We start from the raw sequence: 71919 nt of genomic DNA on the forward strand, positions 1-71919 counted from the left end.
TAATTGCTTTTCCAGATTTTTTGCAGTATTACTTTGGTACCTTGTTGCAAACAGGATGCATGTTTTGGAATATTTTTATTCTGTACAGGCTTCCTTCTTTTCACTCTGTCAGTTAGGTTAGTATTGTGGAGTAACTACAATGTTGTTTATCCATCCTCAGTTTTCTCCTATCAAATCAAATCAAATTGTATTTGTCACATGCACAGCCATTAAACTCAGTAACTGTTTTAAAGTCACCATTGGCCTCATGGTGAAATCCCTGAGCGGTTTCCTTCCTCTCCGGCAACTGAGTTAGGAAGGACGCCTGCATATTTTTAGTGAGTGGGTGTATTGATACACATCCAAAGTGTAATTAATAACTTTACCATGCTCAAAGGGATATTCAATGTTTGCTTTTTTTTACCCATCTATCAATAGGTGCCCTTCTTTGCAAGCCATTGGAAAACCTCCCTGGTCTTTGTGGTTGAATCCGTGTTTAGAATTCACTGCTCGACTGAGGGACCTCACAGATAATTGTATGTGTGGCATACAGAGATTAAGTAGTCATTTAAACACTATTATTGCACACAGAGTGAGTCCATGCAACTTATGTGACTTGTTAAGCAAATGTTTACTCCTGAACTTATTTAGGCTTGCCATAACAAAGGGGTTGAATACTTATTGACTCAAGACATTTCAGCTTTTCATTTGTAAAAATATAATTACACTTTGACATTATGCGATATTGTGTTTAGGCCAGTGACAAAAAATCTAAATGTAATCAATTTTAAATTCAGGCTGTAACACAACAAAATGTGGAAAAAGTCAAGGAGTGTGCATACTTTCTGAAGGCACTGTATGTGATCCAACTTTTAAATTGAGTGTTTTATTAAAATATGCACATATAATGTCACAAGCTTATAAAAGGCACTCTCTTCGTGAAGAGACCCAGGAGGGTTAGTGGCTGGAGTCTGAAACAGACATGGGTCATCAGGATACTGAAAGGGAAGACTGTCACCCATGGCCATGACAACAGGAAGTCAAGTCACTCCGCCCCATGGGAAGTACAGTGGTAGAAAGACTGGAGCCGGCAATAGGAAAGATGAAGCCATAATTGTGTAGATGATACGTATATGGTTGGAAGTTGAGTTAGACCTCAGAGCTGTTGTCTTGGGTTCTATGGGTGAAGCTGGCCTCAAGATTCATGGCGAAACTATGAAAAGAAGGGAATCTGTTGGGTCACGTGATGATGGGAAGCAATTAGAAATGATTCTATACAATTTTAGTCTTTCATGAAAGAGTAAAAATATTTGTTTTCATTAATGCATTATTTTATCAAAATGGTGCATTTATAGTTCTTTTTTATGGTCAATGAACTGTATCATGGAATTCCTACGTCTCTGTTTTCTTTGTTTGTTTTTTATGTCTATTTTTTCTCATGACTGGCTGACTTGCTCATTTAAGCTACATAGACAGAATGGCTGTCGTTGTTTGAGGAAGAACTGTGATATACAGTACATGAACTACCCTGGCAAACCAATTCAATAAAAGTTATACAACATGACAAATTATGTAATCTATTTATTGTGTACTGTATAATGGGGAGGATATTCTATATCATTAGCAATGTATTACATTATTGCAAGTAAAAAGTAGGCTGTGCTCTGTTCTGGATATTATTTACCAAAAAGGTGGCAAAAGACCCTGAAAAACTTTGCAGAAGAAGCACAATAACATGTTACCATGGATATCTAAAAGAAAAGGCATTTGTTGTGTGGTGTTTTTATTTTGGGACAACACACTGCATTCTGTTGTAGCAGCCTGGTCTCAGACTAGACATAACATAGTACATTTTAAACAAGGGCTACTCAAATTAGTATGATATGTTACGTTTGGTATGGTTACATAAGACAGATGGTTAAAAGACAAAAACAAAGGGTGGTCAGGGTGGATAGGTGAGTGTATAACACAAACGTCTAGTAATCCAAAGGTTGCGAGTTTGAATCTCATCACGGACAACTTTAGCATTTTAGCTAATTAGCAACTTTTCAAATACTTACTACGTTTTAGCTACTTTGCAACTACTTAGCATGTTAGCTAACCCTAACCGTAACCCCTAACGCAAACCCCTAGCATAGCTAACATTAGTCACCTAGCTAGAATTCGTAACAGTATCATACATTTAGCAAATTCGTAACATATTGTACATTTTGCAAATTCAAAATCAAATCAAATTGTATTTGTCACTTGCGCCGAATACAACAGGTGTAGACCTTACAGTGAAATGCTTACTTACAAGCCCTTAACCAACAATGCAGTTTTAAGAAAGAATACCCCCAAAAAATCACAAAAAAATACAATATAAAATAATACAAAATAAAAGTAACAAATAATTAAAGAGCAGCAGTAAAAATAACAATTGCGAGGCTATATACAGGGGGTACCGGTACCAAGTCAATGTGCGGGGGCACCGGTTAGTCGAGGTAATTGGGGTAATATGTACATGTAGGTAGAGTTATTAAAGTGACTATGCATAGATAATAAACAGAGAGTAGCAGAAGCGTAAAAGAGGGGTGGGGGGGCAATGCAAATAGTTTGGGTAGCCATTTGATTAGATGTTCAGGAGTCTTATGGCTTGGGGGTAGAAGCTGTTTAGAAGCCTCTTGGACCTATACTTGGCGCTCTGGTACCGCTTGCCATGCGGTAGCAGAGAGAACAGTCTATGGCTAGGGTGGCTGGAGACTTTTCTGCCTTCCTCTGACACCGCCTGGTTTAGAGGTCCTGGATGGCAGGAAGCTTGGCCCCAGGCACTACCCTCTGTAGTGCCTTGCGGTCGGAGGCCGAGCAGCTGCCATACCAGGCAGTGATGCAACCAGTCAGGATGCTCTCGATGGTGCAGCTGTAGAACCTTTTGAGGATTTGAGGACCCATGACAAATCTTTTCAATCTCCTTAGGGGGAATAGGTTTTGTCGTGCCCTCTTCACGACTGTCTTGGTGTGCTTGGACCATGTTAGTTTCTTGGTGATGTGGACACCAAGGAACTTGAAGCTCTCAACCTGCTCCACTACAGCCCGTCGATGAGAATGGGGGCGTGCTCGGTCCTCTTCTTTTTCCTGTAGTCCACAATCATCTCCTTTGTCTTGATCACGTTGAGGGAGAGGTTGTTGTCCTGGCACCACACGGCCAGGTCTCTGACCTCCTCCCTATAGGCTGTCTGGTCGTTTTCGGTGATCAGGACTGAGCACGCACCACTGAGGGGCCCCCGTGTTGAGGATCAGCGTGGCGGATGTGTTGTTACCTCCCCTTACCACCTGGGGGCGGCCCGTCAGGAAGTCCAGGATCCAGTTGCAGAGGGAGGTGTTTAGTCCCAGGGTCCTTAGCTTAGTGATGAGCTTTGAGGGCACTATGGTGTTGAACGCTGAGCTGTAGTCAATGAATATCATTCTTACATTCGTAACATATTTTACGTTTTGCAAATTCGTAACATAATGTGAAATTTAATTTGTAGCACGTCATACAAAATGGGTGATGAACAACCACAAATTAATACGTACCATACGAAACGTAACACATCATACTAAATGTAGTGTCTCGGATTTACATAAAGAATAATTCGAAATGCTCTGAGACCAGGTTTGTTGTAGAGCAGCAAAGCACAGCTCAGAGCCAGCTATTGGCAAGCAGGGACAAGGTTGGGCTGCTGAGAAGTTTACCTCTCTCTCCCACTGACCCATTGTTGATAAAGGTCAAGCAGCAGTCATTCAAAAGCCTTTCGGCTCTGACCTTCCCTCCCCCGCACAGCGCACCACAACCACTGCTATTATTATCCTCCGGAACACTTAAATCTTGATTTTTTATTTTGTGTGTATGTAGGCTGCTGTGTCCTTGGCTGGGATTAATTATGTTTGCATTTTGCCAGCTATGCACCTTTTAAAAGCAAATATTTTTCAGCGTCCACGGAGATCACATTCACAGTAATTGCGGCATAGGTCTACTCAATCAGAAATTACCTTTAAATGTAAAGCGTGCTATAACGCAGATAAACTGCTGATTGGATTTCATCCGGGCCCTTTTCCTTTTCTTGTGATGACAATGTTGTAGTTTCAGTGCCGACCCGTCATTCAGGGCAGGTGGGGCAGAGCATCATCATGAATCAAGTCGACAATCTACTGGCAAATCCTTTTCAATCCTTGTCATATGAAGATAAATTATAGATAAAACGTATTGGTGCTCATCAGCCATTGGACATAAACATTACACAACAAGTTGGAAATCACAAATTCAACAATGAGTGGTTTGGAAGGAATCAGTGGCTAACTGCAAGCATTGCAAAGTAACCACTAGCTTGCTATTAAGTGGAGAGGGTGCGTGGTCCAAGTCTGGGTTTAAGGCTCTCTTTTCCAAGCTTAAAAGGATAAACATTCACATGCAACACCATGGGCCAAAAAAGGTTGAATACATTGGCCATGCTGTCAATCCAGCATGACTTCTGCCGCATTCAAAACAACTGGAAACTCTGAACTGGGAAATCTCAGACTTCAGTGAGTTCAAGACAACTGGGAACTCTGAAAAAAACAAGCTCCGACTGAGAAAATACATTTTGAACGGTCATCCAATATGGAATTCCAACTTGGGAATTTGGGCCTCTTTCTAGAGCTCCGACCTGAAGCTCACTGAAGTCATGATTCAACCTTGTTTTTTTCCAAGTTCCGAGTTGTCTTGAAAGCACCATAAATCCAGATAATGGCAGACTTTGATGACAAAGTTTGATGACAAAATTTGCCCACAAGAAGCACCGCCACGCCACCTTCCTGTTCAAGTAAGCACAACTATGTGAGTCCAAAAATGTATTGTATGCTGCTGCATAAATGATGCAGTACCATTCAAAAGTTTGGACACACCTACTCATTCCAGGGTTTTTCTTTATTTTTACTATTTTCTACATTGTAGAATAATAGTGAAGACATCAAAACTATGAAATAACACACATGGAATCATGTAGTAACCAAGAAAGTGTTAAACAAATCAAAATATATTTTATATTTGACATTCTTCAAAGTAGCCACCCTTTGCCTTGATGACAGCTTTGCACACTCTTGGAATTCTCTCAACCAGCTTCATGAGGTAGTCACCTGGAATGCATTTCAATTAAAAGGTGTGCCTTGTTAAAAGTTAATTTGTGGAATTTCTTTCCTTCTTAATTCGTTTGAGCCAATCAGTTGGTAGGGGTGTCACACCCTGATCTGTTTCACCTGTCTTGTGCTTGTCTCCACCCCCACCAGGTGTCTCCCATTTGTTCCCATTATCCCCTGTGTATTTATACCAGTGTTTTCTGTTTGTCTGTTGCCAGTTCGTCTTGTCTCGTCAAGCCTACCAGCATGTTTTTCCGTGCGCCTGTTTTTCCTAGTCTCTGTTTTCGAGCCCTCCTGGTTCCAACCTTTTCTGGCTGCCCTGACACTAAGCCCGCTTGCCTGACCATTCAGCCTGACCTCGAGCCTGCTTGCCGCTCTGTACCTTTCGGACTCTGACCTGGTTAATGAACTTCTGCCTGTACTCGACCTGCCTCTTGCCTGCCCCTTGTATTTTAATAAATATCAGAGACTCGAACCATCTGCCTCCTGTGTCTGCATCTGGGTCTCGCCATGTGTCATTATAAGGGGTGGTATACAGAATATAGCCCTATTTGGTAAAAGACCAAGTCCATTTTATGGCAAGAACAGCTCAAATAAGCAAAGAGAAATGACAGTCCATCGTTACTTTAAGACATGAAGGTCAGTCAATCCGGAAAATGAACGTTTCTTCTAGTGCAGTCGCAAAAACCATCAAGCGCTATGATGGAACTGGCTCTCATGAGGACCGCCACAAGAAAGGAAGACCCAGAGTTACCTCTGCTGCAGAGGATAAGTTCATTAGAGTTACCAGCCTCAGAAATTGCATCCCAAATAGATGCTTCACAGAGTTCAAGTAACAGACACATCTCAACATCAACTGTTCAGAGGAGACTGTGTGAATCAGGCCTTCATGGTTGAATTGCTGCAAAGAAACCACTACTAAAGGACACCAATAATAAGAAGAGACTTGCTTGGGCCAAGAAACACGAGCAATGGACATTAGACCGGTGGAAATCTGTCCTTTGGTCTGATAAGTCCACATTTGAGATTTTTGGTTCCAACCGCCGTGTCTTTGTGAGACGCAGAGTAGGTGAACGGATGATCTCCGCATGTGTGGTTCCCACCGTGAAGCATGGAGGAGGAGGTGTGATGGTGTGGGGGTGCTTTGCTGGTGACACTGTCAGTGATTTATTTAGAATTCAAGGCACACTTAACCAGCATTGCTACCACAGCATTCTTCAGCGATATGCCATCCCATCTGGTTTGCCCTTAGTGGGACCATCATTTGTTTTTCAACAGGACAATCACCCAACACACCTACAGGCTGTGTAAGGGCTATTTTACCAAGAAGGAGAGTGATGGAGTGCTGCATCAGATGACCTGGCCTCCACAATCACCCGAACTCAACCCAATTGAGATGGTTTGGGATGAGTTGGACCGCAGAGTGAAGGAAAAGCAGCCAACAAGTGCTCAGCATATGTGGGAACTCCTTCAATACTGTTGGAAAAGCGTTCCAGGTGAGGCTGGTTGAGAGAATTCCAAGAGTGTGCAAATCTGTCATCATGGCAAAGGGTGGCTACTTTGAAGAATCTAAAATCTAAAATATATTCTGATTTGTGTAACACTTTTTTGGTTACTACATGATTTCATATGTGTTATTTCATAGTTTTGATGTCTTCACTATTATTCTACAATGTAGAAAATAGTACAAATAAAGAAAAACACTTGAATGAGTAGGTGTGTCCAAACTTTTGACTGGTACTGTAGTACTGTGCATGTTGTGTAGTAAGCTGTTAGTAGCCCATGTGCCTCACCCTAATCATTTGGTCCCTTTCCCCTTCATAACTTAGCCTACTGTTCTGACTGGTGGTGCACATGTAGCCTATAGCCTGTTTTAGAGAAATGTAATCATCGAATATTGTAAGAGCTTTCATTGTGTGCTTATATGCCCCCTTTATTTATCCTACGGTTCTGACTTGGTGTACAGGGAGAATACTGTAAGAACGGCCCATGTTCTGAAATCTTTCGCTGTACATTTCAAAAGTGCTGAACAAATTGTTATATTGACTACGTCCGTCTTAGCTCGCTCATTAATATCTTAATCGAAATTACGGATTGCCTCTTATCCGCTCATCGTTCCCTTATGCCCCATAGTTTGTTCATCTCAGTTGTCAGTAGAAACCACATTTGTTTAAAGGCAGTAAATGAGGCTGAATGTACTGTTTTGCTGCCAGACAAGGCTCCACTGATAGCCAGGTGTAGTGGATTCACTCCATGGTGCTGAAAAGAAAGCTCTGCTGTTGGGACAGCTTTATGTAGGCCCCAACAGTTTGTTGTCACCGTTATAGGGCAATTAATGTATTGTTTAGTGTTGTGTTGTGTAGTGGCTTTGCTGGCATGCATCTAAAAAACAAATGTTGAGTTTGCCACACCAAGATTTACATGCTAAAATCGCCACTGTGTAGTTTCCACAGTAACAACTGAAAAAACAAATCTTCAGGTGGACACTGACGTGACGTCCACTGACATGTCCACTTCATTGCTCTCAACTACTTTCAATGTATTCAGATCAGTGCAGATGAAGGAGAGGGAGCCTCTTCTTCAGACTATTGAGATGCACCCTCCTACTATGGCTTTTGCTTTGAGGACATCCACTCATGATACATACTTCTTTCCTATAGCCCTTCACTTGCCAATGTTCTAAAATGCAACCACGTGACAGCTAACAGCCATTCAGAGTGACTTGTAGTTGAGGCCCATAGGTCTAGTATGCTTAATTTCTCATCCTATAGGACCACAATAAGCAATTTGGTATTTGAGGGCCTTTGTCAATTGAAATGTAGTGACTTATCACACCACAAGATGGCACTAAATGTCAGCTGTTTTGCCACATAAAGGCATTTTGGATGAAAAAAATACTTAAAGAACAATTTTTCCAGAGGGAACTTCATTTGTGGTGCCAGATACGAGCACATGAAAAATATTTAGAAAATTGAAGGTACAGTTCTGGGCCAGTTGGTTAGCCAGTTCTTGTGACACTTCTGGCTCTTGGGTTAGGTTACAACATGGAGAGGCCAGCCGTGGCCTTGTGGTCCATCCTGCAGGGTGGCTGGGCAGGCAGCTAGCAGCAGCAGCAGGCCAGTGAGGACCTCCAGGCAGAAGGAGAGCCAGGCCAAGCTGAGGGACCAGCCGAAGGAGGTGCTGACCACCTGGGCCAGACGCTCAGCCCCCACCAGCCTCTCAGTCTCAGCCAGCGCCTGCTGGGAGTAGCTGATGTACAGGCTCACACCGGAGAGGGTCAGGACACCTGAGGAAACACACACACACACACACACACACACACACACACACACACACACACACACACACACGGGAGTAATTGATGTAGTTGGGGCTCACTTTGAAGCGTGTCAGCAAACCTGGGGAGACACACAATAACAGTAAGGCATTGCTAATATACCAAATGCGCACACATGGAGTTGGAGAGGGAGATGAAACATTCTGGTTCACGTAAGCACAAAGTATGTACAAGTGCTTACGCCATACACTTGGCTTGGAGAGCAGGACCATCTTAAAAGGCGGTGACAATGGAGGACAAAGACACCACAGTCACTTAATCAGCTTCTTACACATAAAAGCATAGGATCAAAAGGACAGCCAGCGAAAGGGAGGAACACTTGAATGTTGTATTTCGTTTTATCTTTAATGGACTCTAGGAAGACTAGCCACAAGGTGGGTTTGAAAAAGACTATAAAACCCACATATCACAATGAGAGAACGGGAGAAACAAGAAGTAGACTGATGCAGGCACCATCTGATGACATCAGAGTTTAAGAGCCCTCAGAGTTCTGTTATGTTGCCATGGAGGAACCTCCTGTCTTTAGTTCCGGAACAGAGGAATAGGCAAAGTCAATAAACTATAACGTCTTTGTATCCGGCTCCCTGCACCCAGCAGCCCAAATCACCACATATTGCTGGCAGGGGGGCTAGGTGGGCGTAATTTTAATGTATCCCTATGTCACCCAAGGGTGTCATGAGCTGAGAGGGAGGAAGGAGTGGAAGGTGTGTGTGTGTGAGAGAGTCAGTTATTATTGAGTTGACCTACAATCCTCAAATGGACCATCAGAGACCCTCACTTTTCCCTCAGGCTCCATCTACACTGGACTGTCTGGTGACTAATACAAAGATGCTCACAAAATACCTGTAATCCCCCCACAATCAACAGCCTGATCACCTCTATACAAAGGAGATGTGTTGTACTGCATGAGGCAAATGGTGGTCACACCAGATACTGACCAGTTTTCTGATCCACGCCCCTATTTCTTTTTTTAAAGGTATCTGTGACCAACAGATGCATATCTGTATTCCCAGTCATGTGAAATCCATAGATTAGGGCCTAATTTATTTATTTCAATTGACTGATTTCCTTATATGAACTGTAACTCAGTTGAAATTGTTACATGTTGCTTTTCTATTTTTGTTCAGTATAATTCCAGCCTTGATTCCATTTCACACATCGCCATGTGCTGTTAATTCGGGATGGAGGCATGAAGAGTCTTGTTTGTTAACTCAGTTCTCCTGCATCACAAGGCTTTCTTTATCAGGGTTATTCTAGGCCTAACTGGCAGGGTCACGGGGAGAGAAAGGGCACCAGTAGAATTAGAATTAGTAGAATCTAGAATGTTCGTTCCACTCATTCAAATTTTATGGGGACGCCCATCGGTCAGGAGCTGAGAGTTAGCTTGGCTGGAGCTGCTGCATTGGTCACTCTTGATTAAGTAAAAACAGTAAACAATGCTCTACCCTCAAATTCCTTCTTCTAGGCTTTTCGGACCGGAGTTAAGCGCACGTAAAACAAACGTAATTCCCATTTTATGCACTTTTCTCGCTATGCGTATTCTGAGCTTGAATTTAAGCATGCGAATAGCATGCAATTCAACCGCTATTTGTTCGGGTGGAGATCTAAGAAATGAAGGTGTGGTGGAGGTGTGTCTACAGATAAACCGTATTCTGACCTTGGCTTAATTCCCTCATAATTCCACCTTTAAGCGCGAGGAAACCATGAATAAGGTGGAGCGAACCTGCCGGTTCCATGTACTTTCTTTTTCCCGATATAAATAATAGCGTTCTCCATGCACTGTAATTTATAAATGGATAAGAGCCATTGATAAGAACTGGAAAATGAGTAATCCTTTTCGAGAAGGGGATTGTAAATACACATAGCAATTGTTTTGTAATGATTTTTCATTATGATCCTTGGAGACGAATGTGAAACCAGCCATATGGAATCAAACTGAAAATCAACATGACATGTCACAGTGAAATAGGCTACCAATAACTGTGCCTTTATTACGAATATTAATTGTGTGCCCTCAATTTGCGTGAATTAAATTTGGACACCCTAGCTAAAGGCTTCTGTAGTTGATGTATGCGCATTAGAATGTTTTAATTATAGCCTATGCCTGGGCTTTTCTCAGTTTTATTTTAAATTTGTATAATTAAGCAATAAGGCCCGAGGAGGAGTGGTATATGGCCAATATACCACGGCTAAGAACTATTCATAAGCATGAAGCAATATGGAGTGCCTGGACACAGCCCTTAGCCGTGGTATATATACCACAAACCCCCGAGGTGCCTTATTGCTATTATAAACTGGTTACCAACGTAATTAGAGCAGTAAAAATAAATGTTTTGTCTTACACGTGGTATATGGTCTGATATTCAATGGCTGTCAGCCAATCAGCATTCAGGGCTCGAACCACCCAGTTTATAATGTTAAATATTAGCCACGATCGGGAGCCACCGTCAGTAATACCCACATACATTTATAACTGTCACTTTAGTGTTCGTTTTCTTCCATTTATAGCTTATATTTTGCATCATTCCATTCCGTTTCCCTTTCTTTCCTCTGTCACGTTCGTGTAAATTGTCCCTGAGGGTCGCTAGCATTTGTGGATCATATTAGGCTAACGTTGTGCAATAATTTGGGACATGTAGCCAATTTGAATCATTATGGGAATGACCACACATGCGCACAGCCTTGCGCACGGTTCACGACGACTGGACCGTTGTCATACAGTTTCATGATTAGTGAGAATTAGGGTAGATTCACAGGACTATTGTTCAACCCCTATTGTACACTTTTTTCCACCTTCCAATATTTAATGGATTGAACTTAGATATTTAGATTCATACATACTTTCCTAACCCTAGAATATACCTTATTAAATCTACAAGATCAGATTATTTTTTTATCTACCAGTTGGTGCTGAAATGGAGACGAAGAAGCATAGATGAGTACTAGTACTCCGGTGACGACGAACGCCGAAGCCTGCCCGAACCAGGAGGGGGGGAAGCCTCAGCGGAAGTCGTGACACCCGTGTGCCTCGTCTTCCCCATGGTGCCGTTTACCGCACTGGTGTATATTACGCATTGCTGCGTACCTCTGTTTATTTGAATAAACCATTTATTTCGTGATTTCCTCTCCTGTGCCTGACTCCGTCCAACATCACCCGTTACAGAATCACACACCTGAACAACATGGAGTCAGCAGGAACCGGGAATATGTCTGGAGTCGTGGAGCGGGTCCGGGAACAGCTTGGGCGAGGCGATGGATCGGGTTCTCCAGGTCGTCCAACGCCTGGAGAGGAGAGGACCCGACCCTTCGAGACCAGCTGAGCGACCGGATCCAGCCACCCACAACCAGAGGGATTCACCTTTCCCGACCGAGGGAGTACGACGGGGCAGCGGCACGCTGCCAGGGTTTCATCCTGCAGACGGAACTCTATTTCTCCACCATCAGCCCGGCTCCCTCGGAGCGGGAAAAGGTGTCCGCCCTCGTCTCCTGCCTCTCGGGCAAAGCCCTGGAGTGGGCCAAAGCAGTCTGGAGTGAGCTGCGTTGGACAACTACGGGGAGTTTGCTCGCCTCTTCCGGGCCGTCTTCGATCACCCTCCCGAAGGGAGAGAGGTGAGCGAGTGGCTGGTCCATTTGAGGCAAGGGACGAGGACCGCGCAGGACTTTGCCCTGGAGTTCAGGACTCTAGCGGCTGGATCCGGGTGGAATGAGCGGCCCTCATCGACCACTTCCGGTGCCACCTGCGAGAGGACATCCGAAGGGAGCTAGCTTGCCGGGACACCACGTCGTCCTTCAATCAACTAGTGGACATGACCATCCGGTTGGACAACCTGCTGGCTTCTAGAGGACGTCCTGAGAGGGGCCTGCCCATTTCACCCCCCCCCCCAACTCCAACCCCAACCCGGATCACGAGATGATGGAGCTGGGTGGTGCGGCGATCTGGTGTCACAAGAGGACATTCTACTGCACGCTGTCGTCGGCGTTCTTTTGGGTCTGGAGGCGGCAGGCAGGGCACTCTCACGTCAACCCAGGTATCGAACACCAACACTCATTCAGAGCCCTCTGCTGCGCACTGTACCCTACACATCCACTTCCCTGACTACACGGTAGTTCCCCAGTGTAAGGCGCTAGTCCATTCAGGCGCAGCTGGGAACTTTATGGACAAAGTCGTTAGCACATAGTCTAGGTATTACATTGGTTCCCCTATCCATTCCACTGCTCATCCAAGCACTTGACAGTCGACCATTAGGGTCAGGGTTCGTTAGGGAGGTTACAGCCCCAGTCACGATGGTTACACAAGAGACCAAGTCACTTTTTTATTATTGAGTCTCCTGATTTCCCTGTTGTGTTGGGTCTTCCCTAGTTAGCACTACACAACCCCACCTTTTCATGGCCGCAGAGGGTTCTCACGGGGTGGTCGCGAGAGTGTCAGGGTAGGTGTCTGGCTGTTTCCGTTGGTGCAACCACGGTGGAAAGTCCAGACACTACCTCCACTGTGCGCATTCCCCCCTGAATACCTCAATTTGGTGCACGCGTTTTCCAAAACGCAGGCGACTAAATTACCACCTCATTGGGCGGGGGATTGCGCGATAAACCTCTGGGTATACGCTGTGCCTCCCAGGAGTCATGTATATCCCCTGTCGCAGGCTGAAACGGAGGCGATGGAGACATACGTCTTCGAGTCCCTGGGCCAGAGGTTCATACGTCCCTCCACTTCGCCGGCCTCAAGTTTTTTTGTGAAGATGAAGGATTGAGGTCTGCGCCCTTGCACTGAACAAGGGGACTATTCGTTATACAGTCGGAAGTTTACATACACCTTAGCCAAATACATTTAAACTCCGTTTTTCACAATTCCTGACATTTCATCCTAGTAAAAATTCCCTGTCTTAGGTCAGTTAGGATCACCACTTTATTTTAAAGAAATGTGAAATGTCAGAATAATAGTAGAGAATGATTTATTTAAGCTTTTATTTCTTTCATTACATTCCCAGTGGGTCAGAAGTTTACATACACTCAGTTAGTATTTGGTAGCATTCCCTTTAAATTGTTTAACTTGGGTCAAACGTTTCGGGTAGCCTTCCACAAGCTTCCCACAATAAGTTGGGTGAATTTTGGCCCATTCCTCCTGACAGAGCTGGTGTAACTGAGTCAGGTTTGTAGGCCTCCTTGCTCACACACGCTTTTTCAGTTCTGCCCACAGATTTTCTATAGGATTGAGGTCAGGGCTTTGTGATGGCCACTCCAATACCTTGACTTTGTTGTCCTTAAGCCATTTTGCCACAACTTCGGAAGTATGCTTGGGGTCATTGTCCATTTGGAAGACCCATTTGCGACCAAGCTTTAACTTCCTGACTGATGTCTTGAGATGTTGATTCAATATATCCACATAGTTTTACTTCCTCATGATGCCATTTCTTTTGTGAAGTGCACCAGTCCCTCCTGCAGCAAAGCACTCCCACAGCATGATGCTGCCACCCCCGTGCTTCACGGTTGGGATGGTGTTCTTCGGCTTGCAATCCCCCCTTTTTCCTCCAAACATAACGATGGTCATTATGGCCAAACAGTTCTATTTTTGTTTCATCATACCAGAGGACATTTCTCCAAAAAGTACGATCTTTGTCCCCATGTGCAGTTCCAAACCGTAGTCTGGCTTTTTTATGGTGGTTTTGGAGCAGTGGCTTCTTCCTTGCTGAATGGCCTTTCAGGTTATGTCGATATAGGACTTGTTTTACTGTGGATATAGATACTGGAGGAAACAGGTACAAAAGTATCTTCACAAGGTCCTTTGCTGTTGTTCTAGGATTGTTTTGCACTTTTCGCACCAAAGTACGTTCATCTCTAGGAGACAGAACACGTCTCCTTCCTGAGAGGTATGACGGCTGCGTGGTCCCATTGTCACGGATTCTGCCGAGACTGCCCTTCCTTCTGGCTCGGGCAGGCTTCGGCGTTCGTCGTCACCGGAGTACTAGCTGCTGCCGATCTATGTTTTATGTTCATCTGGTTGTTGTCTAGTGTTGCACACCTGTTTCCCATTATGTATTATGTCCTTCCCTATTTAACCTGTTCGCTCCCACTGTGTGTTGTGCGTGTTTGTTACTTGTTACGAGTGTCGTTTGTGAGCGGGTTGCTCCTCCCTGTGTTGGAGGTTTTGCTTGTTTCTTTACTATACAGTAAAGTAGATTTTCATTTCATTCTGTGTCCTGCGCTTGACTCTGGCCTACCGCATTCCACAGACATTCATGACACCCATGGTGTTTATACATGAGTACTATTGTTTGTACAGATGAATGTGGTACCTTCAGGCGTTGAACCAGACTTGTGGAGGTCTACAATATTTTTTCTGAGGTCTTGGCTGATTGATATCTTTTGATTTTCCCATGATGTCAAGCAAAGAGGCACTGAGTTTGAAGGTAGGCCTTGAAATACATCCACAGGTACACCTCCAATTGAATCAAATGATGCCAATTAGCCTATCAGAAGCTTCTAAAGCCATTACATCATTTTCTGGAATTTTCCAAGCTGTTTAAAGGCACAGTCAACTTAGTGTATGTAAACTTCTGCCCCACTGGAATTGTGATACAGTGAATTATAAGTGAAATAATCTGTCTTTAAACAATTGTTGGAAAAATTACTTGTGTCATGCACAAAGTAGATGTCCTAACCGACTTGCCAAAACTATAGTTTGTTAACAAGAAATTTGTGGAGTGGTTGAAAAACGAGTTTTAATGACTCCAACCTAAGTGTATGTAAACTTCCGACTTCAACTCTAGTTATCCTCTACCCCTCATTCCATCTGTGATCGAGTCAATGCATGGGGCACACTTCTTCACAAAATTAGATCTCCAGGGCGCGTACAACCTGGTGCGTGTCCGAGAAGGGGACGAGTGGAAGACAGCATTCAGCACCACCACGGGGCATTACGAATACCTGGTGATGCCTTACGGTTTGATGAATGCTCCATCAGTCTTCCAGTCCTTTGTGAACGAGGTGTTTCGGGACTGGCTTGGTCACGGTGTGGTGGTCTACATCGATTACATTCTGTTGTATTCTGCTACACGCGCCGAGCATGTGTCCCTGGTTCGCAAAGTGCTGGGCCGACTGTTGGAACATGACCTTTATGCCAAGGCAGAGAAGTGTCTATTTTTCCAGCAGTCCGTCTCCTTCCTCGGATACCGCATTACCACCTCAGGTGTGGAGATGGAGGGAGACCGCTTTTCAGCCGTGCGTGATTGGTTGACTCCAACCACAGTGAAAGGAGGTGCAGCGCTTTCTTGACTTTGCCAACTACTATCGGAGGTTTATCCGGGGCTTTGGCAAGGTCGCAGCTCCCATCACCTCTCTGTTGAAGGGTGGGCCGTCCCGGCTCCGCTGGTCTGCTGAGGCTGACAGGGCCTTCAGTATCCTGAGGGCTCTGTTCACCTCAGCCCCGGTCCTGGCCTATCACTACCGTTCATAGTGGAGGTGGATGTGTCCGAGGTAGGGATAGGCGCTGTCCTATCTCAACTCTCGGGCACGCCACCCAAGCTCCGCCCCTGTGCCTTCTTCTCCAAGAAGCTCAGCCCAGCGGAGCAGAACTACGACGTTGATGATCGGGAGCTGTTGGCTGTTGTCAGAGCCCTGACCGTGTGGAAGCACTGGCTCAAGGGAGCGAAACACCCTTTCCTCGTCTGGACTGATCACCGTAACCTGTAGTACATCAGGGCAGCGAGGAGGCTGAATCCTCCCCAGGCCAGGTGGGCCCTGTTCTTCACCCGGTTTGATTTTACACTGTCCTACATACCGGGTACTAAGAACGTGAAGGCAGACGCACTGTCATGGCTGTACGACACAGAGGAGAGGCCCAGAGACAACACCCCCATGCTCCCGGCCTCCTGCATTGTGGCGCCGGTAGTATGGGCGGTGGACGCGGACATAGAGCAGGCGTAACGTACCGAGCCATCTCCACCTCAGTATCCAACTGGGCTGCGGTAGGTGCCGGCTCTTGTCCAGTACGTCTGATCTATTGGGCACGCACGTCCCCCTCCTCTGGTCACCCAGGTATCGGCCGTACAGTGCGCTGCCTGAACGGGAAGTACTGGTGGCCTACCTTGGCTAAGGACGTGAGGGTGTATGTCTCCTCCTGCTCGGTGTGCACCCAGAGTAAGGCACCCAGGCACCTCCCAGCGGGTAAGTTACAGCCCTTACCAGTTCCACAACGGCCATGGTCCACTTGTGTATTGACTTCCTTACTGATCTTCCCCTCTCTCAAGGTAACACCACCATCCTGGCTGTTGTGGACTGCTTTTCTAAAGCCTGCCGCCTCCTTCCTCTGCCCGGTCTCCCCACGGCCCTGCAGACTGCGGAGGCCCTGTTTACACACGTCTTCCGGCACTACGGGGTGCCAGAGGACATAGTGTCTGACCGGGGTCCCCAGTTCACATCCAGGATCTGGAAGGCGTTCATGGAACGTCTGGGGGTCTCGGTCAGCCTGACCACTGGTTTTCACCCCGAGTCTAATGGGCAGGTGGAACGGGTTAATCAGGATGTGGGTAGGTTCCTGTGGTCCTACTGCCAGGACTGGCCGGGGGAGAGGTCGGTGTTCTTGCCATGGGCCGAATATACCCAGAACTCTTTCCGCCACTCCTCACTAACCTATCGCCATTTCAATGTGTTTTAGGTTATCAGCCGGTTCTGGCACTGTCACGACTTCCTCTGAGGCTGCCTCCGCTCCTTGTTCGGGCAGGCTTCGGTGTTCGTCGTCACCGGCCTTCTAGCCACTGCCGCTCCTCATCTCATCATTCCATTTGTTTTGTCTTGTTTATTACACACACCTGGTTCATATCCCCTCATCAGTACCTGTATAAGTGTTCACTCTGCCCCCTTGTCTTTGTGTGTGATTGTTCATTGTAGAGGATATATAGCTCGTTGGAGCTAGATTTGTATTGTGTATCGCCGGGATATTCACCCGTGTGCCTTGTCTTCCCCAGGGTGCCGTTTACCGCACTGGTGTATATTACGCATTGCTGCGTACCTCTGTTTATTTGAATAAACCATTTATTCCGTGATTTCCTCTCATGCCCCTGACTCCGTCCAACATCACCCGCTACAAGTCTGTCGACAAAATTCTAATTAAAGGTATACCATATTTAAAGGGATCACTTAAGAGAAATGTACTGAATGAAAACTCCACGCGAAGATCTGTTGGCCAGCAAGTGGGAGGGTTTTCAGCAGTTGAATTACATTTATTCAGCGCGTGCAAGGGAACCGTAAGAATGGCGTGTGCAAGAAAGGCGTAATTTCCTAAGTCAGAATCGGGCCCCTAAAGATTAAGGTGCTAAATCCTGGTAATACTGTCCAACAATGAAAAGGAAAACACTTTCAAGTGTGCTGTCCAATTAATTTATGTTTCACTCAGAGGACATACAATACTGTGTACTTGCACTTTCCATAGAGAAGGTCTTTACAACTCTAGCTCCAAGTGCCTCTCCATAAAGATAATAAAGGGTATACTGTACGGTTGAGAAGGTCATCCTCATAACTGGATTGGTAATCAACAGGCTAGGCAGGGGTGCCATCAAGCCATCTGTGGTCTGTTCCATCCCAGTGATCTGGCCTTGTAATGGGGATCTGTGTGCAGTGTCAGTCCATCATCATCCATCTCTCTCAACCTATTTCTCTCGCTCTCTCCAAACCTTTACATTTTCAATCTCTCTCCATACCCAAATCTCTCTTGTTTAAATCCCAAACACTCGTCTCTTCATCTCCCTCCTCTTTAAAGCCCATAACCCCACCTCTCTTGTTCTCCATCCTTAAGGCCAATAACCTCCACCTCTTTCTCCTCCTCTAAAGCTGGCTGAAGCCGTTCCCATCCATATCTTGCTCTCCAGTCCCATCCCTTTTCTATTCTGTCCACTCCTTTTTCCTCCTCACTCTATTACTCAAATCACTTTTATTTATTTCAGTGGATAGAACCAAATCATTGCTCTCCTCAGCAGTCCCCTTTCATCAAAATGAAATGAGGCAGTGAAAGTGTGTAAAGGACAGTGTGCGTGTGTGAAACCAGAGGGATATTGCAGTGTTGGCCATCCCCAAAGATCAGTAACATATATACTAATACTGGTAATCCATCTACTATCCGGGAGGCAACCAAACCAACATTTCCAGTAAGCACAGGAGAGAGATGGACAGGCAGCAGTGGAGAGAACAGCCATCTTAAAATCTTCTCCTTTCCTCTGTGGTCAAATCAAACCCATTATTATCAGTCTAGCTCTAGCCACATGGAGATAGTTTAGTGTGTGTGGAGACTGACATTGAGGTAAATAACATTGCAGACAATAACAAGACCTTTCCCAGTTGTTCTATGAGGCCGAGCCAGATGGTGTGAGACCTTCTGTATCTATGCTCCAATTAACCACACCACCACCCTCTCACTTCAACTGTGAAACTACATGGGTGCATCTCAATCATCTAAAATTACATTGATGCCTCCTCTTGTCTCCTTTGTAAGATTGATATACACACACAACTCTAAGTGTATGGGCTGGCTATAAAGCAGTGTTTCCCAACTCCAGCCCTCGAGCACCCCCAACAGCACATATTTCTGTTGTAGCCCGAGACAAACTCACCTGATTCAACTCATTGAGGGCTTGATGATTAGTTGACAAGTTGAATCAGGTGTGCTTGTCCAGGGCTACATCAAACATGTGTGCTGTTTGGGTTACTTGGGACTGGAGTTGGGAAACATTGCTCTAAAGACTTTATGGATGGGAGTATGTTGCATAGGAGTGAATTTGGACTTGGGCATTTAGGTGTTAGGTAGCCTTGCCCTTGTCCCAGATCTGCTTGTGCTATCATGTCAACTTCTTGTCATGCCAAACATGACAATGAGTAACAAGGAGTTGGCATGGTAACACAGACAGACTGGCACTAAGACCAGGTGTTAGGGCCCTAAGGATGAGAGATGATGATGGAGGCCACACATACTGCAGAGGAGGAGATAGGAGGCGGTGCCAGTGAGGAGAACGGGGCTCCGGGCCAGGGAACTGATCAATCCACAGATGCCTCCGAACACCAGCAGGACCAGGCTAAGAGGCAGTAGGACCACGATCGCACTGTGCATGTCTGGAGAAACACACAGACAATATTCCAACATTTGAGACAGATACAGATGCTTCATAAATAAGAGAATCTATTCGAAATGTCCAAAATAACAATAGCTGTAAATGTTTTATTCTATAATGTCTTGTTTAATAAGGTGATAATAGACAAGTAACTCACTCAACATGTGCATCTCAGGTTCAGAGTAGTTGGAGGAGTTAAATGTGTAAGAATACACCTTCTGACCTGTAAAGATGGATAATCACATTCAGAGGACCATATGGATTATCCACCGATTTTATTCAGTTTTCATTGTGACAATAAAACAGTGTCTTGCTACAGGAAAAATGACATACATTTTTTTATTTATTTAACTAGGCAAGTCAGTTAAGAACAAGTTCTTATTTACAATGACGGCCTACACCAGCCAAACCCGGACGACGTTGGGCCAATTGTGCGCTGCCCTATGGGACTCCCAATCACGGCCGGTTGTGATACAGCCTGGAATCGAACCAGGTGGTCTGTAGTGACGCCTCAAGCACTGAGATGCAGTGCCTTAGACCGCTGCGCCACTCGGGAGCCCCTGATACTATAAAGTCATCCATCTAAGAAAGGCATTGGTTTCAAATTACTAAATCCACATGCATATGAATGCATACCTTCATAAGTTATCCACAGTCCAGAATGGGAATCCAAAACGTCTGTATCGGTCCGGTTGGTTCTGTTCACCTCAATAATGTACCAGTAGTCACTCCCGATCGCCGCAGCCAGGAACGCGAAACTGAGGATACCGAAGATGCCGGCGGTGACCACCAGAGAACCATAGGACAGCTTCATCTCACCTGATTGATGTAAAGGATTTGCTCAGATAAAAAAAAATGCGCCTCGATTCAACTCCCAACCGGTATAGGGACTGGTAACATGCCCTATTTGTACGCACTCTTTCTGTGTTGACTAGAGGGGTTAATGCCAGTAAAAGGCGAAAGTACTTCAGATTATAGTGAAGTTAGAAGTAAAATATCATAACTAATCAAAATCATCTCCACTGGGAGGTCGCACCGGTAATCTTTATTTCCATATCTTCAGGATGACGCTCTTTCACGGCATATCCTGCAAGTTCACCGCTCAATAGATCTTAAACAATGAGGTTTCGAGGATTGACCACAACGCTGAGGGATAAAATAATTTTTTCTGCGCAGCAGCAGAGTACAAGCAGGCGGGTCCTTTTATTTTATGGGCGCCAGGCGCACATGTCTCTATCTCCCTTTTACGCATGGCCATTACGCACATCAACTAGTGCAAAGCACAAAAATATTGTAGCGATCCGCGATGCGTAGGGTGTTTGCCTTTCACTCCAGCGACCCGGGTTAGCTTCCCTACCTCACCATTTACTACAATTTGTTAGCAGGTTTACCAGTAGATCCTCACATTCCCAGTTTATATAATCAGTTCTAACAAATGAACACAATATATGACAAATGGAACATGAGATATTCAAATTGGGAAATAAAATATGTATTGATAAAAATATACCAACATAATGATGACAGACAATATTTACAATAGGCTACTGCGCTACCAGTGATTACTCCAAACAGAGCCGAAAAACATTTGTAAAGTACTCAAACAGGTCCAGTCTCTCCTCCTCTCTCATCCATGGCAGTCTTGATGATCTCTCCTCTTCTGCTTTTTGCCTCCTACTCAAAGTTAGTGATGGCCTCATTGCATGTTTTTTTCTGTGAGTGGAAAATAAAAAACATTTCAAGCTGGTGTTCTCATCATAATTGTCCACACACACGTATCTTCAGATAATAAATTTTTTACTCAAAGATATGCCTGTATTTATAGGAGACGTTTGGCCTCAACATCACCTGATGCGTGTTCTGCTGCATTATGATTTTTTTCGCACAAGTTACAGACTGTTCAGAAATAACATTCTCAGCACTAGTAAAGACCTAGGATGTGGAGTGTTTTCTCTGCATCTAGACTAGGCTATATGTAGTTGTTGACATTCTTGTTCTACCCATATACAGTGCATTCGGAAAGTATTCAGACCCCTTCACTTTTCCCACATTTTGTTACCTTACAGCCTTATTCTAAAATAGATTAAATTGTCCCCCCCATCAATCTACACACAATACCCCATAATGAGAAAGCAAAAACTGGTTTAGAAATTTTAGCAAATGTAGAATCTCACTAATATACCCATTCTTTCAATTCTCAATAATAACATTAATACATCCAATATTAGGTCACGCCTATTAGATTTACCAGATTATAAACTATTCAATACAGACAGAGAATCTGAGCATACTATAATTCTAACAGGTTGTACTTCCTCCACCCACTGGAGGGCAACTATTATCGCCAATAATTCAACTGAGTATACTGACAGTTCATCTGTTAGTCTTCTACATATCTGCACATCAAATTCAGGAACGTAAACGCCTACTCCTGTGCGCCCACTATCTGGGTCCTTGGATTTCCAAAGACCTAGTCGTAGCTCAGCTTACAATGCGGAACTTCTGCTTCTCTTCCACAGTCAGTTCGTTCACACTCTTCTTCAGAGAGATGAAGTTGCAGTTGGGTGAATGAGACTTATGCTCCTTCCTGAAACAAGGAGACTAATGCCATGATGAGAAAAACATTATCAATGGGATCAACAGAAACAACAATACTAAATTGTATCCTATTTCTAGTGTAGTAATTGAGGAGCAACAGCCAGAACAGGGATTGAATTAGCCTAGGCTCCCAGTCTTCGCTCACTGGGCAGTGGCGACTTTCACTACTGGTAGCCTGATTCATTTTCTGGTGATAGAAATCTGAACGCACTACCCCCTAGCTATCACCAGATAATAAATCAGGTAGTGAAAGTCTAGCCTCTGCCTATTTTGTCTCAAATTTACAGCTGCATAAAGAACAACCACCCAGACAACCGGTAGAGTTCAAATGTAATTTTAATCAACATTGTCTTGTAGAGGTCCTAAAAGGCTCCTTTTCAAATGATTGTATAGCTATAGCTCAGATGGTATGTCAGCTTAAGCTAGCTATCACTGGCTGATGAATCAGGCTAGACATGAACCAGCAACCCTGTTGTTACACACAGACCTCTTCAGAGTATGTAGCTAGCTAGCCCAATAATGTACTCAAGGCAGGGTTCCCCAACTGGTGGCGGGTGATTTTATTTGGCCCCCCAAGATTTCTGAGCAAAAATAAATAAAAAAAATCAGCTCCAAGTGATTTTAATTTAGGAAATCTGTTCCAAGAGTATGCCCACGCATATATGGGGCCAGTAACCAAAAGGTCGCTGATATATATATATATATATATATATATATATATATATATATATATATATATATATATATATATATATATATATATATATATATATATATATATATATATATATATATATATATATACACACACACACACACACACACACATACATACATACATACATACACTTGAAGTCGGAAGTTTACATACACTTAGGTTGGAGTCATTAAAACTCGTTTTTCAACCGCTCCACAAATTTCTTGTTAAACTATAGTTTTGGCAAGTCAGTTAGGACATCTACTTTGTGCATGACAAGTAATTTTTTCAACAATTGTTTACAGACAGATTATTTCACTTATAATTCACTGTATCACAATTTCAGTGGGTCAGAAGTTTACATACACTAAGTTGACTGTGCCTTTAAACAGCTTGGAAAATTCCAGAAAATGATGTCATGGCTTCTGATAGGCTAATTGACATCTTTGAGTCAATTGGAGGTGTACCTGTGGATGTATTTCACGGCCTACCTTCAAACTCAGTGCCTCTTTGCTTGACATCATGGGAAAATCAAAAGAAAATCAGCCAAGACCTCAGAAAATAAATTATAGACCTCCACAAGTCTGGTTCATCCTTGGGAGCAATTTCCAATCGCCTGAAGGTACCACATTCATCTGTACAAACAATAGTACGCAAGTATAAACAACATGGGACCACGCAGCAGTCATACCGCTCAGGAAGGAGACGCGTTCTGTCTCCTAGAGATGAACGTACTTTGGTGCGAAAAGTGCAAATCAATCCCAGAACAACAGCAAAGGACCTTGTGAAGATGCCGGAGGAAACAGGTACTAAAGTATCTATATCCACAGTAAAACGAGTCCTATAAATCGACATAGCCTGAAAGGCCGCTCAGCATGGAAGAAGCCACTGCTCCAAAACCGCCATAAAAAAGCCAGACTACGGTTTGCAACTGCACATGGGGACAAAGATTGTACTTTTTGGAGAAATGTCCTCTGGTCTGATGAAACAAAAATAGAACTGTTTGGCCATAATGACCATCGTTATGTTTGGAGGAAAAAGGGGGTGCTTGCAAGCTGAAGAACACCATCCCAACCGTGAAGCACGGGGGTGGCAGCATCATGCTGTGGGGGTGCTTTGCTGCAGGAGGGACTGGTGCACTTCACAAAATAGATGGCATCATGAGGAAGGAAAATTATGTGGATATATTGAAGCAACATCTCAAGACATCAGTCAGGAAGTTAAAACTTGGTCGCAAATGGGGTCTTCCAAATGGACAATGACCTCAAACATACTTCCAAAGTTGTGGCAAAATGGCTTAAAGACAACAAAGTCAAGGTATTGGAGTGGCCATCACAAAGCCCTGACCTCAATCCTATAGAAAATGTGTGGGCAGAACTGAAAAAGCGTGTGTGAGCAAGGAGGCCTACAAACCTGGCTCAGTTACACCAGCTCTGTCAGGAGGAATGGGCCAAAATTCACCCAACTTATTGTGGGAAGCTTGTGGAAGGCTACCCGAAACGTTTGACCCAAGTTAAACAATTTAAAGGCAATGCTACCAAATACTAATTGAGTGTATGGAAACTTCTGACCCACTGGGAATGTGATGAAATAAATAAAAGCTGAAATAAATCATTCTCTCTACAATTATTCTGACATTTCACATTTCTTAAAATAAAGTGGTGAACCTAACTGACCTAAGACAGGGAATTTTTACTAGGATGAAATGTCAGGAATTGTGAAAAACTGAGTTTAAATGTATTTGGCTAAGGTGTATGTAAACTTCTGACTTCAACTGTATATATATACACACACACACACACAGTACCAGTCAAAAGTTTGGACACACCTACTCATTTAAGGGCTTTTATTTATTTTTGCTAGAATAATAGTGAAGTCATCAAAACTATGAAATAACACATATGGAATCATGTAGTAACCAGAAAAGTGTTAAACAAATCAAAATATATTTTATATTTGAGATTCTTCAAAGTAGCCATCCTTTGCCTTGATGACAGCGTTGCACACTCTTGGTATTCTCTCAACCAGCCTCACCTGGAACGCTTTTCCAACAGTCTTGAAGGAGTTCCCACATATGCTGAGCACTTGTTGGCTGCTTTTCCTTCACTCTGCGGTCCAACTCATCCCAAACCATCTCAATTGGGTTGAGGTCAGGTGATTGTGGAGGCCAGGTCATCTGATGCAGCACTCCATCACTCTCCTTCTTGGTGACAGTAAAGGCCTAATTAAAAGAACAGTGATGAAGGAAATGAAAAATGCTGGGCAGAGCATGGCCAGAGCTCATGGCTGAGCGAATTGGAGCGGGAGAGAAGGACGAAGCTCGAAACTAATTTACATCCGCTCCAGCGAAACTCGATCCACCCCAGCTCCACTCCGATTCTCCAATTCAAGCCAATGTCTTAAGTAGTTGAACCTGTTATTACTCCAAACTCTTGAAAGGGACAAACTGACACGTTTTTATATTAGTTAAAAACCACTTTATATCGAAGGAGTGCCTTTGTTTTGTACACAAAGTTGATGACTAAAGTGTCTTATTAGGAATTTTCAAATTTGACTTTCTAAGGGGCCATCAATGGGAAATGTCTTTCTCGGCCATGATTCAGTTAAACAGCAGTACCTAAGCAATACTGTAAGTGCAGTCAAAAGCCTGCTTCCAGACCAGAACCCTGGCCCATTGGCTTAGCTCGCCAAAACAGGCAAAACGGTTTCCACTAGTTACCACAGCCACTAAGCCAAAATCGTAAAAATTCATGAAAACATTTGCCTTTTGGTTGTGTGCTGAGTGATTAACCAAAATGTCGGTTATTTTTCGTTTTTTAAACAACTAATTGACCGATGTCGGCACAATTATTTGAATTCCATTTTGTTTGTTTTTTTCCTGTAAGCTCAATGTGCACATCGCAGAGATCGCTAAAACCCTGTTCCTGGAGAGCTTGTTTGGCGGATGCCAGGACGCTACCTGCCCCAATGCATAGTGCCAACTGTACAGTTTGGTGGAGGAGGAATAATGGTCTGGGGCTGTTTTTCATGGTTCGGACTAGCCCCTTAGTACCAGTGAAGGTAAATATTAACGCTACAGCATACAATGACATGCTAGACGATTCTGTGCTTCCAACTTTGTGGCAACAGTTTGGGGAAGGCCCTTTCCTGTTTCAGCATAACAATGCCCTGTGCACAAAGCGAGGTCCATACAGAAATGGTTTGTCGAGATCGGTGTGGAAGAACTTGACTGGCCTGCACAGAGTCCTGACCTCAACCCCATCGAACACCTTTGGGTTGAATTGGAATGCCGACTGCGAGCCAGGCCTAATCGGCCAACATCAGTGCCCGACCTCACTAATGCTCGTGGCTGAATGGAAGCAAGTCCCCGCAGCATGTTCCAACATCTAGTGGAAAGCCTTCCCAGAAGAGTGGAAGCTGTTATTGCAGCAAAGGGGAGACCAACTCCATATTAATGTCCATGATTTTGGAATGAGATGTTCAACAAGCAGGTGTCAACATACACTACATGACCAAAAGCATCTCTACCTGAAAATACATGAATACATGTTCACATTTTTTTTTGCATATCCGATTCTAATCAATTTTTTTTCCTGCAGTCTAAACAGCCAAAAAGCCCATGGAATCAGATATTTCAAGCCACATTTCAAACCACCTTGGTAGTTTGAAATGTGATTCCTGGCCATGGTCAAATCTGATTAATTTGCAGTGAAGTGGTTTTTAGACTTATTTGGCATATCTTGTTGCTTGCTAGCTACTCTGTTGACAGTTTGACAAAAACATGTGGTAGCTAACTAGCTTGCTAATCGTTTACAAATGAGTGAATTTGCTAGAAAGCTAAACAGCTACCTAGCTGACTACTGTGGCTAGCCAAAAAGGACTCGTTTTGAAAGTTGGATCGTCTTATACTTTGAGGCTTTAAAAAGTGTTCTTACACTATGATTTTGAACATTCAAAGTAACATCCATGAAGTCGGAAGTCTGAGATTTCCGAGTTCCCAGCTGTTTTGAACGTGGCATTGAGCGCACGGAAGTCGGAGTTTCCAAGTTGTTTTGAACATGGCAAAAGATGCCAGAGTTTCCGACTTGGAATTTCGAATTGGATGACCATTCAAAACGATTTTCCCAGTCTGAGCTTGCTTTTCCCCTGAGTTCCCAGTTGTCTTGAACGCACCAAAATCGGAGATTTCCAAGTTCACAGTTGTTTTGGCACAACATCACCAGTTACATGTTTCTGGCGGCATTCTTCTGTTAACGTTACACACATAGAAATAAAAAGGACACAAATAACCAATTTAGGCTTCTTTGGCGTCTTTGAGACAGAAGAAGCACTTGGCTATGTCTGGGCTAGAGTATATGTGAGCGTAGCGAGAAGCGTAGCGAGATTCAGAGCGTGCCCAATTTGACTGCAGTGCGGAGCGAGATACCCAAAGGCTGGAGTGTCGGCCTTCTCGCCCACTCCAATAGCGATCCAAAGTAGCGCTCACTTCACAAGCTCATGGCATGCCTGGCCCAGCATGCATTTGTAGTCTACTTGTGTGCTGCTGGGCCAGGCATGCCATGAGCTTGTGAAGTGAGCGCTACTTTGGATCGCTATTGGAGTGGGCGAGAAGGCCGACACTCCAGCCTTTGGGTATCTCGCTCCGCACTCCAGTCAAATTGGGCACGCTCTCAATCTCGGTTTGATTCCCACGGGGGGCCAGTATAAAAAAATATGTCTTCACTAACTGTAAGTCGCTCTGGATAAGAGCGTCTGCTAAATGACTAAAATGTAAATGTATGCTGCTATAGACCCTTGCTTTAGCTACTGTCATGGAGTAAGCTAAATATTTTCATAAAGAAACACACATGCAAAATCAAGGTGACTCACAAAGATGAGAACCAAGAGCAAGAGAGGGAGTGCGGTGATGTAGTGTCCACAACTAAAGAATCATTGTGGAATCTGAAAATACATATCCGAAAGCATGATATGGAAGGCTATTTACTACGTGCACATGCTAAAAGAAAGGAACGAGGTGGGTAGCTAATTAAGTGTGTCATTGTAGCAAAGTATTTATAAACTAAAAATAAGATCTCTTAAAAGTTTCCTTCATTTTTGTTCTATTATCTACACAATAGGCCATAATTGATTTTGGCCCAATAGGCCTGGCATATTCCAACTGTCAAGGAGCTTTCCGTTTTGATTGGGTTATTTTGCCTAAAAACCTTTAGGCCTACCTATAGAAGAAAAAAAAAAAAAAAAAAAAAAAAAAAAAAAAATAATAATAATAATAATAATAATAATAATAATAATAATAATAATAATAATAATAATAATAATAATAATAATAATAATAATAATAATAATAATAATAATAATATATATATATATATATATATATATATATATACACATACACATACTCTGCATCCCTGCCAGCCTGGCAAGGGTGGCCAAAGGGGTATTTAGCATCCCCAGTGGCTCTGCAAGCGCGGAGAGAATATTTTCAGCTGCTGGCCTGCTCTCCAGGCACTGTAGTTTCATTTAATTTGTATTTAATTCTAAGTAAGTCAAAGCCTGCGCAATTTATAGAATATAATGATTTAATACAACAAAATGTTGTTTAAATGCTGAGCGCTTAATGTCCCTGACTCCCTACCAGCCTAGTGTGTCATACTCGCAAATGCTTCACAATGTATTTCTTTGTAGGCTATAGCCTTGACATAATATAGCCTAAATAATTCATTTTCGTTCCATCTTAGGCTCCCTGTCTGGCTCCTGACCTATTTAAAGTGTTTTATGCTGTTTAAGGCTAGTTAAGGATCATATCACCTCCACCTTACCTGACACCCTAGAACAGGGATCATCAACTAGATTCAGCCGCGGGTTGATTTTTTCTGGGCCAGATGGTTGGGGGGCCGGAACATAATTACAAATATTTGTAGACTGCAAATTGACCGCAAGAAGCCCAAACAGATATAATGTTTGACTAAAACATAATCATTTTAAACCTTGCTTACATTTGTATACGATCATATGTCGCTCTATTATGCGTGGGAATACTTGGGAACAGATGTCTTTATTTAAATCACTTGGAGCTGATTTCCTGGTGTTCTTACAGTCTTTTTATGTCCAAGAATGCAAATTCCACAACGTTTTCTTTTTTTTGCTCAGAAAACTTTGGGGGCAAAATAAAACCACCAACAGGCCAAATTCAGCCTGCGGGCCGCCAGTTGGAGAACCCTGCCCTAGACCCACTTAAAATTGCATACCGCCCCAATAGATCCACAGACGATGCAATCGCCAAAAGTACTGCACACTGACCTATCCCATCTGGACAACAGGAATAGCTATGTAAGATGGCTGAGCTGTAGTCAATGAACAGCATTCAACACCATTGTTCCCTCTAAGCTCATTATTAAGCTCGGGGCCCAGGGTCTGAACCCCGCCCTGTGCAACTGGGTCCTGGACTTCCTGATGGGCCACCCCCAGGTGGTGAAGGTAGGAAACAACACACAAGGGTGCGTGCTCAGCCCAATCATCAAGTTTGCGGACGACAACTGTAGTAGGCCTGATTACCAAAAAGAGAGCCTACAGGGAAGAGGTGAGGGCCCTGGTGGAGTGGTGCCAGGAAAATAACCTCTTCCTCAACATCAACAAAATTAAGGAGCTGATCGTGGACTTCAGGAGACAGCAGAAGGAGCACACCCGTATCCACATTGATGGGACCGCAGTGGAGAAGGTGAAAAGCTTCAAGTTCCTCGGCATACACATCTCTGACAATCTGAAATGGTCCACCCACACAGTGTGGTGAAGGTGCAACAGCATCTCTTCAACCTCAGGAGGCTGAATAAATTTGGCTTAGCCCCTAAGACCCTCACAAACTTTTACAGATGCACCATTGAGAGCATCCTGTCAGGCTGTATTACCGCCTGGTACGGCAACTGCACCGCCCTCAACCGCAGGGCTCTCCAGAGGGTGGTGCGGTCTGCCCAACGCATCACCGGGGGCACACTGCCTGCCCTCCAGGACACCTACAGCACCCGATGTCACAGGAAGGCCAAAAATATCATCAAGGACATCAACCACTCAAGCCACGGCCTGTTCACCCCGCTATCATACAGTAGGTTAGTACAGTAGGTTAGTACAGGTGCATCAAAGCTGGGACCGAGAGACTGAAAAGCTGCTTCAATCTCAAGGCCATCAGACTGTTAAATAGCCATCACTAGCCGGCTACCACCCGGTTACTCAACCCTGCACCTTAGAGGCTGCTGCCCTATGTACAGTTGAAGTCTGAAGTTTACATACACCTTAGCCAAATACATTTAAACTCAGTTTTTCACAATTCCTGACATTTAATCCTAGTAAAAATTCAATTTTAGGTCAGTTAGGATCACCACTTTATTTTAAGAATGTGAAATGTCAGTATAATAGTAGAGAGAATGATTTATTTCAGCTTTGATTTCTTTCATCACATTCCCAGTGGGTCAGAAGTTTACATACACTCAGTATTTGGTAGCATTCCCTTTAAATTGTTTAACTTGGGTCAAACGTTTTGGGTAGCCTTCCACAAGCTTCCCACAATAAGTTGGATGTATTTTGGCCCATTCCTCCTGACAGAGCTGGTGTAACTGAATCAGGTTTGTAGGCCTCCTTGCTCGCACACGCTTTTTCAGTTCTGCCCACACATTTTCTATAGGCTTGAGGTCAGGGCTTTGTGATGGCCACTCCAATACCTTGACTTTGTTGTCCTTAAGCCATTTTGCCACAACTTTGGAAGTATGCTTGGGGTCATTGTCCATTTGGAAGACCCATTTGCGACCAAGCTTTAACTTCCTGACTGATGTCTTGAGATGTTGATTCAATATATCCACATAATTTTCCTTCCTCATGATGCCATCTATTTTGTGAAGTGCACCAGTCCCTCCTGCAGCAAAGCACCCCCACAGCATGATGCTGCCACCCCCGTGTTTCACGGTTGGGATGGTGTTCTTCGGCTTGCAAGCCCCCCCCCCCCTTTTCCTCCAAACATAACGATGGTCATTATGGCCAAACAGTTTTATTTTTGTTTCATCAGACCAGAGGACATTTCTCCAAAAAGTACGATCTTTGTCCCCATGTGCATTTGAAAACTGTAGTCTGGCTTTTTTATGGCGGTTTTGGAGCAGTGGCTTCTTCCTTGCTGAGCGGCCTTTCAGGTTATGTCGATTTAGGACTCGTTTTACTGTGGATATAGATACTTTTGTACCGGTTTCCTCCAGCATCTTCACAAGGTCCTTTGCTGTTGTTCTGGGATTGATTCGCACCAGTACGTTCATCTCTAGGAGACAGAACTCGTCTCCTTCCTGAGCGGTATGACAGCTGCGTGGTCCCATGGTGTTTATACTTGCGTACTATTGTTTGTACAGATGAGCGTGGTACCTTCAGGCATTAGGAAATTGCTCCCAAGGATGAACCAGACTTGCGGAGGTCTACAATTATTTTTCTGAGGTCTTGGCTGATTTCTTTTGATCTTCCCATGATGTCAAGCAAAGAGGCACTGAGTTTGAAGGTAGGCCTTGAAATACATCCACAGGTACACCTCCAATTGACTCAAATGATGTCAATTAGCCTATCAGAAGCTTCTAAAGCCATGACATTTTCTGGAATTTTCCAAGCTGTTTAAAGGCACAGTCAACTTAGTGTATGTAAACCTCTGACCCACTGGAATTGTGATACAGTGAATTATAAGTGAAGTAATCTGTCTGTAAACAATTGTTGGAAAAATTACTTGTGTCATGCACAAAGTAGATGTCCTAACTGACTTGCCAAAACTGTAGTTTGTTAACAAGAAATTTGAAAAACAAGTTTTAAATACTCCAACCTAAGTGTATGTAAACTTCCAACTTCAACTGTACATAGACATGGAATCACTGGTCACTTTAATAATGGAAGACTGGTCACTTTAATAATGGAACACTGGTCACTTTAATAATGTTTGCAGACAGTTTTACTCATTTCATATGTATATACGGTATTCTACTGTATTCTAGTCAATACCACTCAGACATTGATCATCCTAACATTGATATATTTCTTAATTACATTATTTTACATTCACCTTGTCATGTTTATTAAAATACTTTTCATTCAAATCATATGGTTTGGTTTCAACACTTCAAAACCAAACGGTAGGTCCAAGTAGTCACAAAAATAAAAGGGTGCTCGTTAAATTGTGATTTTAATGAATGGGGCTGCAGTTTTTTTTCTGTGAGCGCAGAAGGGTTTTTAGCGGAGAGGTTGGAAAGGAAGTGGATCCTTGCGCACCGCTCACATACTCAGGTTCGGCCTGTTCTCTGTTGGGGTGTGGATTGATGTAGATTTGGCCATCTAGAAAGCCAGCAGCAAAGTAATGATAGTAGATTAGACCAGTGAAACAATAGCATAAGCATCATTTAGTGTAACCTAACAGATATAAAAGTGAATCACCAATTATGGGCAACTTTATTTACGTAGTTAGCTAGCTACTACGTGCATTTCTGAAAGTCTTGGTCCAGCTAACTAACTAACGTTAGCCACTTATTTTTGCTACGCGTTAGCAGTGCAATCGCAGCCCTCTTCAAATGGCCACCCCACGTAGGTATTCAATCTGGTTTCATAAAAGTACATTTTCGTATGCTTTTCACTAAAGGGATCCATAACTATGGAGCCAGATAGCTGCCAAAATACCTGGGCCTTCAGCGTACCTATCGCTAGGTTCGTATGAAAATCCATACGTAAATTGTAAGGATCATAAGAAAAGCCATGCGTGAAACATGAACCGTAACCGTTAAATTAGATATGTAAATGTACAAACCCTATGTTACGACTATGAATGAACATTTACATGTTCAATTCTTACTTTGTCTCCCTTTACTCGGTTACTGTTTCACCTATTAAATAAATGTCAAAATATTCAATAATAAAATATTGAGTGGCAAAGACTCCAGTGGTCATACATAATTCATAGATTCACCAAACATCTCTTCTTCTTCGTGTCATTATTCCTGGTATATACTACTGGTTGTGATTGCAGACAGAGCCCAGAGAATTGGATGGTGCAAAATTGAATTAGTCATATTTTGATAAGGTGCATGCATGGGTATGCCCATGCTGTAGAGATACACCTAGCGGACTGAAACTTCACTGTTGTAGGCATAATACAGCTAGTGCTATCTAGACTTGCGGTGGCAAACAAATCAATTACATTAACTACCTAAATGTGAAGTAAACTCAACTGAGGAGTAAGAGAGAATGGAGACTTTTAACTTGAAAATGTGCAGGATACCTTATGTTTTCCCTGACTTCCGTTTTTTTATACTGTGTACGCGTTGAACACACCGACTGCCTTATTGGGCATCATCTAGATATGTGTGCAACAAAAGTTCAACATTCACCTTCTGCTACCATTTCTGTCAACCCGTTTACGCATACAGTTTGAAGCATACGTTCGATAAATCCAAAGTATGCACCACACCAGAACGCACTGCAACTGCCTCTGCAATGCAATGCTGCAAGGCAAACGTAGCGTTCCATTGGGAATGAATGTACTTCTGGTGTACCAAAACGCAATGACGCAGTCGGTGTTGAAAGCGGCACGGTGTGTTCGCGTAGCACTCCTCACAGGCCGTTTGGTGTACGTTTTTTTTTTTGTTGGTGAGATGAAACTGCCAAAACTCGGAAAGGTATTATTGTATGTCAGAATTGCAACAAGATTTGTTCAAGCCTAAAATGTTAGCCCTTAATCGTAACATGGTGTTTGTATGTTCACAGATGAAAGTTTACATTTCACGTTTCACACATGGCTTTTCCTAACAATACGTACGTTCAACCTTTTGGCAACTATCTGGCTCCATACATAACGCTTTCAACCAAGAGTTTACAATAGCTAAAAGCTCACGATAGTACCGCACGAAAACGTTTTAGAAGTTTCGGCGGATGTTTGCCTGCGATGTTGTGATTGGTGGTAGGCTCATGACGTTATACTTCGGTCTTGGTGCTTGGGTAATGTGGTTTTGAACGCTGATTGGTCAGAAACAACACCCGCGGAGTTTTGCATCCGTCAACAACCTGTTGATGCATTTTCAATCAAGCTACAGCACTGAAACTACCTACAAATAGGTATTATGGACATAACTAATTAGCAAATAAGTTACTTGAAAAGCGTCTTAGTGCTACCAGAACCTTGACTACACAAGAAATATCCCAATTGGACAATAAAGATAACTTGAACTTGAAGAATCTTTCTTGGTTCTGACCTGTTATTTTTTCCAGTTCTCGGCTATGGAGGCGAGATGTGCTGTTGTTGAGACTTGGGCTGAGTTCGGATGTCCTTCGCCGGGTACAGCTGCTAAAGTGATCTGGTCTGGGGAAGATGTGTTGATTTGTACTGGGAGCGACGAGGTGTCCGTCTTCAACACACAAAAGCTGAAACTGACGGTAAGGCTGAATCTCAAACCAAACACTTCGCCCACTTCAATAAAGAACAACAGGAACTGATTAGTGATGAACAGTGAACACACAGGTGAATAACAGGTGAACTGATTATTGATGAACACTCAGGTGAGTAGCAGGTAATACAATGACAAGGAACTGATTATTGATAAACACTGAGATGAATAGAGGCAGGTGATACAATTACAAGGAACTGATTATTTGTGAACAGGTGAACCGATTATTGATTAACACTGAAGTTGTAGTAACAGGGTCTATTTGAACTTGGCTGTCAACTATATGTGATATTCTTCATGGACAAGAAACACTCCTCTTTTGTTGATTATTGTCTGTTATTCCAGGCTGTCCTTCAGTTCCTGAGTCCAGTGTGTCACGTGGTACTGAGTGAGGACAAGCAGTCCATCTATGCTGTCTGTGAGAGTGATGGGGTATACTGTGTCAGTCTACCAACTCTGAACCCCAGGTATGAACCTCTTCATTTGAACTACTGAGACTGACCATGCAAAAATTAAATGTATATTTGATTACCCTCTCCCCCTTGTCCTGTCTCACCAGGTCTCCCACTCCACCAGCTGACCAATTCCCTGGCCCTGCTCTGTTCAAGGTGTCGTCTAATTCGCTGGCAGCCAGAGACGAGGGGGTGTGTTCTCTGATTGAGGTGGGAGGGTCCGGAGGGACCTTGGTGACCGTCTCCCTGGGAGACGCAGCCTGGTGGTTTACTCTCTATAAAGCAGCTGACCACCAGAAACTGACTCAGTTAAGTCTACCTGTCGTTTCAGTTGGTCACCATGTCGAATCCGAGGAAAATGGCGGCACAGGACTGGTCATGCGACCTGTGTTAGCTTGCCTTTACAGCAGTGATGCACCACCCTCGTCATCATCTTCATCATCCTCAACAACAACAAAACTACCACCTTTGTCATCATCATCCTCACTAGGTGTCGAACATTTTCTCCTGGAGCCTCTCCTCTTCAAGCTCCTCTTCGGCGTCGATGCTGCCCTCATCAACTCCCCCATGATCCTTTGCGGCCTGCCTGATGGGCGTCTCTGCTCCCTCCCCTTACTTTTCCCGGGACCACCAGGCCCCCGCGTTAGAGTTCTACACAGCCTGGAGCAGCCAATCACGTTTATCGGAACCACGACCAGGACAAATGATGGTCCACAGTGTTTGGTGGCAGTAGGCCGATGGGGGAGGGTGGTGCTGGTCAGGACCTGTGAAGGGGGGCCAGAGGAGGGGGGCAAGGTAGCAGCCTTAACGGAGGGGTGTGTGTCGGGGCCTGTGGTGTGTGTGTGTGCAGGCAGGGAGGGCTTGTACTACAGCACAGGCTCAGATCTTCTAGCCCTGGATCTCCCAGGGGTGCGAGAGGGAGCTCCAAGCCCAGGAGAGAGCCTGGTGGTGGGCCACGGGGAGAGGCAAGTCCAGGGACAGGCCATGGTGAGACCCAGGGAGTCTGCTGCCCTACAGAGTCCTGTCAGCCTGAATGTCTGCAGGGTCATTGCCCTGGCTGGGCCCTCACACAATGCCTCAGGTAAGGTGTGTGTGTGTGTGTTCAGCTCAACCAATATTTTCTGCGACCGATTTTTGTTATCAAGTTTATTTTCTTACTGATCATGTTTGTGTATGTGTTACAGGCATAGTGCAGCTGGTGGCGTTGTCTCTCCGAGGGAGGCTCCAGCGGTTGACCCTGCCTAAGGGGACAGAGGGAGGGGGCGTACCCAGGCTCCCCTTATCACAGGTGGGACAGAGAGTCAGGGACCTCCTTGCAGCCATCGGAGATGTGTGTGAGAGGTGAGGAGGCATGCAGTAGATTTAATGGTAGATCTAACACAAGTTTTATTCAAGATGAATAGTACTTATTTTACATGTTAATTTACATGTGCTCTTGCTTGTCCCTTAGAGCCTCTGTATTGAAAAGCACCATCCAGTCCAAAACCCACTCCCTCAGACACCTGAATCAGGTGCTCAATGTCTGTTGCCTACTGCTAGCCAATCAGAACAGTGGAGAGCAGCTTCGGGTCAGCAAGAAGCCAATCAGGTGTCACATTGTTGCCAAGTGGAGCCGCCTGCTACAGAGAGACTCCCTGAATCTGACCTGTGTTCTGGACAATTCTAGTCCTTACGTTTTAGAACAGAACTGGACGTTCTGTGTGCGAGTTCTACCATTATCCTACCCTCTTACTGCAGGGGTGGAGAACACCTCTCGAACATTCTCATTTCCATTCCAGAAACTAGAGCCGGGTGGGAGAATGAAAGTGTCGTTGCCCCTAACAACGGCGGGGGACACGTCTTTCCCTGTGACGGTTAGCTGCTCGCTCACCTACTCCCTGCAAAGCCTGCTGGGGCCTGAAGAGCTGTCCCGCCTCCTGGCCAATGGGGAGCCGGCATCTCGTCTGGGATTGGAGGGTGGATGGGTCAGTCTGGCCCTGGACACGCTGATAGTGGATTGGCTGGACACTCTGCAGGTGACCGGGACCACGGCCCCTCACAGGGACCCCAACAGACCCTCCGTTTCCCTGGATACCGTCTCGATGGATATCGTCGAGGCCTTCCTGAGCACCCGTAGGATCATGGGTTCTGGGAGGGGGGATGGAGAAGGCGGAGGAGAGGGGACGGTAGCGTCTGATGGGGGGCTGTTTTCAGCAAGCATCAAGGTCTCAACAGAACTACTGAGAGTGACACTAGGACTGGAGCCACCAGGCTCCGCAGGCCCCCAGGTGCCAAAGGGCCCTTCTCAGGGTGTGTGTGACTCTGTGCTGAGCTGGCTGCTGTCTCAGGTGCCTGGAGGAGAGGACTGGAGGAGCAGAGGGGACAAGGGAGGACAGGAAAGCTCTGTGGTCTACGCCCGGTGTCTAGGGCGACACACTGTCAAACTCACAGCCAAAGAGGTGTGTGGGATATGTAATAATATTTTTACATATCATGAAAACATGATTGTATTGATACTGGGTGTATCAGTTGTGGTTCTTTGTAGCTCAGTTGGTAGAGCATGGCGCTTGTAACGGCAGGGTAGTGGGTTCGATTCCCGGGACGAGCCATACATAAAATGTATGCATGCATGACTAAGTCGCTTTGGATAATAAAAAAAAAGGTGTATTATTATAGTTGTATCGATTGTTATCCTTTTAGACTCACTTTAAATTCATGTTTAACTTTCCTGGGAGACTATTATATGAGGTATATGTGTTGAGAATGACTGTACCTGTATGTTGTTGACCAGGTAACCGTAGGGGACACCAGTGTGAAGGAGGTTAAGGAGGCTGTGGAGGTGCAGGTGCAGTGCTCTTCCATGGCAGCCGTGTGTGGATTACACCATGCTGTGTTATGCCGTGTACAGGTAGGGATTCCCAAAATGTGCCATAAACATTTGAGCTTGTCTGCTACTTCATCCTCTCCTCCCTAACCTACCTGTGTGTTGAAAGGTTCTGCTCCAGGGTGCTGCTGGCACACAGGAGTCCTCTATGGGAGTCCAGGAACTGGGCTTGAGACAGGCCCTAGAGCGGGCACAGGTGAGACCAGACTAACAAACTTTTGGGGCCTCTACACACCTGGTAACATAATGGTTGAAAGAAATCCACAAACACACAAAGAAAGGGACAATCTGTGGTCTTTTCTAAACTTTTCCTCTGTGTGTTTATAGCCTTACCTCTTCCTCCTCTTCTTTATCTTCCTCCTCCTCCCCCCTGCCAGGCCCTATCTGAGCTTCTCCAGGAGGCTCGTATCGCAGAAGCCATTGGACTGGGGATGACCACGGGACAGACCACCAAGACATTGTTCAGCATTTACAGGCAACTCAGAGAGAACCCCCTCCTCATCCTCTGACACCGTTACCATCCCACATACGCTCCTCATCCACACATATACAATCTGCTCCTCATCTTCATTCTCAGCCCCACACTCACTATCCAATACCTCTCCTGCAAAGGAGAAATGAATGACTGTTTGTCTCCCTCTGCTGTTTCTGTACACCAACAGCATTTATTTCTGTGAATGTTGAATGATCAAGTCATGTTTGCAAGGTAGTACATAGCAGGCAGGTGCTGTTGTATATTTAAAATGTATTGTGTGTGGATTATAGTATACCTGTCAAATTAAAACAACTGATTTGAAGATAGTTACTTGAGATAGTGACTTCACTGACAACAACACAACATTATCCACACACAAAACATAACTTTTACACATCTCAGAGAGAGATGATTTTTATTATCGTTTTTCAAAGCTTTTCAGAAAAAGAAATAAAAATAACAAAAGGAAGACAAAGACATATTAAATATGTATCATTCTCAAGTGACAGGCTGTAAATCACTAGCACTATACTTTTCTAGGATGATCGTGTTACAACTGATGTGTTACTGTATGGTTTGATTGTAGGGGAAACCCTGTACAAATCTCAAATGACACCCGTTACACTCCTATATCCCATATAGAGGGCTCCTACTTATGACCTGAAGCCATTACCCTATGTGGCTAGAATTGGGCTTACTGCCCCGCCTGTCATGCTTGTTAATGTTACGATGCTAAGGAAGCTGTCCGCTAATGATGACTCAGCTACGATGAGTTGATGACTTTCTGAGTTTATTCTTACACACCTCTCAACACTGTCACTCGCTTACAAAGTCAGAATTGGCAAAACGACAGGGAAGAACGGGAGTGGAAGAGAGGAAAGGAACAATTGGGAAAACCACAGAGTAGAGAGAGAGAGGGGTGGAACAGAGTGTAATAGACAATTGGTTTAAGGCCCCTTGGTTTTACACCAGAGCATCTCTATAGGTATTTGTAGCAGTGTGTATATAGTAGTTCTGGAGTATTTGTAGTTGCTGTAGTACTAATATAATATATGCCATTTAGCAGATGCTTTTATCCAAAGTGACTTAGTCATGCGTGCATACATTTTACGTATGAGTGGTACCAGGAATCGAACCCTCTATCCTGGCGTAGCAAACACCAAAGTGCCATGGTCTCCAACTGAGCTACAGATGACCAGTAGACACCACAAAACTGAAAACCCAAGCCATGTCAACTCTATAGCCTCATTTATACCTGGCGCTAACATGCGTCCTTTTTCCTGATCTTGTCCACATTCTGATTGTACCCACATTTTCAGAAATACACTATATATAAAAAAGTATGTGGACACCCCTTCAAATTAGTGGATTTGTCTATTTCAGTCACACCCGTTGCTGATAAGTGTATAAAATCGAGCACACAGCCATGCAATCTCCATAGACAAACACTGGCAGTAGAATGGCCTTACTGAAGAGCTCAGTGACTTTCAACATGGCGCCGTCATAGGATGCCACCTTTCCAACAAGTCAGTTCGTCAAATTTCTGCCCTGCTAGAGCTGCCCCAGTCAACTGTAAGTGCTGATATTGTGAAGCGGAAACGTCTAGGAGCAACAACCGCTCAGCCGCGAAGTGGTAGGCCACACAAGCTCACACAACGGGACCACCGAGTGCTGAAGCGCGAAGTGCATAAAAATCATCTTTCCTCGGTTGCAACACTCACTACCAAGTTCCAAACAGCCTCTGGAAGCAACGTCAGCACAATAACTGTTTGAAATGGGTTTCCATTGCTGAGCAGCCTCACAAAAGCCTAAGATCACCATGCGCAATGCCAAGCGTTTGCTGGAGTGCTGTAAAGCTCGCCGCCATTGGACTCTGGAGCAGTGGAAACACGTTCTCTGGCAGTCTGACGGACAAATCTGGATTTGGCGGATGCCAGGAGAACGCGACCTGCCCCAATGCATTGTGCCAACTGTAAAGTTTGGTGGCGGAGGAATTATGGTCTGGGGCTGTTTTTCATGGTTCGGGCTAGGCCCTTTAGTTCCAGTGAAGGGAAATCTTAATGCTACAGCATACAATGACATTCTAGACGATTCTGTGCTTCCAACTTTGTGGCAACAGTTTGGGGAAGGCCTTTTCCTGTTTCAGCATGACAATGCCCCCGTGCACAAATCGAGGTCCATACAGAAATGGTTTGTCGAGATCGGTGTAGAAGAACTTGACTGGCCTGCACAGAGCCCTGACCTCAACCCCATTGACCTTGCGTGCGCTGCAGGATTTTAATCCATGACGGCGTAGTGTGTTACTAATGGTTTTCTTTGAGACTGTGGTCCCAGCTCTCTTCAGGTCATTGACCAGGTCCTGCCGTGTAGTTCTGGGCTGATCCCTCACCTTCCTCATGATCATTGATGCCCCACGAGGTGAGATCTTGCATGGAGCCCCAGACCGAGGGTGATTGACCGTCATCTTGAACTTCTTCCATTTTCTAATAATTGCGCCAACAGTTGTTGCCTTCTCACCAAGCTGCTTGCCTATTGTCCTGTAGCCCATCCCAGCCTTGTGCAGGTCTACAATTTTATCCCTGATGTCCTTACACAGCTCTCTGGTCTTGGCCATTGTGGAGAGGTTGAAGTCTGTTTGATTGAGTGTGTGGACAGGTGTCTTTTATACAGGTAACGATTTCAAAGAGGTGCAGTTAATACAGGTAATGAGTGGAGAACAGGAGGGCTTCTTAAAGAAAAACTAACAGGTCTGTGAGAGCCGGAATTCTTACTGGTTGGTAGGTGATCAAATACTTACAGTGGGGGAAAAAAGTATTTAGTCAGCCACCAATTGTGCAAGTTCTCCCACTTAAAAAGATGAGAGAGGCCTGTAATTTTCATCATAGGTACACGTCAACTATGACAGACAAAATGAGGAAAATTAATTTATTTGCAAATTATGGTGGAAAATAAGTATTTGGTCACCTACAAACAAGCAAGATTTCTGGCTCTCACAGACCTGTAACTTCTTCTTTAAGAGGCTCCTCTGTCCTCCACTCATTACCTGTATTAATGGCACCTGTTTGAACTTGTTATCAGTATAAAAGACACCTGTCCACAACCTCAAACAGTCACACTCCAAACTCCACTATGGCCAAGACCAAAGAGCTGTCAAAGGACACCAGAAACAAAATTGTAGACCTGCACCAGGCTGGGAAGACTGAATCTGCAATAGGTAAGCAGCTTGGTTTGAAGAAATCAACTGTGGGAGCAATTATTAGGAAATGGAAGACATACAAGACCACTGATAATCTCCCTCGATCAGGGGCTCCACGCAAGATCTCACCCCGTGGGGTCAAAATGATCACAAGAACGGTGAGCAAAAATCCCAGAACCACACGGGGGGACCTAGTGAATGACCTGCAGAGAGCTGGGACCAAAGTAACAAAGCCTACCATCAGTAACACACTACGCCGCCAGGGACTCAAATCCTGCAGTGCCATACGTGTCCCCCTGCTTAAGCCAGTACATGTCCAGGCCCGTCTGAAGTTTGCTAGAGTGCATTTGATGATCCAGAAGAGGATTGGGAGAATGTCATATGGTCAGATGAAACCAAAATATAACTTTTTGGTAAAAACTCAACTCGTCGTGTTTGGAGGACAAAGAATGCTGAGTTGCATCCAAAGAACACCATACCTACTGTGAAGCATGGGGGTGGAAACATCATGCTTTGGGGCTGTTTTTCTGCAAAGGGACCAGGACGACTGATCCGTGTAAAGGAAAGAATGAATGGGGCCATGTATCGTGAGATTTTGAGTGAAAACCTCCTTCCATCAGCAAGGGCATTGAAGATGAAACGTGGCTGGGTCTTTCAGCATGACAATGATCCCAAACACACCGCCCGGGCAACGAAGGAGTGGCTTCGTAAGAAGCATTTCAAGGTCCTGGAGTGGCCTAGCCAGTCTCCAGATCTCAACCCCATAGAAAATCTTTGGAGGGAGTTGAAAGTCCGTGTTGCCCAGCGACAGCCCCAAAACATCACTGCTCTAGAGGAGATCTGCATGGAGGAATGGGCCAAAATACCAGCAACAGTGTGTGAAAACCTTGTGAAGACTTACAGAAAACGTTTGACCTGTGTCATTGCCAACAAAGGGTATATAACAAAGTATTGAGAAACTTTTGTTATTGACCAAATACTTATTTTCCACCATAATTTGCAAATAAATTCATTAAAAATCCTACAATGTGATTTTTTGGATTTTTTTTCCTCATTTTGTCTGTCACAGTTGACGTGTACCTATGCTGAAAATTACAGGCCTCTCTCATCTTTTTAAGTGGGAGAACTTGCACAATTGGTGGCTGACTAAATACTTTTTTGCCCCACTGTATGTCATGCAATAAAATGCAAATGAATTACTTAAAAATCATACAATGTGATTTTCTGGATTTTTGTTTTAGTCTCTCACAGTTGAAGTGTACCTATGATCAAAATTACAGACCTCTACATGCTTTGTAAGTAGGAAAACCTGCAAAATCGGCAGTGTATCAAAAACTTGTTCTCCCCACTGTATATATATATATATATACAGTGAGGGAAAAAAGTATTTTATCCCCTGCTGATTTTGTACGTTTGCCCACTGACAAAGACATGATCAGTCTATAATTTTAATGGTAGGTTTATTTGAACAGTGAGAGACAGAATAACAACAAAAAAATCCAGAAAAACGCATGTCAAAAATGTTATAAATTGATTTGCATTTTAATGAGGGAAATAAGTATTTGACCCCTCTGCAAAACATGACTTAGTACTTGGTGGCAAAACCATTGTTGGCAATCACAGAGGTCAGACGTTTCTTGTAGTTGGTCACCAGGTTTGCACACATCTCAGGAGGGATTTTGTCCCACTCCTCTTTGCAGATCTTCTCCAAGTCATTAAGGTTTCGAGGCTGACGTTTGGCAACTCTAACCTTCAGCTCCCTCCACAGATTTTCTATGGGATTAAGGTCTGGAGACTGGCTAGGCCACTCCAGGACCTTAATGTGCTTCTTCTTGAGCCACTCCTTTGTTGCCTTGGCCGTGTGTTTTGGGTCATTGTCATGCTGGAATACCCATCCACGACCCATTTCCAATGCCCTGGCTGAGGGAAGGAGGTTCTTACCCAAGATTTGACGGTACATGGCCCCGTCCATCGTCCCTTTGATGCGGTGAAGTTGTCCTGTCCCCTTAGCAGAAAAACACCCCCAAAGCATAATGTTTCCACCTCCATGTTTGACGGTGGGGATGGTGTTCTTGGGGTCATAGGCAGCATTCCTCCTCCTCCAAACACGGTGAGTTGAGTTGATGCCAATGAGCTCAATTTTGGTCTCAACTGACCACAACACTTACACCCAGTTCTCCTCTGAATCATTCAGATGTTCATTGGCAAACTTCAGACGGGCCTGTATATGTGCTTTCTTGAGCAGGGGACCTTGCGGGCGCTGCAGGATTTCAGTCCTTCACGGCGTAGTGTGTTACCGATTGTTTTCTTGGTGACTGTGGTCCCAGCTGCCTTGAGATCATTGACAAGATCCTCCCGTGTAGTTCTGGGCTGATTCCTCACCGTTCTCATGATCATTGCAACTCCACGAGGTGAGATCTTGCATGGAGCCCCAGGCCGAGGGAGATTGACAGTTATTTTGTGTTTCTTCCATTTGCGAATAATCGCACCAACTGTTGTCACCTTCTCACCAAGCTGCTTGGCGATGGTCTTGTAGCCCATTCCAGCCTTGTGTAGGTCTACAATCTTGTCCCTGACATCCTTGGAGAGCTCTTTGGTCTTGGCCATGGTGGAGATTTTGGAATCTGATTGATTGATTGCTTCTGTGGACAGGTGTCTTTTATACAGGTAACAAATTGAGATTAGGAGCACTCCCTTTAAGAGTGTGCTCCTAATCTCAGCTCGTTACCTGTATAAAATACACTTGGGAGCCAGAAATCTTTCTGATTGAGAGGGGGTCAAATATTTATTTCCCTCTTTAAAATGCAAATCAATTTATAACATTTTTTACATGCGTTTTTCTGGATTTTTTTGTTGTTATACTGTCTCTCACTGTTCAAATAAACCTACCATTAAAATTATAGACTGATCATTTCTTTGTCAGTGGGCAAACGTACAACATCAGCAGGGGATCAAATACTTGTTTCCCTCACTGTATATACATACATCCATACACACACACACATATCCTTTTTAAAATTATATTTCCCTTCATTACTTTCCAACCCCACCACCCCTTCCCCAATTGGAGTAAACTAGTGAACAACAACGCTTAGGCCTCTACTTCCAGCCCATACATACTATATACATTTTATGGACACAGTCAAATTCTACAATAATTATATTTTGTTTGTTTTTACTCCTGAACTTCCTCCAATCATTTTTATGATGTCCATCTGGTTTGCTTCTATATGCCATATTTTTCTAACTGTGCTCTTTCACAAAAGCTCTCAACCTATAACCTATATACTTATTATGGACACAGCATGCTTTACATTAGTTATCTTGTTGTTATTAGTCCCATCCTTTTGCTCCATTCAACACCTCCCATTTATCTCTTAACACCATCCATATTGGATTTCTATTTGCCATATATTTTTCAACTGTACTGTGATGTTTTACAAAAGTTCTGAACCTTTCTATTCTCATTGTTTCTACAGATCGTAAATTGAAAATAAACATTTTTGCTATAAGTATTATTATATTATTGATCACCCAGTAGTGCTATCTGCAGGGTTAGCTCCAGGTAAATATTGCAATCCTTTAGGCATTCCTGGACCTGTGTCCAAAAACAAGCTACAAATGGACAGTACCAAAACAAATGATCTAATGATTCTGTCTCTTCGCAGCAAAATCTGCAGAGCTGGGAAGATTGTATCCCCATATAAATAACATTCTATTACTTTTTTATTTATCACAATTTTCTTTAACCAATTATATTCTTTAATGCAAGGCCGACAGACAAGTTCCTTACTTTCACATTTCCATATGTTTTTGTTAGCTGCATGTGCGACATAACTCCACCAGTCCTACCGATAATATAATTTACTAAGATTATACCTTTTTTAAACATTTTGTCAAAATAAAAGTTTTTTTTATCAATTAGTATATTTGAGTTTAACCACAATATTTGTTGCAGTATTTGTTCTGTCGTTTCTGGAGGATTAAATTGAAATTGCAACCAACTTTCTATGGCTTGTTTTAGAAATAGTGATATTTGGGAGGTTATTTCCTTTTCAAATAACTTAAAGTGAGATGTTGTAATCTGAATAAAGGGAAAAAGGCCATTCTTGAACATTGGGTGAGACAATCTTACTAATTTGGTAGAGAACCAGTTCGGATTTAAGTATAACTTTTGTATGACTGAAGCTTTTAGTGATAGGTCTAATGCTTTAATATTTGGGATGAATTGGAACGCCAACTGGGAGCCAGGCCTAATCGCCCAACATCAGTGCCTGACCTCACTAATGCTCTTGTGGCTGAATGGAAGCAAGTCCCCGCAGCAATGTTCCAACATCTAGTGGAAAGCCTTCCCAGAAGAATGGAGGCTGTTATAGCAGCAAAGGGGGGACCAACTCCATATTAATGCCCATGATTTTGGAATGAAATGTTTGACAAGGAGGTGTCCACATACTTTTGATCATGTAGTGTATGTCTAAACATGGTATTAAAATGTCTCTTATCCATCCACTGTGACCACATTTCCTGGTCCCGTCCTGTACGCAAATTATTTGACAGCTATTCTTTCAAAATAATATGTATTTATTTATTTTAAAGGGGCAATCAGCAGTTGCTACATCTATTTTTGGACTTATAAATTAAGGATATGTACCCACTGATTCTTGATTAATATAACTTATAAATGTCTCATGAACTGTCATACCCCATCAGAACCCAAAATATAAGCTTGTTTTACTACAAAGTAAATTGTTTGTTGCTAAACAAAGTCAATGTAAACAAACACTATATAGCCTCAAAACATGGTTAAAAGTATAGTTTTGATATCATGGATGGTCAGTCCTTGCATCTATAGCTCTGTCTATGAATTTGAGAGTGGTTACATTTCTCCAGCCCCATCCCTCAGCTTTTTACAGAAACAGGGGCAGGGAATATGCTTTGCTATTGTTTCTACAGTTGATTGCCACTTTAAGACACATATTGATGCCAAAAGTCAATGGTGCCACCAGGCAATGATTTTAGAAGGTGGGATAAAGATTATTTAAATGGTTTCACAGTTTCACCACCTTCGGAGGTAGTCAGGCACGCATTGTGTCTGTACGGATCTGGGCCTGGTTTCCCAAAAGCATTTTAAGGCTAAGTTAATTGTTAGAATCCTTTGGTTCTAAATTGAACTTAGCCTTAAGATGCTTTTGGGAAACTGGGCCCAGATCTGTGTACACTTGTAAGATATACAGACACAATGCGTGCCTGACTACATTTACATTTACATTTTAGTCATTTAGCAGACGCTCTTATCCAGAGCGACATGAGTGCATACATTTTTTCATACTGGAGACTAACTCCGAAGGTGGTCAGGAAGATCTGATCACAATCATACCCACAATCAGACTCATTTTCATACCATGTGTAGACATCAGTGGAGGCTGCTGAGGGGAGGACGGCTCATAATAATGGCTGGAATGGAGCGAATGGAATGGCATATTATATAATATTATAATTATAATATAATATGCCATTTAGCAGACGCTTTTATCCTAAGCGACTTACAGTCATGTGCGCATACATTTTTACGTATGGGTGGTCGCGGGGATCGAACCCACTACCCTGGCGTTACAAGCGCCATGCTCTACCAATTGAGCTACAGAGGACCATGGAAACCATGTGTTTGGTGTATTTGATACCATTCCACTGATTCCGCTCCAGCCATGAGCTCAAGCCCGTCCTCCCCAATTAAGGTGCCACCAACCTCATGTGGTAGACATATTTCTGAAAATGTGGGCACAATCAGAATGTGAGAATGTGGACCACAACAGGACAAAGGACGCATGTTAGCGCCAGGTATAAACGAAGCTTACGTGTGGACAATGGAAATAGTAGTTGTTGTATTACTGCTGTATCATGAATAGTGTTGTTGTAGCTAAAACAATGTTGCAAAATAAAAACCCAAGCCACGACTAGTCCTCTATGTGTGAGTATGATAATTACTCTGAACCTTGACTTTTACTAATAACATGTTAATTAAAAGAAACATACAAAAATCCTCTAGGCCTATAACGCGTAGCTTTGTTTGGAATCTGGCGTTGACTCACTGAAGTGTTGACTCCACCAAACATGATTCATTTCTTCTGACCAGGCTCTTCTGAGTTGAAAACATGGGACCCATGCTGTATTTTAAATTAACATTTTAGTCATTTAGCAGACACACTTATCCAGAGCGACTTATAATTAGTGCATTCATTTTAAGATATCTGTCTTCCCTCTCCCTTGTAAAAAGAGTCTGTTTTCTCTTTGTGCCTTCTCCTTTGGCTGGCATGCCAGGAGTAGGTTGAAGGGGGTGAGACATGGGCAGAAAGGGGCCTATGGAAGAGGGCAGAAGTTGCCACTAACTACTAGTCCAGGCAGGGTCAGATATTCTTTACCAATCTGTTCATTAATCTTAGGGCATGGGGGTTAGGGTAATCTGGTAATCTGCCCCAATCTGATCCTAGATCTGTGGTTAGGAGTAAACTCCAGCAGGGTAGGAGAGTGGCCTCCATATACACTACCAGTCAAAAGTTTGGACACACCTACTCATTCAAGTTTTTTTTTTTTTTTTTTTTTTTTTTTACATTGTAGAATAATAGTGAACACATCAAAACTATGAACTAACATATATGGATTCATGTAGTAACCAAAAAAGTGTTAAACAAATCAAAAAATATTTTATATTTGAAATTCTTCAAATAGCCACCCTTTGCCTTGATGACAGCTTTGCACACTCTTGGCATTCTATCAAACCGCTTCATGAGGTAGTCACCTGGAATGCATTTCAATTAACAGGTGTGCCTTCTTAAAAGTTAATTTGTGCAATTTCTTTCCTTCTTAATGCATTTGAGCCAATCAGTTGTGTTTTGACAAGGTAGGGGGGGTATACAGAAGATAGCCCTATTTGGTAAAAGACCAAGTCCATATTATGGCAAGAACAGCTCAAATAAGCAAAGAGAAACGACAGTCCATCATTACTTTAAGACATGAAGGTCAGTCAATACGGAATATTTCAAGAACTTTGAAAGTTTCTTCAAGTGCAGTTGCAAAAACCATCAAGCGCTATAATGAAACTGGCTCTCATGAGGACCGCCACAGGAATGTAAGACCCAGAGTTACCTCTGCTGTAGAGGATAAGTTCATTAGAGTTTCCAGCCTCAGAAATTGCAGCCCAAATAAATGCTTCACAGAGTTCAAGTAACAGACACATCTCAACATCAACTGTTCAGAGGGGACTGTGTGAATCAGGCCTTCATGGTCGAATTGCTGCAAGGAAACCACTACTAAAGGACACCAATAATAAGAAGAGACCTGCTTGTGCCAAGAAACACGAGCAATGGACATTAGACCGGTGGAAATGTGTCCTTTGGTCTGGAGTCCAAATTTGAGATTTTTGGTTCAAACCACTGTGTCTTTGTGAAACGCGGTGTGGGTGAACGGATGATCTCCACATGTGTAGTTCCCACCGTAAAGCATGGAGGAGGAGGTATTATGGTGTCGGGGTGCATTGCTGGTGACACTGTCTGTGATTTGTTTAGAATTCAAGGCACACTTAACCAGCATGGCTACCACAGCATTCTGCTGCGATACGCCATCCCATCTGGTTTGGGCTTAGTGGGACTATCATTTGTTTTTCAACAGGACAGTGATCCAACACACCTCCAGGCTGTGTAAGGGCTATTTGACCAAGAAGGAGAGTGATGGAGTGCTGCATCAGATGACCTGGCCTCCACAATCCCCTGACCTCAACCCAATTGAGATGGTTTGGGATGAGTTGGACGGCAGCCAACAAGTGCTCAGCATATGTGGGAACTCCTTGGAAAAGCATTCCAGGTGAAGCTGGTTGAGAGAATGCCAAGAGTGTGCAAAGCTGTCATCAAGGCAAAGGGTGGCTAGTTGAAGAATCTCAAATATAAAATATATGTTGATTTGTTTAACACCTTTTGGGTTACTACATGATTCCATATGTGTTATTTCATTGTTTTGATGTCTTCACTATTATTCTACAGAAAATAGTCAAAATAAAGAAAAACCCTTGAATGAGTAGGTGTGTCCAAACTTTTGACTGGTACTGTAGATCAGTACTCCCAGAGGGCAGAGCTGTCGGGGGTAACCCCGTCGCCCTTCAGCATGCCCCCCTGGCCCCGCAGGTATCTGCCGTTCTTGCCTCGGATGGCGATGCGTCCGTGCTCCAGGAACTCGAAGGAGAAGTCATCTGGTGTCTCACCATCTGAACACACCAGACCACTGCTGTTGACATACCAGAACCTCCCTCCCACACCTACAGAGTGAGACAGGCAGGGGGTTAGTTAGAGAGAGACAACATGGACTGGCAGCACTATACGAAAGGCCTTTACACGTCAAGCCAGATTGAAGCAGAAAGCAATAGAGTAATACAAGCAGTTGCGTGAAACTTTTAAATTCTTCATGAAAAATGCATTGAATTCTATGTTCAATAAGCTAGAGTGTGCATATCATATCCTCACCTTTGATGTGGTATGCCCCATCACTGAACTGCAGTGTGAAAATATCATAGACTGATCTGTTGGCATCCAGCGTGTTGGAATTCTTATGATGGCAGATGAAGCCGTTTACCCCTCGCAGGATCAACATGGGGCGGTTTATCAGCTTCAGAACCAACTTCTCATCCTCACCTGATCAGGGAGGAGAGAGAGGTAGACAAGAGAGGGAGGGGGAAGAGAGGGAAGGAGGAGGAAGAGAGGTAGAGGTAGAAATTAAGGAGAGAGGAAGGGATATTAGGTTTAAAGAGCATAAGTAGCATGGAACCCACTCACCCACTTACACATACACACACAAACACTTACCTACGGAGTCGCTGATGGCTGCTAGCTGGCCGTTCTTCTTTGTGCAGATGTATTTCCCGTTACTGGCTTTTAGTGCCACCCTGCGGCCAATCCACTCCACTGCAAACATGGTGTTGGCAGACCTGGATAATAAATGGTTAGGGTTGTGACTGGAGCTAGTTAGTCTTAGGTTTAGAGCATGTGTCAAACTCATTCCACGGAGGGTCGAGTGTCTGTGGGTTTTCGCTCCTCCCTTGTACTTGATTAATGAATTAAGGTCACTAATTAGTAAAGAACTCTCCACACCTGGTTGTCTTAATTGAAAATAAAAAACAAAAACCTGCAGACACTAGGCCCTCCATGGAATGAGTTTGACACCCCTGGTTTAGAGTTAGGGTTACCTCTCTGTGGCCGTAGTCTGGATGCCTCCGTGGGCCACCAGGGCCCAGTATTTCCCCTCGTTGGTCCGGAACAGACACTTCCTGCTCTCCTTGTCAATCTCCATCTGGAACGTCTCCAGGTCCGTCTCGTCCTCCTGATTGGCCGAGATACTCACTCCTGGGAGGGGCCAGAGGTGTGAGGTCAGTCAAATTCAGTTTATGGTGTGTTCAGTTCGAAATCAATCCAAGTTTTATTGATACTCATAACTGTCAATACAGGCTGTCTGGAATCCATGGGCACACAAGTTTACACACTCACACATGCATGCCCTTGCACACTCACATGTGGATGGCCCATAACCAACTATACTGTCAAAGACCTCTTTCCATTATGCACAATACTAATAGCGTTAACATTAATTACAGACACAGGCATGCACGCACACAGGGAGGCAGATTCTGCCAGCCCCTTCACTTTACTAACCAGTCTCCTACACTGGGGTCCTCCTTAGTTACATTCAGCCCAGCTTTCTAAAGCAACTATTAGTAAAAAATAAAAAAAAGATTCTCTATCTTATCACCAGGGCTTGTGTTTCTGTTTGATCAGATTCCCCTCTCATCTCAGCACTGCGTCACGCTTTATTGTCCAATTTCATGTGTGTGTGTGTGTCCATTTCACACCACACCATCACCATAACAGTCTACTGAGCTCAGCTGTGATCAGACTACAGCCCATTTGAGAGAGAAAGAGGAGAGAAAGGAGGAGGAGAGAATGAGAGAGAAGAAGAAGACAGGAATCAGGGGTATCAATAGAAAGTTGTATAACTCGGGGTATCAATAGAAGGTTTTATAACTTGGGGTGTCAATAGAAGATTGTATAACTCGGTATCAATAGAAGGTTTTAATACTCGGGGTATCAATAGAAGGTTGTATAACTCAGGGGGTATCAATAGAAGGTTTTATAACTCAGGGTATCAATAGAAGGTTTTTCTAACTCGGGGTATCAATAGAAGGTTTTGTAACTCGGGGTATCAATAGAATGTTTTATAACTTGGGGTATCAATAGAAGGTTTTATAACTCAGGGTATCAATGGAAAGTTTTATAACTCAGGGTATCAATAGAAGGTTTTATAACTCAGGGTATCAATAGAAGGTTTTATAACTCAGGGTATCAATAGAAGATGTTATAACTCTGGGTATCAATAGAAGGTTTTATAACTCGGGGTATCAATAGAAGGTTTTATAACTCGGGGTATCAATAGAAGGTTTTATAACTCAGGGTATCAATAGAAGATTTTATAACTCGGGGTATCAATAGAAGGTTTTATAACTCGGGGTATAAATAGAAGGTTTTATAACTCGGGGTATCAATAGAAGGTTTTATAACTTGGGGTATAAATAGAAGGTTTTATAACTTGGGGTATCAATAGAAGATTTTATAACTCTGGGTATCAATGAAAGGTTTTATAACTCTGGATATCAATAGAAGGTTTAATAACTTGGAGTATCAATAGAAGGTTTTATAACTCGGGGTACAAATAGAAGATTTTATAACTATCTGATACTGCGTCTATCTGATATCTTGAAAGGCATTGCTGACACCACAGTTGATCAAGCATACCAAATGGTGCACACTGACTGCTACATAGCCTAGGGCAGTGGTTTTCAAACCTCTCCTCTGGGATCCCCAGACGTTTATCAATTTTGTTGTAACCCTGAACTAGCTGACCTGATTCACTTATTCAAGGGCTAGCTGTGGAATTGTTCAAATACATTGAACGGCTGGGGGTCCCCGAGGAGAGGTTTGAAAACTACTGGCCTAGGGTAGAGTGTGCTAGTCTACACTCTTAGAAAAAAAGGTGCTATCTAGAACCTAAAAGGGTTATTTGGCTGTACCCATAGGACAACCCTTTTGAGAACTATTTTTGGTTCCAGGTAGAACCCTTTTAGTTCCAGGTAGAACCAAAAAGGGTTCTCCTATGGGGACAGCCAAAGAACCCTTTTGGAACCCTTTTTTCTAAGAGTGTAGTGTAAGGTTTAAAACAGACCGCAGACTTCCTGGTGTTGACCTACCTGGAAGCCCGCCCACCCGCTTGCCCACCCAAAACTGGATCAGGCACGACTAATCCATCAGAGAGTCGCTCTGCCATCCATTATTAATGATGCCACAGCCCACTGTCCCTCTCGTCCTCTCTCTATCCCTCTCTTTCTCCCCTTTGTGTCTCTCTCACTTGCTCTCCTCCATTGCTATTCTCATTTTTTTTCCTCTTTCTCTTTGTTTATTTCACTGCATCCTTTATCTGTCTATCAGACCGTGGCGGGATGATGTGTGTGTGTGTATTTGAGTGTTCGTCTCTCTTTCAATTTCTGGCCAGACCAGATCGATGTACCCGAGGGAGCAGAGAGAGGTGACGACAGACATGATAACAGATCTGACACACACGCACACACACAAGTACACATGCACGCACACACGCAAGCACACACATACACACACATGCACACACACACACAAGTACACATGCACGCACACACGCAAGCACACACGTACACACACATGCACACACACACAAGTACACATGCACGCACACACGCAAGCACACACGTACACACACACACACACCACATGGGCGCTATAATAGAAAGAGAGAGGGAGGGAAGGCAGGAGAGAGAAACAGAGGGAGGAAGAGAGAGAGAGGAAGTGGACTGAAGAGAGAAAGAAGTATAAAGTCAGTTTCTGAGCCTAGTTTTCACTCGTTTTGTGTGTTTGTAAACTAATCTGACGGTGACACGTCTGCTCTTCAGGGAAAACTGGCAGTGCTGTTGATTTATGTGCGAACACATAGAGAAGGCGTGCAGCACACCTGTCTCACACATCTATTGTCCTCAGGTCCATTGAGACTTCTTCTATATCTGACTATGCTCTATGCTCTCTCTCCTCCTCCTCCTCCTCCTCCTCCTCCTTCTCCTCCTCATGCACTTTCACAACCACTCTCTGTTCACTTTCTCTTTTACCTATTTCCTCATCACTCTCCCTATATACGCTTTCCTCCTTTCCACCCTTCTCCTCCTGTCCACCTCACTAGCCCTCTCTCCCCACCCTCTTCCCTTGCTGTTCCCTACAGTCTTTCCCTTTCTCTTCTCCATGAACAGTTTTTTCCTCACTTGGCCTTCCCTTCCCTCTCCTACTCTATTCTCTTCCCAGCTCTCTCCCTGGGTCCTCCTCTCCACCTTTATCTCCATCCCTGGGCTGGGGTCTGTGGCTGACTGACTGACCCAGTTGTCTTTCTGATTTGTGGGCTGAGTTGCTATGGGCTATGCCCATGGTGTGCTGTTGGCCAGAGACCCATACAGTTAGAGCAGGGCTTGGGTTTCTGAAAACAGACTCCCCGCCTTCAATGAACAACCGCCCTGGCACTATCAATTATTTAACACACTCTGCACCTCATCACTCACCAATACAGGAGTGTGTGTAAGTGAGAGAGAAAGAGAGAGACAAAGCTTGTGTTTGTGAAAGAGAGAGTGTGTGTAATGTATGTTTGTAGGTACAAGATGGAGAGGGAGAGAGAGAGAGAGAGTGGAAAAACTAAGTTTTTATGTGTTTGTCTGCGAGCAAAAATGTTTTGCGTATCCTGCATGAGTGTCTTTCAGCACTAGTAGAGAGGTGCGTCACCACCCTATCTTCCCTACCCTCATGACGTTTCCTATACTCCCCAGGCCTCGAGGTAATCTCTTTCTGCTTGTCTCACTCAGTCATTTGGTTATTGCAGATCGTAGTGCTAACCAGGAACAATGAACCACAGCTACAGTTACAACCCTCAGGTTAGAGTAACACTACTCCTCAGACAAGAATATTCACCTCAGAGCAAGAGGCATGGGCCAAAGACCACATCATCAAACACACGGACCATACACAGAACACTCTAGATTCTAGGAATAGATTCCCTCGAGATTAAATTCTAAGAGATGAGATTCTAATAACACTGTCGATTCTGGAATCAGTTACCGGGTCTATGATAATGTAGTTGTTTGTGGCTCGGGCAATGGGAAAGAGGCACAAGTTACTACATTATCATATTACACAGTGATGCTGACACTATTAATCAGTAACACGCTTTTCACAGTGATTATGCATGCGGGGTATGCCAGAGAGGAAGTCTACACATAAGCTGCACTGAAATAATTAGCCATTATAATGTGCAAATCTCATTCTCACTGACCTGGTCACAAGTTTTCTGAGCCTGAGCATGAAATACAAAAAGAGCAGTATGCTGCAGAGTGGGTTTCAAAGCACTCTAAAGTTAAGATACTGTAAGGAGGTAGTGGAATGATACTACAACACTATAATTTCCCTTTAACAATACAATAATAATATGTTAGAAACAGAACAATCGATCAACGCACGCACTCACACATACGACAACATATCAACTGCGTTCATCTTGTCTTTGAGGAAACACCCAACCTCAGACAATGTAATAAGATAAGGAACCTGAAGACTACATTACCCATAATTATGGAACAGTCTCTATCGGCTGTCAATCATCCCTATCGCATGGCAGTAGTGAACCACCATGCATATTCAATATGGCCACTAATGTATTTTCTGTACATCTGAAAGCTCAGTTACCACAGTAGGTATCAAGTGGTACGAGAATATGAGGTTGTAGTAGTAGTAGTTGTAGTAGTAGTAGTAGTAGTAGTAGTAGTAGTAATAGTAGTCAGCCTGTCAGTCAGCCCATCAGCCAGTAGTTGTAGTTGAGTAGTTTTAGAAGTGACACATGTATACTGTATATTTATGCGTGTGTGACGTCTGTGTTTTCTCTACTGTGTATACTGTGTATGTCTTACCTTGCCGTATAGATACGTATTTCCCATTGGCTGCCATCAGCACCACCTGAGGGTGGCTCTCCTCCAGGTCAAACAGCTCGTCCTTCCCCGGCTTGCTGCACCTGCCAGACCTCAGTGTCCCCGTGGGGCCCATCGGACTCAGGTACTTCCCCTCACAGTCCTTAAACGCCAGCTTCCCACACTTCAGCTCCAGCGTGTACCCCGTGCCCCGCCCACTCTCCGCTGACAGCTTCCCGTCGTTGCTTAGGTAACGGCTGTCACAGGTCTTGAGCCGGTACTTCCCGTCCAGGTAGACGAGCGTCAGGAGCGCCGCCACGCCCCACGGAATGTTCCGGTCCACGGCGATCTCGCCATCGTCGGGTGACAGGTGGGCGTAACGCTTACGGGCGACACTGAGGAGGTTGGCCTGCGGGTGGAGCGCCAGGTGTACCGCCCATAGCTCTGCCTCTGTGATCACTTGGGCGAAGCAGGACAGGTAGTCCCGAGAACCTCCGAATAACCTCAGGTAGGGTTCCGACTGCAGCGCCCAGCGGCCGTCTGATTGGGCAGCGATTAGGAAGCGACAGTCTGTGTTCCGGCCCTCGGCCTCGCAGGTGACCTTGCCATCCTTGTCGGAGGCCAGGTAGCGGCCCAGATGGCTGCGGAGGTAAACCACCTGTGGATCCTGGGAGTCCTGCTCTAACGTCCACACCTGCTTCCTCTTCAGACTGGGGGCCGACGCATTCACCTGATGGAGGAGAGATCACTGTCAAGAGCACTGGGAATAGACAGTTTCCACTTGTCTACCTAATACGCCTTCCCTCTTCCTCTGTCTTTGCCCTTTCTAACTCTTTCCTGCTTTAGCCAAACTTCTTTGACATCTACTCTACTCTGGCATGAAAACGACAAAGGAGTTGGCTAAAGCAGAACCAGACTGGCACCAGTCTAGACAGGAACACAACTCCCAGCACACACTAATCTGTGTCAGATGAGGTATCTCACCTTGAAGCCAAAGGCCTCTGCGGTGAGGTAGCGACTCTCGTGGTTGATCAGACCAAACTGCAGCTTCAACGGACCGTTTGTACCGTTAGTGGGCATCCTGGCCTGGGGAGGGGGAGAGGGAGGGGAGAGGGGGAGGAAGAGGAGGAGGGATGGGAGGAAGAAGAATGTGTGGCGGAGGGGGAGAGTGGGGAGGGGAGGGCATGGGGGAATGAATGACAAGTATGAGGTGAGGTAAAAAGGGTGGGCAGAAAGAGGCAATGAAATATGAGAAGAAATCAATGAGGAAGGTAGCTATAATGCAGGGACTTTTTTTTTTACACAGATTTATAATCTACTTACTGTGGTTATGTGGTTCCTTTTCTGTAGTTTCTGTGATTCCTATGCTCCTAATTCCCAGATTAAAACGTTTCCTTTCAAATTACTCCTCTTCTTATTCTGTCTCTCCTCCCTTCTCAGTCTCCTCTCTCTCTCTGGTGTTAGTGAGGGACTCTTTCTCTTCTTCTCTCTTTCTGTCATTCAGGGCTCCTGGGTTTTTTTTCCTTCGGTTTCCTAATCAGGATTATAGTAATCAGCAGGACTCAATACTGCAATCCAAAGAGTGATGTCACCCTCTTCCCCTTTCCTCTCACAACTTCTTTCAGACTACCTCTCCCCTTCTCTCTCTCCCTCTCTTAAAGTCTTCCTCCCACTCAATCGTTACCTTTGGCTCTGTCTCACTCTAACGCTCTTCCTCTATGCTTCCCTCCCTCTGTTTCTCTCTCTCCCTCTCACTCGTGTCTGCTTATTTGCCTGTCTGCCTCTCCCAGTCTCTCTCTCTCTTTCCCTCAGCCAGTCTCTCTCTTTTTCTAAATCCCTGTTCTTTCTCTCCCAGTTCCTTTCTATGAGATTACTGAGCCACTGATCTCCTGACCAATCTCCAACCATGGCCTTAGTGACCAGTCAGTCACCCAGTCACCCAACCAGTCAGTCAACCAGTCTGTCAGCCAGCCAATCAGTTAGCCAGTCAGTCAGTCAGTCAATCAGTCAGTCAGCCAGTCACCCAGCAGCCAGTCAGCCAGTCAGTCAGCCCATCAGCCAGTCAGCCAGTTACTAAGTTTTTATTTGCTTTGTCATTTTTATTGTTGAGGGGGTTACAGGTACAATATTCATATCAATTCACACACTCAGTTTATACCACATGTACCCGTAGGCTGACACTACAAACAAAAGTAAGAAATACATACAGAGATTATCATTTTGATCACACAAGATTTTGTAATAATGATGGGGTGGCAGGTAGCCTCGAGGATAGAGCGTTGGGCCAGTAAACGTAAGGTCGCTGGGTTGAATTCCGGAGCCGACAAGATGAACAAATCTGTCGCTGTGCCCTTGAGCAAGGCACTTGTGTCTCAGGGGGAGTTGGGATATGCAAGAAACACATTTCCATTCCACACTTGTGTGTAACTGTCACGGATTCAGCCGAGGCTGCCCCTCCTCCTTGCTCGGGCAGGCTTCGGCGTTCTTTGTCACCGGAGTACTAGCTGCTACCGATCTATGTTCGACTTGTTTTGTCTTAATTGGTCACACCTGTTTCCCATTATGTAGTTATGTCTTCCCTATTTAACCCTCTGTCTCACACTGTGTGTTGTGCGTGTTTGTTCATGTTTTGGTTGTCGTTAGTGTGCGGGTTTGTTCCCTCCCTGCGTGGAGGTTATTGTTCATTCAAGTATTGTTCGTTCAAGTACGCTTTTTGATTAGCTCTGTGTCCTGCGCCTGATTTCGCCTACCGCATTACACTAAAGCCTTGACAGAAACACGCACCATATACATGGAGTCAGCAGGTACAGCTATGTCAGCCGGATCGATGGAGGAACGCGTCCAACAACAAGCGGCCATGATCCAGGCTCTCGGCACCGCTATGGAACGAGTAGTGAATACTATGGAGCGATGAGAGAGGAGGTATCCCTATACCTCCTCCGATTACACCACCATCTACACCGATGTCCATCGCTTCACCCTCTGGGTCCAGTGGGATTCAGCTCTCGCTCCCGAGGGCTTATGACGGTACAGCTGCCGGGTGTCAGAGTTTTCTGCTCCAGGTAGAGCTCTACCTGGCAACCATCCGCCCGGCTCCCTTGGGATACGAGAGCGTGTCCGCCCTCATCTCCTGTCTGTCCGGTAAAGCGCTGGAGTGGGCCAACGCCGAGTGGGGGGGAATAGACGCCGCAACTGTAAGCTATGCAGAGTTTACCCACCGCTTTAGGGCGGTATTCGATCATCCACCAGAGGGGAGAGCGGCGGGTGAGTGTCTATTCCACCTCAGACAGGGGAAGAGGAGCGCGCAGGAATTTGCTCTGGACTTTCGGACTCTGGCTGCCAGCGCAGGATGGAATGAGAGGGCCCTCATCGACCACTACCGTTACAGCTTAAGGGAGGATGTTCGTCGTGAATTGGCCTGCAGGGACACCAACCTAAACCTGGACCAACTGGTGGATATGTCAATTCGACTGGATAACCTGTTGGCCACCCGCGGACGTCCGGATCAGGGGCCGTCCATTCCATCCCCCAGCACCTCCGACCCTACCCCTATGGAGCTCGGAGGTGCTGCTATGAGGGACTGGTATAGGGGCGTCCCCTGCATCAACTGTGGCCGCAGAGGACATACTGCTGGTCGGTGCTGGGGAGGACCTTCAAGGAGTCGAGGCAGTAGGCAGAGCACTGGTGAACCGTTTCAGGTGAGTAGGCACCCAACTCACCCAGAGCTCCCTGTTGCGCATACGTGTATTAATGTTGTATTTCCAGAGTTTTCTTCTCATTCCCAGCATAAGGCGCTAGTAGATTCAGGTGCAGCTGGGAACTTTATTGATCGTCAGTTTACCCGTAGGTTAGGGATTCCTATTGTGCCAGTCGATGTGCCCTTCCCTATACATGCCCTAGATAGTCGCCCTTTAGGGTCAGGTCTGATTAGGGAGGTCACAGCGCCACTCTGGATGAAGACGCAGGAGGGGTATGAGGAAATAATTAGTCTATATCTGATTGATTTTCCTGCGTTTCCAGTGGTGTTGGGGCTTCCCTGGTTAACTTCTCATGACCCCACTATTTCATGGCAACAGAGGGCTCTCAAGGGATGGTCAAGTCAGTGCTTGGGGAGGTGTGTAGGTGTTTCCGTAGGGGCAACTACGGTGGAAAGTCCAAACCAGGTTCCCACCATGCACATTCCACCTGAATATGCCGATTTGACTCAATTACATTTACATTTACATTTACATCATTTAGCAGACGCTCTTATCCAGAGCGACTTACAAATTGATGCGTTCACCTTATAGCCAGTGGGATAACCACTTTACAATATTATTATTATTATTATTATTATTTAATTTTTTTTTGGGGGGGGGGTATTCCTTGAAGAGGTGGGGTCTTGTAGCAGATGGTCTTGTAGCAGATGCGAGCTTCAACTGGAAGCCAGTGGAGTGTGCGGAGCAGCGGGGTGACGTGAGAGAACTTGGGAAGGTTGAACACCAGACGGGCTGCGGCATTCTGGATGAGTTGTAGGGGTTTAATGGCACAGGCAGGGAGCCCAGCCAACAGCGAGTTGCAGTAATCCAGACGGGAGATGACAAGTGCCTGGATTAGGACCTGTGCCGCTTCCTGTGTAAGGCAGGGTCGTACTCTCCGAATGTTGTAGAGCATGAACCTACAGGATCAGGTCACCGCCTTGATGTTAGCGGAGAATGACATGGTGTTGTCCAGGGTCACGCCAAGGCTCTTTGCACTCTGGGAGGAGGACACAACGGAGTTGTCAACTGTGATGGCGAGATCATGGAACGGGCAGTCCTTCCCCGGGAGGAAGAGCAGCTCCGTCTTGCCGAGGTTCAGCTTGAGGTGGTGATCCATCATCCACACTGATATGTCTGCCAGACATGCAGAGATTTGATTCGCCACCTGGTTATCAGAAGGGGGAAAGGAGAAAATTAGTTGTGTGTCGTCTGCGTAGCAATGACAGGAGAGGCCATGTGAGGATATGACAGAGCCAAGTGACTTGGTGTATAGCGAGAATAGGAGAGGGCCTAGAACTGAGCCCTGGGGGACACCAGTGGTGAGAGCACGTGATGCGGAGACAGATTCTCGCCACGCCACTTGGTAGGAGCGACCTGTCAGGTAGGACGCAATCCAGGAGTGAGCCGCGCAAGAGATGCCCAACTCGGAGAGGGTGGAGAGGAGGATCTGATGGTTCACAGTATCAAAGGCATCAGACAGGTCTAGAAGGACAAGAGCAGAGGAGAGAGAGTTAGCTTTAGCAGTGCGGAGAGCCTCCGTGACACAGAGAAGAGCAGTATCAGTTGAATGACCAGTCTTGAAACCTGACTGGTTTGGATCAAGAAGGTCATTCTGAGAGAGATAGCAAGAGAGTTGGCTAAAGACGGCACGCTCAAGAGTTTTGGAGAGAAAATAAAGAAGGGATACTGGTCTGTAGTTGTTGACATCGGAGGGATCGAGTGTAGGTTTTTTGAGAAGGGGTGCAACTCTCGCTCTCTTGAAGACGGAAGGGACATAGCCAGTGGTCAAGGATGAGTTGATGAGCGAGGTGAGGTAAGGGAGAAGGTCACTGGAAATGGTCTGGAGAAGAGAGGAGGGGATAGGGTCAAGCGGGCAGGTTGTTGGGCGGCCGGCCGTCACAAGTCGCAAGATTTCATCTGGAGAGAGAGGGGAGAAAGAAGTCAAAGCATAGGGTAGGGCAGTGTGAGCAGGACCAGCAGTGTCATTTTACTTAACAAACGAGGATCGGATGTCGTCAACCTTCTTTTCAAAATGGTTGACGAAGTCATCCACAGAGAGGGAGGAGGGGGGGAGGGGGAGGAGGATTCAGCAGGGAGGAGAAGGTGGCAAAGAGCTTCCTAGGGTTAGAGGCAGATGCTTGGAATTTAGAGTGGTAGCAAGTGGCTTTAGCAGCAGAAACAGAGGAAGAAAATGTAGAGAGGAGGGAGTGAAAAGATGCCAGGTCCGCAGGGAGTCTAGTTTTCCTCCATTTCCGCTCGGCTGCCCGGAGCCCTGTGAGCTCGCAATGAGTCATCAAGCCACGGAGCAGGAGGGGAGGACCGAGCCGGCCGGGAGGATAGGGGACATAGAGAGTCAAAGGATGCAGAAAGGGAGGAGAGGAGGGTTGAGGAGGCAGAATCAGGAGATTGGAGGGAGAAGGATGGGGGAGGGAAGAGATGATAGGATGGAAGAGGAGAGAGTAGCGGGAGAGAGAGAGCGAAGGTTGCGACGGCGCATTACCATCTGAGTAGAGGCAGAGTGAGTAGTGTTGGAGGAGAGCGAGAGAGAAAAGGATACAAAGTAGTGGTCAGAGACATGGAGGGGAGTTGCAGTGAGATTAGTAGAAGAACAGCATCTAGTAAAGATGAGGTCAAGCGTATTGCCTGCCTTGTGAGTGGGGGGGGCGGTGAGAGGGTGAGGTCAAAAGAGGAGAGGAGTGGAAAGAAGGAGGCAGAGAGAAATGAGTCAAAGGTAGACGCAGGGAGGTTAAAGTCACCCAGAACTGTGAGGGGTGAGCCATCCTCAGGAAAGGAACTTATCAAGGTGTCAAGCTCATTGATGAACTCTCCAAGGGAACCTGGAGGGCGATAAATGATAAGGATGTCAAGCTTGAATGGGCTAGTGACTGTGACAGCATGGAATTCAAATGAGGAGATAGACAGATGGGTCAGGGGAAAAAGAGAGAATGTCAACTTGGGAGAGATGAGGATTCCTGTGCCACCACCCCGCTGACCAGATGCTCTCGGGTATGCGAGAACACATGGTCAGACGAGGAGAGAGCAGTAGTAGTAGCAGTGTTTTCAGTGGTAATCCATGTTTCCGTCAGCGCCAAGAAGTCGAGGGACTGGAGGGTAGCATAGGCTGAGATGAACTCTGCCTTGTTGGCCGCAGAACGGCAGTTCCAGAGGCTGCCGGAGACCTGGAACTCCACGTGGGTCGTGCGTGAAGGGACCACCAGGTTAGAGAGACAGCAGCCACGCGGTGTGAGGCGTTTGTATAGCCTGTGCGGAGAGGAGAGAACAGGGATAGACAGGGGGATTGTGCGATAAACCTCCAGGAAGGCACTGCGCTTCCCCGGAGTCACGTGTATCCTCTGTCACAGGAAGAGACGGCGGCTATGGAAACATGTCACTGAATCTCTGAGACAAGGATACATTCGGCCGTCCACTTCCCCTATGTCATCGAGTTTCTTTTTTGTGAAGAAGAAGGATGGTGGCTTACGCCCGTGCATTGACTACCGTGGTCTAAATCAGATCACTGTAAAATACAGCTATCCATTACCTCTGATTGCGAGTATGACGGAGTCATTGCACGGGGCGCGCTTTGTCACGAAATTGGATCTCAGGAGCGCGTACAACCTGGTGCATATCCGGGAGGGAGATGAGTGGAAGACGGCATTTAGTACCACCTAGGGGCACTATGAGTACCTCGTCATGCCATACGGTTTGATGAATGCTCCTTCAGTCTTCCAATCTTTTGTTGATGAGATTTTCAGGGACCTGCATGGACAGGGTGTAGTGGTGTATATTGATGACATTCTCCTATACGCCGCTACACGGGCCGAGCATGTGTCCCTGGTGCGTCAGGTGCTTGGTAGACTGTTGGAGCATGACCTGTATGTGAAGGCGGAGAAATGTCTGTTCTTCCAAGAGTCCATCTCCTTCCTAGGACACCGCCTGTCCGCGTCAGGTGTGGAGATGGAGATTGACCGCATTTCGGCCGTGCGTAATTGGCCGACTCCAACCACGGTGAAGGAGGTGCAGCGATTCTTGGGTTTTGCCAATTACTACCAGAGGTTTATCCGGGGCTTTGGTCGGGTAGCGGCTCCCATTACCTCCTTGCTAAAGGGAGGACCGGTGCGTCTACAGTGGTCAGCTGAGGCGGACAGGGCTTTTGGGCATCTGAAGGACCTGTTTACTTTGGCTCTGGTGCTGGCTCTTCCGGATCCTTCCTTGGCATTCCAGGTTGAGGTGGATGCGTCCGAGGCTGGGATTGGAGCTGTACTGTCTCAGCGCTCGGGTACGCCACCAAAACTCCGCCACTGTGCTTTCTTTTCTAAGAAGCTCAGTCCGGCGGAGCGCAATCATGATGTGGGGGACCAGGAGCTGTTAGCTGTGGTTCAAGCTCTGAAAGTGTGGAGGCATTGGCTTGAGGGGGCTAAACACCCTTTTCTCATTTTGACTGACCATCGTAATCTGGAGTACATCCGGGCGGCGAGGAGGCTGAATCCTCGTCAGGCAAGGTGGGCCATGTTCTTCACTCGTTTTGTGTTTACTCTCACTTACAGACCAGGTTCCCAGAACGCTAAGGCAGACGCCCTGTCCCGACTGTATGACACAGAGGAGAGGTCCATTGAGCCCACTCCCATACTCCCGGTGTCGTGTCTGGTGGCACCGGTGGTGTGGGAGGTTGACGCGGACATCGAGCGGGCGTTACGTACCGAGCCCACTCCCCCCCAGTGTCCAGAGGGTCGGATGTACGTGCCGCTCGAGGTTCGTGATCGATTGATCTATTGGGCTCACACGTCACCCTCCTCTGGTCATCCTGGCATCGGTCGGACAGTGCACTGTTTTAGTGGGAAGTACTGGTGGCCCACTTTAGCCAAGGACGTGAGAGTTTATGTTTCCTCCTGCTCGGTGTGCGCCCAGTGTAAGGCACCTAGACACCTGCCCAGAGGGAAATTACAACCCCTACCCGTTCCACAACGGCCGTGGTCCCACCTATCGGTGGATTTTGTGACGGACCATCCCCCCTCACAAGGGAACACCACGATCCTGGTCGTTGTGGATCGGTTTTCGAAGTCCTGCCGTCTCATTCCTTTGCCAGGTCTCCCTACAGCCCTACAAACTGCTGAGGCCCTGTTTACACACGTCTTCCGGCACTACGGGGTACCTGAGGATACTGTGTCGGATCGGGGTCCCCAGTTCACCTCAAGGGTCTGGAGGGCATTCATGGAACGTCTGGGGGTCTCGATTAGCCTTACCTCAGGTTTTCACCCCGAGAGTAATGGGCAGGTGGAGAGAGTTAACCAGGATGTGGGTAGGTTTCTGAGGTCCTATTGTCAGGACCAGCAGGGGGAGTGGTCAGGTTATATCCCCTGGGCAGAGATAGCCCAAAACTCACTCCGCCACTCCTCTACTAACCTTACGCCTTTCCAGTGTGTGTTAGGTTATCAGCCGGTCCTGGCACCTTGGCATCAGAGCCAGATCGAGGCTCCTGCGGTGGATGAGTGGTTTCGGCGCTCGGAAGAGACCTGGAACACTGCTCATGTACACCTGCAGCGGGCAATCAGGCGACAAAAGGCGAGCGCCGATCGCCACTGCACCGGGGGACCGGGTCTGGCTCTCGACCCGAAACCTGCCCCTTCGCCTGCCCTGCCGGAAGCTGGGTCGGCGGTTTGTGGGGCCATTTAAAGTCCTGAGGAGATTGAACGAGGTTTGTTATAGGTTACAACTTCCTATTAATTACCGTATTAACCCCTCGTCCCATGTGTCTCAGGCCGGTAGTAGCTGGCCTACTCCAGGAGTCTGAGGTACGGGAGGTTCCTCCGCCCCCACTGGACATCGAGGGGGCTCCGGCATACTCGGTCCGTTCCATCTTGGATTCGAGGCGTCGGGTGGGGGGCCTGCAGTATCTCGTGGAGTGGGAGGGGTACGGTCCGGAACGGTGCTGGGTCCCTAGGAGGGACATCCTCGATCCCTCCATGTTGAGGGATTTCCACCAGAGTCATCCGACCTGCCCTGCTCCGCGTCCTCCTGGCCGTCCCCGAGGCCGGGGTCGGAGCACGGCTGGAGCCGCGCGTCAAGGGGGGGGGGGGGGTACTGTCACGGATTCAGCCGAGGCTGCCCCTCCTCCTTGCTCAGGCAGGCTTCGGCGTTTGTCGTCACCGGAGTACTAGCTGCTACCGATCCATGTATCTATGTTCGACTTGTTTTGTCTTAATTTTGTCTTACAAAACACCTGTTTCCCATTATATAGTTATGTCTTCCCTATTTAACCCTCTGTCTCACACTGTGTGTTGTGCGTGTTTGTTCATGTTTTGGTTGTCGTTAGTGTGCGGGTTTGTTCCCTCCCTGCGTGGAGGTTATTGTTCATTCTTTTACCTACAAGTAAAGTACGCCTTTTGATTAGCTCTGTGTCCTGCGCCTGATTTCGCCTACCGCATTACACTGACGCCTTGACAGTAACAGGACAAATATAAGCACCCCCCAAATTATTATCCCCCTGGCGACCAGAGAAAACCCTCCCCATACCACTTCTTCCCCGTGGGCCTGAAAGCAAAAAATAATGAAATGTTTCCTTGGTTTTAAATACAGTCTGTGAACAAACTTAAAATGTGTAAGTTGATGGTTTGGATTACAGGATGCCAAGGCCATATTTTTCCAGTTAAAGGGCTGTTCAGATTCACTTAGATCTGTGGACCATACTTTTTTAATGACTAGCTTAGAATATGAGCTTTCCAAAAGTTGTTTATATATTATAGAGATCAGTCCTTTCAGGGGAGCCCAGATAATTTATTTATAAATCCCATCATTGGATGGTTCGGTAGTTGGGTTTTCCCAGGATAGCTGACTTAAGTTGTAAATATAGAAAAAAGGAGTTGCCTGGTAATGTGTATGTGTCTTTCAAATCCTGGAATATTCTCAAACCATTACTGTCCATGATATCGGTAAGGGTACGGAGTCCACATTTGGACCATTGGGGGGATGCAAAAGGACGGCCTCTCTAGGCATTATTGTGAATTATTGGAGTATGGGCATACCATTTTCATTCCCAGTTACATTGATTTTCAATTTTGAGCCAAATAGTAATTGTGTGAGCAATAATAGGACCAAAGCATAGTTTACATTGTTTAAAGGTCCAGTGCAGTCAGAATTACGTTTTTCCTGTGTTTTATATCATATTTTACGACAGCTGATGAAACTAACACTGAAAAGTGTAAAAAAAAATGATTTGTGTAATTTCTTGATAGTTGCTGGTTGAAAATACTTATAATTTGCCGGCTTTCCATGGTGAGATCACCATGAGGTAAATAGGTTAATAGACCAATAACAAAGAGTTCCAAACCTCTCTGCCAATAACAGCTAGTTTACAGTTCCCCCCTCCCCACTCAGACCACTCCCAGACAGTCCTAGCAAGTCTTGCTTGAGAAATAGTTTTTTTGCGAAAAAGCTATTTTTGCCCATTTTAATGGAAATCTATTACAGTAAGGTACTTCATTGTTACCCAGAAATGATTTGATATTGATATAAAAAACAGTGGTGTGTATTCATGGATGCCAAGGAAAGCCAGGCTTCCCCCCAAAATTGTCCAATAATGTTTTCTTTAAAGATTAAATAATTTATCTTTCGTCTCTCTGTGTTTCATAATTTTCCTTCAATTCGCAAGAGGCTGAATGTATCTCACCGGAGAAAGCATCTGAGCGAGTGAAACAGCGCCCCTCTGTCTCTGTATGTGTAGTCCATCTATCTGATGCTATCTGGTCAAAAAGAGTATGACATTGTTGCCTCCTGTAGCGTTGAATGCAAAGGAAGCCAGCGAGCATTTGGCCTCCCTTGATAAGAAAAGTATAAAATAATAGCTATTCAGCATTGAGCTAAACTGAGTGAGCTCAACTGTGAATGATCCTGGTGCACCAAAAATACATGTCAAGGGAAGCCAGTTTGGATTTGGCTTCACACCAATCACATCACATCGAGAGCAAAACGTAATTGACAGAAAAAAATTCAATTGTTGCATCTCGTGTTGTTGTAGCTAGCTAGCTAAAATTGGCCCTTTCCTAAATTAGCCATGGATGGAGATAGGGATTTGGATTGTGGTTTTACTTAATTCTCCGTACTGGCCAATGATTATAACAACGATTCTGATCCAACCATAAATTCATACATTGTGCCCCTGGCCAGAGAGGATGGAAGTTCAACATGATCAGCTTGATGTAGTAGGGTAATGTTAACTAGCTGGCTCATCTTTGCCCATGAATGGAAGGCTAGCGAGCAAGCATTTTAGCCAGGTAGCCTAAGACAACAAAAACTAAAAGCGTGTACTGTATGACAGAGTCATAGACCGTTTCATCAACATGAAAGAGAGGAGGATGGCATTGGCGTTTCTCTACAAGTAGGGTGAACATGTTTTTTCTACTAGCACGAATGCAAGCACACATACACAGAAATCAGAACCATGGAAAACCACATCATATTTAGCTTATGTTGATTGGATTAAATCGTTTTTGGTATATTTTAGTTGTCACTAAGCATAGGTGATTTGATGATGTTGAAATATTGAAGTTGAAATAGTGCTGGAATAGTGGAGGAAGCTCCTGTTTTCTTTGTGACTTGTGGTATCTCTCCATGGTTCTAAATCAATAGTTGTTTAGTAGTCCGAAAAGAAACATTAACTTGCTTGACCATGCTGCAGGTCATGTAACTGTTTGTTACGTGCAATATGCTTTGTGGACTTCACCGGACAAAGGTTGCTCTCCGGTTTTGTGATGAAACAAATGTGTGGTTGAATTTATTCTGCCACTGTGTCATCTTTTTGTCTCAGCCTTTGTTGTAATATGCCATTTTGTTCTGGCTTCCACAGTTATTTTACCCACGCACCGCTACTAATAAAAACAAGTGCATTGGGACTTTAAGGGATATATCAGTGAAGACCACCTCTTTCAGGGCAATAGGAGACACAATATGTATCTCTATATTCAGCCAGGGGGCGGAAGAATCATGTCTAAACCAATTTAGGATGGGGTGAAATGCTAGTTCCTGGAAATATAATTTAAGGTTTGGTACGGATAGTCCTCCTATGTCTTTCCCTCTTTGTAAATGTGGTAATTTTATCCAGGATCGCTTACCTTGTCATATAGATTTTGAAACCGCACTATGAATTTTATCCCAATAGCCAGAAGGGGAAGCATTGAACTACAGAAATTCAGCCTTGGCAGTATATTCATTTTGACAATAGATATTCTCCTGGTTAAAGCAACTGGGATGTTAGTCCATCTACTGAGGTCAGGTTGAATCAATTTGAGCGTTCTGTTAAAGTTTCTTTGTCAACGGTTTTATCTAAGAAAGGAAATATAACTAATCCCAAATATTTAAAATGGGAAACAATTGGGATTCCATAAATAGAGATGAAGTCCTCCATCGGGGTCTTGAGAGGCAGTAGGGCTGATTTCGTTAGATTAATTGTATAATTTGAGATTAAGTTGAATTGATCTATGATCTTCAATGAGTTTCGGAGCAATTGAAATACATTGTCTAGATATAGTAAAATATCATCTGTATATATAATAAGATGAAGTGATCAGTAGATTTGAGGAAAATGTGTGTTATTTCCTTCGATTGACTAATTTTCTGAGCCAGGGGTTCCATGGATAATAAAAATAGCAAAGGAGAAATCGGATCACCTTGTCTGCTGCTTCTAGTGATTCTGCACGGAGCCGAGCAGATATTGCCTGTTATAACTGTGGTTGAGGGATTCGCATGTAGTATTTTAATCATATGAATAAAATTAGAGCCAATTCCCATGTTCCAAGACAGACCAGAGATATGACCATTTTAGTCTATTAAAAGCTTTTTCTGCATCGAGAGATAAAACAGCCCAAGGAGCTGTTGTTTCTGATGAAGCATTTAAGATATGTTATAGTCAAAGGAGGTTATCCGAGGATACACGTTTTTTAACAATCCCGCTTTGGTCCGTGTGGACCAATTTGGGTTAGTACGTGTCAAGGCGGGATGACAACATTCAGGAAACAGTTTAATATCTGTGTTATTTGTGTTTATGAAAGATAGAGGGTGATAGTGAGAACACTGGGTGGCATCCTTACCTTTTTTTTTATATTAGTGCTGCATTCACATCGCTCCCAAATGAACCTTTGTGAATGGCTGTGTTAATAATTTTGAGCATTAGTGGACCTAATTGATTCACAAATATAAAATAGACCTCAGGAGGAATACCGTCCAATCCTGGTGATTTTATTTATGCTACTCAATGCCCGTTTGAGTTCATTGAGAGAGATTTGGGCCGCCAGTGAGGTGGCTTCCTCTGTTGAGAGAAGAGTTCTTAATTATTTTAGAAGGACTTAGTCTGGCTTGGTGTGGATTTACAATCAATCAGAGGTGTACAGTTCTTGATAGAAGCGGGAGAATCCTTAATTTGGGTTCTGATAGTAATTCCACTGTTTCAGATTCAATAGTTGCTATGTCATCTAATTGACCATTACTGCTTAGCTTGTTGACCAGTAAACAACTGGGACGATAACCATGGAAATAATGGTTGAGTCTAACTCAATGGATGGCAAATTCTTCTCTATGTCCTATCAATAAATTAAGTTATATCTTGACTTTGGAAAGAGTTTTAGCTACCTGGTCTGAAAAAAGTGTTTATTGAGAACGCTCTAATGCAGTTAACAACATTTCTAATTCTGATATCTTCTCTACTTGTGATTTATTCAACCCAGATCTAAATGCAGTTGCATTATTTTTACTAAAACCTTTGGTGGCATCCCACAGAAGTCATCGACTGAATTGTTATTGATCATTATGAATTAATTTAGTTACATTTCTAATGTATCAAAGAATGTAGGATTGTGTAGTAATGAAACGTTGAAACGCCATCTTGTAGCTCTTTTAGAAGATTCTGAAATGTGTAGTTGGCAGTAGTAAGCATGGTGACCAGACAAGCTCATATGTCAAATTTCTATTTTCTCAATTTTGAGAAAGTAGAGGTGTAGATAATAATATAAAATCAATTCGGAAGAATGTTTTATGCCTGTTTGAATAGAAAGTGTATGCTTTTGGATTATGTGCTCGCCAGGCATCAATGAGGTTGTAATCAGAGAGTATATGTTGTGGAGCCTTGATTGCGTGTGGATTGTAGTTGGTCCTTACCTTTTCATTCACTTAATCTCTCTCCCTCTCTTTTTACCACTGTCACGTTCTGCCTCTCAACCTCTGTCTTCCGTTCGTTTTTCTTCTCCTCTTCTTTCACACCTCTGCCTTTATTCACATTCCAGTTTCCTTCTTGACCAGGAGCAGGTTTGATCAGCACGTCCCTTAAATATGCACATCTTTGGATTAAAAAGGTTCCACCCTGAGATCTCAGTGAAGCCCTAGAGCAGCGTGACACCCTTTTCCTTCCCCAACTCTTAAGCACCCAAACATAAACCCTTCATCTTTACGCTACAGCAAAGCGATGGAACGCACGCTTTAGTACTCTTAAGCCTTTCCCTCTTTCTTTGTATCTCTCTCCTCCTTTCTCTCTATCTCTCTCTGACGTGGCGACTGTGTATGTAATCCTGTCTTTATCTGGCTTTGCTCTTCATTCTGCTCTCTACTCCTTGCCTCGACGAGAGAGGTGGAGTGACAAAGCCAAGTTAACCAGAAACAATGTGTAGACACATACACACACACACACACACAGTGAGCGTCGGGTAACGAGAGCCCACCCTGTGTCTCTGTGGCAGTGGCCCGAGTACAGCTCTCCTTACCTGCCTGGGCAGAGTACGGTTACACACCTTCTCTGATTCCAAGCTCTGTGGGTCATCTTTAATGAAACACGTGTGTGAGAGAAGGAAAGAGAGAGATAGAGAGAAGGAGAGAGACAAAGAGAGGGAAAGAGAGAGAAGGGATGAATTTAAATTAAATGTGAATTTCAGAGAGAGGGTGGAAAGGTGAAAAGTTGACAGAGAGAAAGAAAGAAGGGGGTGAGTGGAAAGAGAGAGCAACATAATGTCTTGTTCCTATTTTAGTGAGAGCACTAATAATCACTTCATCTTTTCTCCCCTGGTGTACCAACAAAGAGGTGTTGATGAGTAGGGGTGTGTGTGTGTGTGTGTGTGTGTGTGTGTGTGTGTGTGTGTGTGTGTGTGTGTGTGTGTGTGTGTGTGTGTGTGTGTGTGTGTGTGTGTGTGTGTGTGTGTGTGTGTGTGTGTGTGTGTGTGTGTGTGTGTGTGTGTGTGTGTGTGTGTGTGTGTGTGTGTGTGTGTGTGTGTGTGTGTGTGTGTGTGTTAAAGCGTATTTGGAGAGTTAACAGACGTGTCCATTCCTTAACCCTCCTAATCCTTCTCCCAGTGAACCCAACCTGGCTAATCTACTACCAGTTACCCCTCCCCCTGACCAGTTGCACACACACACACACACACACACACACACACATACATACACACACACACACACACACACATACATACACGCACACACAGAGTCCATCTGCTAGTGACTGACCAAATGCACGCACACACACACACACATAGGAGTGACACACACACACAAACTTGGGTGAGAGGACAGTCCAAGAGTTCATGGTAAACAACTCCTCCACAGATTTACTATTTCTGCGACCCAGACTTGAACCGCTGGCCTTTACCCAAAATGTAAAACACATGCAAGCACTGATGTACGGACACACACACATAAACACATACTACATGAGGGAGCTACAAACACAAACCATAACCTTGTCTTGGACAGATCAGGTGAATGCCTACCCATTTAGCCCTGTGATCAGTCACTGAGACTCAAGGCCCACTGAGACTCCTCGTACAGCAGATAAAACACTGGTCAGGTCCCAACAACGCCACCAGAGGGAGCTCTT

General features: G+C 44.8%; 4 protein-coding genes across 6 annotated transcripts; 1 reads left to right on the forward strand and 3 right to left on the reverse strand.

Moving 5' to 3' along the window:
- Positions 1-8144: 8144 nt before the first annotated feature.
- Positions 8145-20359, reverse strand: tmem235b (transmembrane protein 235b; the record flags this gene model as incomplete). Its single annotated transcript, XM_084141678.1, has 4 exons — positions 8145-8398; positions 19409-19546; positions 19703-19768; positions 20182-20359. The coding sequence occupies 4 exons, from the start codon at positions 20357-20359 to the stop codon at positions 8145-8147; spliced, it is 636 nt and encodes a 211-aa protein (XP_083997804.1).
- Positions 20360-22026: 1667 nt separating this feature from the next.
- On the reverse strand, positions 22027-32497 carry LOC311100880 (baculoviral IAP repeat-containing protein 5.2-like; the record flags this gene model as incomplete). The annotated part of the gene is made up of 2 exons (XM_084141875.1): positions 22027-22132; positions 32391-32497. 2 exons carry the CDS (start codon positions 32495-32497, stop codon positions 22027-22029), a joined length of 213 nt encoding a protein of 70 aa, XP_083998001.1.
- A 965-nt stretch (positions 32498-33462) lies between these two features.
- Positions 33463-38402, forward strand: faap100 (FA core complex associated protein 100). The gene is made up of 9 exons (XM_084141743.1): positions 33463-33522; positions 34112-34276; positions 34633-34754; positions 34847-35820; positions 35924-36080; positions 36190-37177; positions 37510-37626; positions 37712-37798; positions 37980-38402. Exons 1-9 carry the CDS (start codon positions 33499-33501, stop codon positions 38109-38111), a joined length of 2766 nt encoding a protein of 921 aa, XP_083997869.1. The 5' UTR covers positions 33463-33498; the 3' UTR covers positions 38112-38402.
- Positions 38403-49298: 10896 nt separating this feature from the next.
- Positions 49299-70693, reverse strand: fscn2b (fascin actin-bundling protein 2b, retinal). Of its 3 annotated transcripts, XM_084141356.1 has the most exons (8): positions 70215-70693; positions 56653-56862; positions 56314-56415; positions 55333-56059; positions 50503-50659; positions 50123-50244; positions 49784-49951; positions 49299-49578 (listed from the first exon to the last, which is right to left on the reverse strand). In XM_084141356.1, exons 3-8 carry the CDS (start codon positions 56407-56409, stop codon positions 49376-49378), a joined length of 1473 nt encoding a protein of 490 aa, XP_083997482.1. In that variant the 5' UTR covers positions 56410-56415; positions 56653-56862; positions 70215-70693; the 3' UTR covers positions 49299-49375. The 3 variants fall into 3 exon arrangements, with proteins under 3 accessions (XP_083997482.1, XP_083997484.1, XP_083997483.1); XM_084141358.1 differs by lacking the exon at positions 56653-56862; XM_084141357.1 differs by lacking the exon at positions 70215-70693 and having other exon boundaries at positions 56653-57515.
- Positions 70694-71919: the final 1226 nt, after the last annotated feature.

The sequence above is a fragment of the Coregonus lavaretus genome, assembly GCF_964263955.1.
Source record: "Coregonus lavaretus genome assembly, chromosome: 25".
NCBI classification, from domain to species: domain Eukaryota; kingdom Metazoa; phylum Chordata; class Actinopteri; order Salmoniformes; family Salmonidae; genus Coregonus; species Coregonus lavaretus.

Bases quoted from the DNA above. Each gene is read 5' to 3' on its own strand.
- faap100 (XM_084141743.1), top strand. From the start codon at position 33,499: ATGAAACTGCCAAAACTCGGAAAG. The intron at 34,277-34,632 runs GTAAGGCTGAAT...CTGTTATTCCAG, and splicing joins CACAAAAGCTGAAACTGACG to GCTGTCCTTCAGTTCCTGAG. The intron at 37,178-37,509 runs GTGTGTGGGATA...GTTGTTGACCAG, and splicing joins TCAAACTCACAGCCAAAGAG to GTAACCGTAGGGGACACCAG.
- fscn2b (XM_084141358.1), bottom strand. From the start codon at position 56,409: ATGCCCACTAACGGTACAAACGGTCCGTTGAAGCTGCAGTTTGGTCTG. The intron at 49,952-50,122 runs GTAAGTGTTTGT...CTCCCTGATCAG, and splicing joins AGCCATCAGCGACTCCGTAG to GTGAGGATGAGAAGTTGGTT. The intron at 49,579-49,783 runs GTGAGGATATGA...CTCACTCTGTAG, and splicing joins TGGGGCATACCACATCAAAG to GTGTGGGAGGGAGGTTCTGG.